Source organism: Spermophilus citellus (assembly GCF_964194105.1).
Source record: "Spermophilus citellus genome assembly, chromosome: 1".
NCBI lineage: Eukaryota > Metazoa > Chordata > Mammalia > Rodentia > Sciuridae > Spermophilus > Spermophilus citellus.
This window is the reverse complement of record NC_138182.1, coordinates 103,804,812-103,876,900: the sequence shown is the minus strand read 5'-3', so window position 1 is coordinate 103,876,900 and position 72,089 is coordinate 103,804,812.

Sequence of the window (72,089 nt, the reverse complement as noted above, 5' to 3'; positions counted from 1 at the left end):
AAGAGGGATTGGGGTATTGATCATTATCTGAAAGTGTCATCAAGATTGGGTGAAAAAATGTGTGCTGAGATTTCAGGAAACTCGTAGTTTTTGGAAGCTTGGCAACCCCTTTCCATGAAAGTGATTTGCGCCAGTCTCTGCTTAGGGCTACATCAATAGGAAACAAACCATAGAGATAGAACTTTGAAATACGTTATGGATTCAAGTTTCAAAGAGCTAGCAAAAACTGTCTTTTATTTAGAGTTCCAACTACATGTATCCATACAGGAGAAAACAGAGTGAAACCTAAAAATTAAAACTGTTACTTCCAAGGAACGGTTTAACCTAGAAGAATGCAATTTGGTGAGCCAAGTGGGATTGGGGTACTTATCATTACCTGCAAGTGTCATCAAGATTGGGTGAAAAAATGTGTGCTGAGATTTCAGGAAACTTGTAGTTTTAGGAAGCTTGGCAACCCCTTTCCATATAAGTGATTTGCGCCAGTCTCTGTTTAGGGCTACACCAATAGGAAACAAGCCGTAGAGATAGAACTTGGAACTACTTTATTTTGTCAAGTTTCAAAGAGCTAGCACAAACCGTCTTTGATTTAGAGTTCCAACTACATGTATCCATATAGGAGAAAACAGAGTGAAACCTAAAAATTAAAACTCTTACTGCCAACGAACGGTTTGACCTAGAAGAACGAAATTTGGTGAGCCAAGTGGGATTGGGGTACTGATCATTACCTGAAAGTGTCATCAAGATTGGGTGGAAAAATGTGTGCTGAGATTTCAGGAAACTCGTAGTTTTTTGGTAGCTTGGCAACCGCTTTCCTTATAAGTGATTTGCGCCAGTGTCTGCTTAGCGCTACATCAATAGGAAAAAAACCATAGAGATAGAACTTGGAACTACTTTATTGTGTCAAGTTTCAAGAGCTAGCACAAACCGTCTTTTATTTAGAGTTCCAACTACATGTATCCATATAGGAGAAAACAGATTGAAACCTAAAAATTTAAACTGTTACTGCCAAGGAACGGTTTAGCCTAGAAGAACGAAATTTGGTGAGTCAAGTGGGATTGGGGTACTGATCATTACCTGCAAGTGTCATTAAAATTGGGTGAAAAAATGAGTGCTGAGATTTCAGGAAACTCGTAGTTTTTTGGAAGCTTGGCAACCCCTTTCCATGAAAGTGATTTGCACAAGTCTCTGCTTAGGGCTACATCAATAGGAAACAAACCATAGTAATAGAACTTGGAACTACTTTATTGTGTCAGGTTTCAAAGAGCTAGCAGAAACCGTGTTTGATTTAGAGTTCCAACTACATGTATCCATATAGGAGAAAACAGAGTGAAACCTAAAAATTAAAATGGTTACTGCCAATGAACACATTAACCTAGAAGAACGAAATTTGGTGAGCCATTTGGGATTGGGGTACTGATCATTACCTGCAATTGTCATCAAGATTGGGTGAAAAAATGTGTGCTGAGATTTCAGGAAACTCATACTTTTTTGGAAGCTTGGCAACCCCTTTCGATGAAAGTGATTTGCGCCAGTCTCTGCTTAGGGCTACATCAATAGGAAACAAACCATAGTGATAGAATTGGAACTACTTTATTGTGTCAAGTTTCAAAGAGCTAGCACAAACCGTGTTTGATTTAGAGTTCCAACTACATGTATTCATATAGGAGAAAACAGAGTGAAACCTAATAATTAAAACTCTTACTGCCAACGAACCGTTTAACCTAGAAGAACGAAATTTGGTGAGCCAAGTGGGATTGGGTAACTGATCATTACCTGAAAGTGTCATCAAGTTTGGGTGAAAAAATGTGTGCTGAGATTTCAGGAAACTCGTCGTTTTTTGGAAGCTTGGCAACCCCTTTCCATGAAAGTGATTTGCGCCAGTCTCTGCTTAGGGCTACATCAATAGGAAAAAAACCATAGAGATACAACTTGGAACTACTTTATTGTGTCAAGTTTCAAAGAGCAAGCACAAACCGTGTTTGATTTAGAGTTCCAACTACGTGTATCCACATAGGAGAAAACAGTGAAACCTAAAAATTAAAACTCTTACTGCCAACGAACTGTTTAACCTAGAAGAATGTAATTTGGTGAGCCAAGTGGGATTGGGGTACTGATCATTACCTGAAAGTGTCATCAAGATTGGGTGAAAAAATGTGTGCTGAGATTTCAGGAAACTCGTAGTTTTTTGGAAGCTTGGCAACCCCTTTCCATGAAAGTGATATGCGCCAGTCTCTGCTTAGGGCTATATCAATAGGAAACAATCCATAGAGATAGAACTTGGAACTATTTTATTGTGTCAAGTTTCAAAGTGCTAGCACAAACCGTGTTTGATTTAGAGTTCCAACTACATGTATCCATATAGGAGAAAACAGAGTGAAACCTAAAAATTAAAACTGTTACTGCCAACGAACGAATTAACCTAGAAGAACGTAATTTGGTGAGCCAAGTGGGATTTGGGTACTGATAATTACCTACAAGTGTCATCAAGATTGGGTGAAAACATATGTGCTGAGATTGCAGATAACTCATAGTTTTTTGGAAGCTTGGAAACCCCTTTCGTTGAAAGTGATTTGCACCAGTCTCTGCTTAGGGCTACATCAGTAGGAAACAAACCATAGAGGTAGAATTGGAACTACTTTATTGTGTCAAGTTTCAAAGAGCTAGCACAAACCGTGTTTGATTTAGAGTTGTAACTACATGTATCTATATAGGAGAAAACAGATTGAAACCTAAAAACTAAAACTGTTACTGCCAACGAACGTTTTAACCTAGAAGAACGAAATTTGGTGAGCCAAGTGGGATTGGGGTACTGATCATTACCTGAAAGTGTCATCAAGATTGGGTGAAAAAATGTGTGCTGAGATTTCAGGAACCTCGTAGTTTTTTTGAAGCTTGTCAACCCATTTTTATGAAAGTGATTTGAGCCAGTCTCTGCTTAGGGCTACATCAATAGGAAACAATCCATACAGACAGAACTTGGAACTACTTTATTGTGTCAAGTTTCAAAGATCTACCACAAACAGTCTTTGATTTAGAGTTCCAACTACATGTATCCATATAGGAGAAAACAGAGTGAAACCTAAAAATTAAAACTGTTACTGCCAATGAACGTTTTAACCTAGAAGAACGAAATTTGGTGAGCCAAGTGGGACTGGTGTACTGGTCATTACCTGAAAGTGTCATAGAGATTGGGTGAAAAAATGTGTGCTGAGATTTCAGGAAACTCGTAGTTTTTTGGAATCTTGGCAACCCTTTCCATGAAAGTGATTTCCGCCAGTCTCTGCTTAGGGCTACATCAATAGGAAACAAAGCATAGAGAAAGAACTTGGAACTACTTTATTGTGTCAAGTTTCATAAAGCTAGCACAAACCATCTTTGATTTAGAGTTCCAACTACATGTATACATATAGGAGAAAACAGAGTGAAACCTAAAAATTAAAACTGTTACTGCCAACAAACGGTTTAACCTAGAAGAACAAAATTTGGTGAGCCAAGTAGGATTGGGTTACTGATCATTACCTGAAAGTGTCATCAAGATTGGGTGAAAAAATGTGTGCTGAGATTTCAGGAAACTCATATTTTTTGTAAGCTTGCCAACCCATTTACATGAAAGTGATTTGCGCCAGTGTCTGCTTAGGGCTACATCAATAGGAAACAATCCATAGAGATAGATCTTGGAACTATTTTATTGTGTCAAGTTTCAAAGAGCTAGCAAAAACAGTGTTTGATTTAGAGTTCCAACTACATGTATCCATATTGGAGAAAACAGAGTGAAACCTAAAAATTAAAACTGTTGATGCCAACGAATGGTTTAAACTAGAAGAATGAAATTTGGTGAGCCAAGCGGGATTGGGGTACTGATCATTACCTGAAAGTGTCATCAAGATTGGGTGAAAAAATTTGTGCTGAGATTTCAGGAAACTCGCAGTTTTTTGGAAGCTTGGCAACCCCTTTCCATGAAAGTGATTTCCGACGGTCTCTGCTTAGGGCTACATCAATACGAAACAAACCATAGAGATAGAACTTGGAACTACTTTATTGTGTAGTGTTTCAAAGAGCTAGCACAAACCGTCTTTGATTTAGAGTTCCAACTACATGTATCCATGTAGGAGAAAACAGAGTGAAACCTGAAAATTAAAACTGTTACTGCCAACGAACGGTTTAACCTAGAAGAACGAAATTTGGTGAGCCAAGCGGGATTGGGGTACTGATCATTACCTGAAAGTGTCATCAAAATTGGGTGCAAAATGTGTGCTGAGATTTCAGGAAACTCGTCGTTTTTAGGAAGCTTGGCAACACCTTTCCATGAAAGTGATTTGCGCCAGTCTCTGCTTAGGGCCACATCAATAGGAAACAAACCATAGAGATAGAACTTGGAACTACTTTATTGTGTCAAGTTTCAAAGAGGTAGCACAAACCGTCTTTGATTTACAGTTCCAAATACATGTATCAATATAGGAGAAAACAGATTTAAACCTAAAATTTAAAACTGTTACTGCCAACGAACTGTTTAACCTAGGAGAATGAAATTTGGTGAGCCAAGTGGGATTGGGGTACTGATCATTACCTGAAAATGTCATCAATATAGGGTGAAAAAATGTGTGCTGAGATTCCAGGAAACTCGTAGTTTTTTGGAAGCTTGCCAACCCCTTTCCATGAAAGTGATTTGTGCCAGTCTCTGCTTAGGGCTACATCAATAGGAAACAAACCATAGAGATAAAACTTGGAACTACTTTATTCTGTCAAGTTTCAAATAGCTAGCACAAAACGTGTTTGATTTAGAGTTCCAACTACATGTATCCATATAGCAGAAAACTGAGTGAAACCTAAAAATTAAAACTCTTACTGCCAACGAACGGTTTAACCGAGAAGAACGAAATATGGTGAGCCAAGTGGGATTGGGGTACTGATCATTACCTGAAAGTGTCATCAAGATTGGGTGAAAAAATGTGTGCTGAGATTCCAGGAAACTCGTAGTTTTTTGAAAGCTTGGCAACCCCTTTCCATGAAAGTGAATTGCGCCAGTCTCTGCTTAGGGCTACATCAACAGGAAACAATCCATAGAGATAGATCTTGGAACTATTTTATTGTGTCAAGTTTCAAAGAGCTAGCACAAGCAGTGTTTGATTTAGAGTTCCAACTACATGTATCCATATAGGAGAAAGCAGAGTGAAACCTAAAAATTAAAACTGTTGATCCCACCGAATGGTTTCACCTAGAAGAACGAAATTTGGTTAGTCAAACGGGATTGGTGTACTGATCATTACCGGAAAGTGTCATCAAGATTGAGTGAAAAAATGTGTGCTGAGATTTCAGGAAACTCGCAGTTTTTTGGAATCTTGGCAACCCCTTTCCATAAAAGTGATTTCCGCCAGTCTCTGCTTAGGGCTACATCAATAGGAAACAAAGCATAGAGAAAGAACTTGGAACTACTTTATTGTGTCAAGTTTCATAAAGCTAGCACAAACCATCTTTGATTTAGAGTTCCAACTACATGTATACATATAGGAGAAAACAGAGTGAAACCTAAAAATTAAAACTGTTACTGCCAACAAACGGTTTAACCTAGAAGAACAAAATTTGGTGAGCCAAGTAGGATTGGGTTACTGATCATTACCTGAAAGTGTCATCAAGATTGGGTGAAAAAATGTGTGCTGAGATTTCAGGAAACTCATATTTTTTGTAAGCTTGCCAACCCATTTACATGAAAGTGATTTGCGCCAGTGTCTGCTTAGGGCTACATCAATAGGATACAATCCATAGAGATAGATCTTGGAACTATTTTATTGTGTCAAGTTTCAAAGAGCTAGCAAAAACAGTGTTTGATTTAGAGTTCCAACTACATGTATCCATATTGGAGAAAACAGAGTGAAACCTAAAAATTAAAACTGTTGATGCCAACGAATGGTTTAACCTAGAAGAATGAAATTTGGTGAGCCAAGCGGGATTGGGGTACTGATCATTACCTGAAAGTGTCATCAAGATTGGGTGAAAAAATATGTGCTGAGATTTCAGGAAACTCGCAGTTTTTTGGAAGCTTGGCAACCCCTTTCCATGAAAGTGATTTCCGACGGTCTCTGCTTAGGGCTACATCAATAGGAAACAAACCATAGAGATAGAACTAGGAAATACTTTATCGTGTTAAGTTTCAAAGAGTTAGCACAAACCATCTTTGTTTTAGATATTCAACTACATGTATCCATATAGGAGAAAACAGAGTGAAACCTAAAAATTAAAACTGTTACTGCCAACAAACGGTTTAACCTAGAAGAACGAAATTTGGTGATGCAAGTGGGATTGGGGTAGTGATTATTACCTGAAAGTGTCATCAAGATTGGATGAAAAAATGTTTGCTGAAATTTCAGGAAACTCGTAGTTTTTTGGAAGCTTGGCAACCCCTTACCATGAAAGTGATTTGCGCCAGTCTCTGCTTAGGGCTAAATCAATAGAAAACAATCCATAGAGACAGAACTTGGAATATTTTATTGTGTCAAGTTTCAAAGAGCTAGCACAAACCGTGTTTGATTTAGAGTTCCAACTACATGTATCCATTTAGGAGAAAACAGAGTGAAACCTAAAAATTAAAACTGTTACTGCCAATGAATGATTTAACCTAGAAGAACGAAATTTGGTTAGCCAAGCGGGATTGGGATACTGATCATTACCGGAAAGTGTCATCAAGATTGGGTGAAAAAATGTGTGCTGAGATTTCAGGAAACTCGTAGTTTTTTGGAAGCTTTTCAACCCCTTTCCATGAAAATAATTTGCGCCAGTCTCTGCCTAGGGCTACATCAATTGGAAACAATCCATAGAGATAGAAGTTGGAAATACTTTATTGTGTCAAGTTTCAAAGAGCTAGCACAAACCGTGTTTGATTTAGAGTTCCAACTACATGTATCCATATAGGAGAAAACAGAGTGAAACTAAAAATTAAAACTCTTACTGCCAACGAACGGTTTAACCGAGAAGAACGAAATTTGGTGAGCCAAGTGGGATTGGGGTACTGATCATTACCTGAAAGTGTCATCAAGATAGGGTGAAAAAATGTGTGCTGAGATTCCAGGAAACTCGTAGTTTTTTGAAAACTTGGCAACCCCTTTCCATGAAAGTGAATTGCGCCAGTCTCTGCTTAGGGCTACATCAATAGGAAACAATCCATAGAGATAGATCTTGGAACTATTTTATTGTGTCAAGTTTCAAAGAGCTAGCACAAGCAGTGTTTGATTTAGAGTTCCAACTACATGTATCCATATAGGAGAAAGCAGAGTGAAACCTAAAAATTAAAACTGTTGATCCCACCGAACGGTTTCACCTAGAAGAACGAAATTTGGTTAGCCAAACGGGATTGGGGTACTGATCATTACCGGAAAGTGTCATCAAGATTGAGTGAAAAAATGTGTGCTGAGATTTCAGGAAACTCGCAGTTTTTTGGAATCTTGGCAACCCCTTTCCATGAAAGTGATTTCCGCCAGTCTCTGCTTAGGGCTACATCAATAGGAAACAAAGCATAGAGAAAGAACTTGGAACTACTTTATTGTGTCAAGTTTCATAAAGCTAGCACAAACCATCTTTGATTTAGAGTTCCAACTACATGTATACATATAGGAGAAAACAGAGTGAAACCTAAAAATTAAAACTGTTACTGCCAACAAACGGTTTAACCTAGAAGAACAAAATTTGGTGAGCCAAGTAGGATTGGGTTACTGATCATTACCTGAAAGTGTCATCAAGATTGGGTGAAAAAATGTGTGCTGAGATTTCAGGAAACTCATATTTTTTGTAAGCTTGCCAACCCATTTACATGAAAGTGATTTGCGCCAGTGTCTGCTTAGGGCTACATCAATAGGAAACAATCCATAGAGATAGATCTTGGAACTATTTTATTGTGTCAAGTTTCAAAGAGCTAGCAAAAACAGTGTTTGATTTAGAGTTCCAACTACATGTATCCATATTGGAGAAAACAGAGTGAAACCTAAAAATTAAAACTGTTGATGCCAACGAATGGTTTAACCTAGAAGAATGAAATTTGGTGAGCCAAGCGGGATTGGGGTACTGATCATTACCTGAAAGTGTCATCAAGATTGGGTGAAAAAATGTGTGCTGAGATTTCAGGAAACTCGTAGTTTTTTGGAAGCTTGGCAACCCCTTTCCATGAAAGTGATTTCCGACGGTCTCTGCTTAGGGCTACATCAATAGGAAACAAACCATAGAGATAGAACTAGGAAATACTTTATCGTGTTAAGTTTCAAAGAGTTAGCACAAACCATCTTTGTTTTAGATTTCCAACTACATGTATCCATATAGGAGAAAACAGAGTGAAGCCTAAAAATTAAAACTGTTACTGCCAACAAACGGTTTAACCTTGAAGAACGAAATTTGGTGATGCAAGTGGGATTGGGGTAGTGATTATGACCTGAAAGTGTCATCAAGATTGGATGAAAAAATGTTTGCTGAAATTTCAGGAAACTCGTAGTTTTTTGGAAGCTTGGCAACCCCTTACCATGAAAGTGATTTGCGCCAGTCTCTGCTTAGGGCTAAATCAATAGAAAACAATCCATAGAGACAGAACTTGGAATATTTTATTGTGTCAAGTTTCAAAGAGCTAGCACAAACCGTGTTTGATTTAGAGTTCCAACTACATGTATCCATTTAGGAGAAAACAGAGTGAAACCTAAAAATTAAAACTGTTACTGCCAATGAATGATTTAACCTAGAAGAACGAAATTTGGTTAGCCAAGCGGGATTGGGATACTGATCATTACCGGAAAGTGTCATCAAGATTGGGTGAAAAAATGTGTGCTGAGATTTCAGGAAACTCGTAGTTTTTTGGAAGCTTTTCAACCCCTTTCCATTAAAATAATTTGCGCCAGTCTCTGCCTAGGGCTACATCAATTGGAAACAATTCATAGAGATAGAACTTGAAAATACTTTATTGTGTCAAGTTTCAAAGAGCTAGCACAAACCGTGTTTGATTTAGAGTTCCAACTACATGTATCCATATAGGAGAAAACAGAGTGAAACCTGAAAATTACAACTCTTACTGCCAACGAACCGTTTAACCTAGGAGAACGAAATTTGGTGAGCCAAGTGGGATTGGGGTACTGATCATTACCTGAAAGTGTCATCAACATTGGGTGAAAAATTTTGTGCTGAGATTTCAGGAAACTAGCAGTTTTTTGGAAGCTTGGCAACCCCTTTCCATGAAAGTGATTTGCGCCAGTCTCTGATTTGGGCTACATCAATAGGAAACAACCATAGAGACAGCACTTGGAACTACTTTATTGTGTCAAGTTTCAAGAGGTAGCACAAACCGTTTTGATTTAGAGTTCCAACTACATGTATCAATATAGGAGAAAACAGACTGAAACTAAAAATTAAAACTGTTCCTGCCAACGAACCGTATAACGTAGGAGAACGAAATTTGGTGAGCCAAGTGGGATTGGGGTACTGATCATTACCTGAAAATGTCATCAAGATAGGGTGAAAAAATGTGTGCTGAGATTCCAGGAAACTCGTAGTTTTTTGGAAGCTTGCCAACCCCTTTCCCTGAAAGTGATTTGCGCCAGTCTCTGGTTAGGGCTAAATCAATAGAAAACAATCCATAGAGACAGAACTTGGAACTATATTATTGTGTCAAGTTTCAAAGAGCTAGCACAAACCGTGTTTGATTTAGAGTTCCAACTACATGTATCCATATAGGAGAAAACAGAGTGAAACCTAAAAATTAAAACTGTTACTGCCAACGAACGGTTTAAACTAGAAGAACGAAATTTGGTGAGCCAAGCGGGACTGGGGTTCTGATCATTACCGGAAAGTGTCATCAAGATTGGGTGAAAAAATGTGGGCTGAGATTTCAGGAAACTCGTAGATTTGAAAGCTTTTCAACACCTTTCCATGAAAATAATTTGCACCAGTCTCTGCCTAGTGCTACATCAATAGGAAACAAACCATAGAGATAGAACTTGGAAATACTTTATTGTGTCAAGTTTCAAAGAGCTATCACAAACAATCTTTGATTTAGTGTTCCAAATATGTGTATCCATATAGGAGAAAACAGAGTTAAACCTAAAAATTAAAACTCTTAATGCCAACGAATGATTGAACCTAGAAGAACGAAATTTGTTGAGCCAAGCGGGATTGGGGTACTGATCATTACCTGAAAGTGTCATCAAGATTGGGTGCAAAATGAGTGCTGAGATTTCAGGAAACTCGTCGTTATTAGGAAGCTTGGCAACACCTTTCCATGAAAGTGATTTGCGCCAGTCTCTGCTTAGGGCCACATCAATAGGAAACAAACCATAGAGATAGAACTTGGAACTACTTTATTGTGTCAAGTTTCAAAGAGCTAGCACAAACCGTTTTTGATTTAGAGTTCCAACTACATGTATCCGTATAGGAGAAAACAGAGTGAAACCTTTAAATTAAAACTGTTACTGCCAACGAACCGTTTAACCTAGGAGAACGAAATTTGGTGAGCCAAGTGGGATTGGGGTACTGATCACTACCTGGAAGTGTCATCAACATTGGGTGAAAATTTTGTACTGACATTTCAGGAAACTAGTAGTTTTTTGGAAGCTTGGCAACCCCTTTCCATGAAAGTGATTTGCGCCAGTCTCTGCTTAGGGCTACATCAATAGGAAACAAACCATAGAGACAACACTTGGAACTACATTATTGTGTCAGGTTTCAAGAGGTAGCACAAACCGTGTTTGCCTTAGAGTTCCAACTATAGGTATCAATATAGGAGAAAACAGAGTGAAACCTAAAAATTAAAACTGTTACTGCCAACGAACCGTTTAAAATAGGAGAACGAAATTTGGTGAGCCAAGTGGGATTGGGGTACTGATCATTACCTGAAAATGTCATCAAGATAGGGTGAAAAAATGTGGGCTGAGATTCCAGGAAACTCATAGTTTTTTGGAAGCTTGCCGACCCCTTTCCATGAAAGTGATTTGCGCCTGTCTCTGCTTAGGGCTACATCAATAGGAAAAATGCATAGAGATTGAACTTGGAACTATTTTATTGTGACAAGTTTCAAAGAGCTAGCACAAACCGTGTTTGATTTAGAGTTCCAACCAAATGTATCCATTTAGGAGAAAACAGAGTGAAACCTAAAAATTAAGACTGTTACTGCCAACGAACGGTTTACCCTAGAAGAACGAAATTTGGTGAGCCCAGTGGGATTGGGAACTGATCATTACCTGAAAGTGTCATCAAGATTGGGTGAAAAAATGTGTGCTGAGATTTCAGGAAACTCGTAGTTTTTGGAAGCTTGCCAACCCCTTTCCATTATAGTGATTTGCGCCAGTGTGTGCTTAGGGCTACATCAATAGGAAACAAACCATAGAGATAGAACGTGGAACTACTTTATTGTGTCAAGTTTCAAAGAGCTATCACAAACCATCTTTGATTTAGAGTTCCAACTACATGTATCCATATAGGACAAAAAAGAGTGAAACCTAAAAATTAAAACTGTTAATGCCAACAAACGGTTTAACCTAGAAGAACGAAATTTGGTGAGCCAAGTGGGATTGGGGTACTGATCATTACCTGAAAATGTCATCAAGATAGGCTGAAAAAATGTGTGCTGAGATTCCAGGAAACTCGTAGTTTTTTGGAAGCTTGGCAACCCCTTTCCATGAAAGTGATTTGCGCCAGTCTCTACTTAGGGCTACATCAATAGGAACAATCCATAGAGATAGAACTTGGAACTGTTTTATTGTGACAAGTTTCAAAGAGCCAGCACAAACCGTGTTTGATTTAGAGTTCCAACCACAGGTATCCATATAGGTGAAAACAGAGTGAAACCTAAAAATTTAGACTATTATTGCCAACGAACGGGTTAACCTAGAAGAATGAAATTTGGTGAGCCAAGTTGGATTGGGATACTGATCATGTCCTGAAAATGTCATCAAGATTGTTTGAAAAAATGTGTGCTAAGATTTCAGGAAACTCATAATTTTTTGGAAGATTTGCAACCCATTTACATGAAAGTGATTTGCTCCAGTCTCTCCTTAGGGCCACATCAAAAGGAAACAATCCATAGAGATAGAACTTGGAACTATTTTATTGTGTCACGTTTCAAAAAGCTAGCACAAACCGTGTTTCATTTAGATTTCCAACAACATGTATCCATATAGGAGAAAACAGAGTGAAACCTAAAAATTAAAAGTGTTGATGCCACCGAACGGTTTAACCTAGAAGAACGAAATTTGGTTAGCCAAGCGGGATTGGGGTACTGATCATTACCTGAAAGTGTCATCAAGATTCGGTGCAAAATGTGTGCTGAGATTTAAGGAAACTCGTCGTTTTTAGGAAGCTTGGCAACTCCTTTCCATGAAAGTGATTTCTGCCAGTCACTGCTTAGGGCTACATTAATAGGAAACAAACCATAGAGATAGAACTTGGAACTACTTTATTGTGTGAAGTTTCAAAGAGCTAGCACAAACCGTCTTTGATTTAGAGTTCCAACTACATGTATCCCTATAGGAGAAAACAGAGTGAAACCTAAAAATTAAAACTGTTACTGCCAACGAACGGTTTAACCTAGAGGAACGAAATTTGGTGATGCAAGTGGGATTGGGGTACTGATCATTACCTGAAAGTGTCATCAAGATTGGGTGAAAAAATGTGTGCTGAGATTTCAGGAAACTCGTAGTTTTTTGGAAGCTTTTCAACCCCTTTCCATGAAAATGATTTGCGCCAGTCTCTCTTAGGGCTACATCAATAGGAAACAAACCATAGAGATAGAACTTGGAACTACTTTATTGTGTCAAATTTCAAAGAGCTAGCACAAACCGTGTTTGATTTAGAGTTCCAAATACATGTATCCATATAGGAGAAAACAGAGTGAAACCTAAAAATTAAAACTGTTACTGCCAACGAACGGTTTCAACTAGAAGAACGAAATTAGGTGAGCCAAGTGGGATTGGGGTACTGATCATTACCTGAAAGTTTCATCAAGATTGGGTGAAAAATTGTGTGCTGAGATTTCAGGAAACGAGTAGTTTTTTGGAGGCTTGGCAACCCCTTTCCATGAAAGTGATTTGCGCCAGTCTATGCTTAGGGCTACATCAATTGGAAACAAACCATAGAGATAAAACTTGGAACTAGTTTATTGTGTTAAGTTTCAAAGAGCTAGCACAAACCGTCTTTGATTTAGAGTTCCAAATACGTGTATCCATATAGGAGAAAACAGAGTGAAACCTAAAAATTAAAACTCTTAATGCCAACGAACGATTGAACCTAGAAGAACGAAATTTGTTGAGCCAAGCGAGATTGTGATACTGATCATTACCTGAAAGTGTCATCAAGATTGGGTGAAAAAATGTGTGCTGAGATCTCAGGAAACTCGTAGTTTTTTGGAAGCTTGGCAACCCCTTTCCATGAAAATGATTTGCGCCAGTCTCTGCCTAGGGCTACATCAATAGGAAACAAACCATAGAGATAGAACTAGGAAATACTTTATCGTGTTAAGTTTCAAAGAGTTAGCACAAACCATCTTTGTTTTAGATTTCCAACTACATGTATCCATATAGGAGACAACAGAGTGAAACCTAAAAATTAAAACTGTTACTGCCAACAAACGGTTTAACCTAGAGGAACGAAATTTGGTGATGCAAGTGGGATTGGGGTAGTGATTATTACCTGAAAGTGTCATCAAGATTGGATGAAAAAATGTTTGCTGAAATTTCAGGAAACTCGTAGTTTTTTGGAAGCTTGGCAACCCCTTACCATGAAAGTGATTTGCGCCAGTCTCTGCTTAGGGCTAAATCAATAGAAAACAATCCATAGAGAAAGAACTTGGAATATTTTATTGTGTCAAGTTTCAAAGAGCTAGCACAAACCGTGTTTGATTTAGAGTTCCAACTACATGTATCCATTCAGGAGAAAACAGAGTGAAACCTAAAAATTAAAACTGTTACTGCCAATGAATGATTTAACCTAGAAGAACGAAATTTGGTTAGCCAAGCGGGATTGGGATACTGATCATTACCGGAAAGTGTCATCAAGATTGGGTGAAAAAATGTGTGCTGAGATTTCAGGAAACTCGTAGTTTTTTGGAAGCTTTTCAACCCCTTTCCATGAAAATAATTTGCGCCAGTCTCTGCCTAGGGCTACATCAATTGGAAACAAACCATAGAGATAGAACTTGGAAATACATTATTGTGTCAAGTTTCAAAGAGCTAGCACAAACCGTGTTTGATTTAGAGTTCCAACTACATGTATCCATATAGGAGAAAACATTGTGAAACCTGAAAATTACAACTCTTACTGCCAACGAACCGTTTAACAAAGGAGAACGAAATTTGGTGAGCCAAGTGGGATTGGGGTACTGATCATTACCTGAAAGTGTCATCAACATTGGGTGAAAAATTTTGTGCTGAGATTTCAGGAAACTAGCAGTTTTTTGGAAGCTTGGCAACCCCTTTCCATGAAAGTGATTTGCGCCAGTCTCTGCTTAGGGCTACATCAATAGGAAACAACCATAGAGACAGCACTTGGAACTACTTTATTGTGTCAAGTTTCAAGAGGTAGCACAAACCGTTTTGATTTAGAGTTCCAACTACATGTATCAATATAGGAGAAAACAGACTGAAACTAAATTTAAAACTGTTCCTGCCAACGAACCGTATAACGTAGGAGAACAAAATTTGGTGAGCCAAGTGGGATTGGGGTACTGATCATTACCTGAAAATGTCATCAAGATAGGGTGAAAAAATGTGTGCTGAGATTCCAGGAAACTCGTAGTTTTTTGGAAGCTTGCCAACCCCTTTCCATGAAAGTGATTTGCGCCAGTCTCTGCTTAGGGCTACATCAATAGGAACAATCCATAGAGATAGAACTTGGTACTATTTTATTGTGACAAGTTTCAAAGAGCTAGCACAAACCGTGTTTGATTTAGAGTTCCAACCAAATGTATCCATTTAGGAGAAAACATTGTGAAACCTAAAAATTAAGACTGTTACTGCCACGAACGGTTTACCCTAGAAGAACGAAATTTGGTGACCCCAGTGGGATTGGGGAACTGATCATTACCTGAAAGTGTCATCAAGATTGGGTGAAAAAATGTGTGCTGAGATTTCAGGAAACTCGTAGATTTTGGAAGCTTGCCAACCCCTTTCCATGAAAGTGATTTGCGCCAGTGTGTGCTTAGGGCTACATCAATAGGAAACAATCCATAGTGATAGATCTTGGAACTATTTTATTCTGTCAAGTTTCAAAGAGCTAGCACAAACCGTGTTTGATTTAGAGTTCCAACTACATGTATCCATATAGGAGAAAACAGAGTGAAACCTAAAAATTAAACTGATGTTGCCACCGAACGGTTTAACTTAGAAGAAGGAAATTTGGTTAGCCAAGCGGGATTGGGGTACTGATCATTTCCGGAAAGTGTCATCAAGATTGGGTGAAAAAATGTGTGCTGAGATTTCAGGAAACTCGTAGTTTTTTGGAAGCTGGACAACCCCTTTTCATGAAAGTGATTTCCTCCATTCTCTGCTTACGGCTACATCAATAGGAAACAAACCATAGAGACAGGACTTGGAACTACTTTATTGTGTCAAGTTTCAAAGAGCTAGCACAAACCGTGTTTGATTTAGAGTTCCAAATACATGTATCCATATAGGAGAAAACAGAGTGAAACCTAAAAATTAAAACTTTTACTGCCAACGAACCGTTTAACCAAGAAGAACAAAATTTGGTGAGCCCTGTGGGATTGGGTTACTGATCATTACCTGAAAGTGTCATCAAGATTGGGTGAAAAAATGTGTTCTGAGATTTCAGGAAACTCATACTTTTTTGTAAGCTTGCCAACCCATTTCCATGAAAGTGATTTGTGCCTGCTTAGGGCTACATCAATTGGAAACAATCCATAGAGATAGATCTTGGAACTATTTTATTGTGTCAAGTTTCAAAGAGCTAGAACAAACAGTGTTTTATTTAGAGTTCCAACTACATGTATCCATATAGGAGAAAACAGAGTTAAACGTAAAAATTTAAACTGTTGATGCCAACGAGCGGTTTAACCGAGAAGAACGAAATTTGGTGAGCCAAGTGGGATTGGGGTACTGATCATTACCTGAAAGTGTCATCAAGTTTGGGTGAAAAAATGTGTGCTTAGATTTCAGGAAACTCGTAGTTTTTTGGAAGCTTGGCAACCCCTTTCCATGAAAGTTATTTGCGCCGGTCTCTGCTGAGGGCCACATGAATAGGAAACAAACCATAGAGACAGAACTTGTAACTACTTTATTGTGTCAAGTTTCAAAGAGCTAGCAAAAACCATCTTTATTTTAGAGTTCCAACTACATGTATCCATGTATAAGAAAACAGAGTGAAACCTAAAAATTAAAACTGTTACTGCCAATGAACGGTTTAACCTAGAAGAACGAAATTTGGTGAGCCAAGTGGGATTGGGGTACTGATCATTACCTGAAAGTGTCATCAAGTTTGGTTGAAACAATGTGTGCTGAGAATTCAGGAAACTGGTATTTTTTTTGAAGACTGGCAACCCCTTTCCATGAGAGTGATTTGCACCAGTCTCTGCTCAGGGCTACATGAATAGGAAACAAACCACAGAGATAGAACTTGGAACTACTTTATTGTGTCAAGTTTCAAAGAGCTAGCACAAACCATGTTTGTTTTATAGTTCCAACTACATGTATCCATGTAGGAGAAAACAGAGTGAAACCTAAAAATTAAAACAGTTACTGCCAACGAACGGTTTAACCTAGAAGAACGAAATTTAGTGAGCCAAGTGCGATTTGGGATACTAAACATTACCTGAAAGTGTCATCAAGATTGGGTGAAAAAATGTGTGCTGAGATTTAAGGAAACTCGTAGTTTTTTGGAAGCTTGGCAACCCCTTTCCATGAAAGTGATTTGCGCCAGTCTCTGCTTAGGGCTACATCAATAGGAAACAAATTGTAGAGATAGAACTTGGAACTACTTTATTGTATCAAGTTTCAAAGAGCTAGCACAAACCGTGTTTGATTTAGAGTTCCAACTACATGTATCCATATAGGAGAAAACAAAGTGATACCTAAAAATTAAAACTGTTACTGCCAATGATCGGTTTAACCTAGAAGAAAGAAATTTGGTGAGCCAAGTGGGAATGGGGTACTGATCATTATATGAAAGACTCATCACGATTGGGTGAAAAAATGAGTGCTGAGATTTCAGGAAACTCGTAGTTTTTTGGAAGCTTGGCAACCCCTTTCCATGAAAGTGATTTGTGCCAGTCTCTGCTTAGGGCTACATCAATAGGAAACAAACCATAGAGATAGAACTTGGAACTACTTTATTGTGTAAAGTTTCAAAGAGCTAGCACAAACTGTCTTTGATTTAGAGTTCCAACTACATGTATCCATATAGGAGAAAACAGTGAAAAATAAAAATTAAAACTGTTACTGCCAATGAACGGTTTAAACTAGAAGAACAAAATTTGGTGAGACAAGTGGGATTGGGGTACTGATCATTACCTGAAAGTGTCATCAAGATTGGGTGAAAAAATGTGTGCTAAGATTTCAGGAAACTCGTAGTTTTTTGGAAGCTTGGCAACCCCTTTCCATGAAAGTGATTTGCGCCAGTCTCTGCTTAGGGCTACATCAATAGGAAACAAAGCGTAGAGATAGAACCTGGAACTACTTTATTGTGTCAAGTTTCAAAGAGCTAGCACAAACCGTGTTTGATTTAGAGTTCCAACTACATGTATCCATATAGGAGAAAACAAAGTGATACCTAAAAATTAAAACTGTTACTGCCAACGAACTGTTTAACCTAGAAGAACGAAATTTGGTGAGCCAAGTGGGATTGGGGTACTGATCATTACCTGAAAGTGTCATCAAGATTGGGTGAAAAAATGTGTGCTGAGATTTCAGGAAACTGGTAGTTTTTTTGGTAGATAGGCAACCCCTTTCCAATAAAGTGATTTGCGCTGGTCTCTGCTTAGGCCTACATCAATGGGAAAAAAACCATAGAGATAGAACTTGGAACTACTTTATTGTGTCAAGTTTCAAAGAGCTATCACAAACCGTGTTTGATTTAGAGTTCCAAATACATGTATCCATATAGGAGAAAACAGAGTGAAAACTAAAAATTAAAACTCTTACTGCCAACGAACAGTTTAACTTAGAAGAACAAAATTTGGTGAGCCAAGTGGGATTGGGGTACTGATCAACCAGAAAGTGTCATCAAGATTGGGTGAAAAAATGTGTGCTGAGATTTCAGGAAAATTTTCGTTTTTTGGAAGCTTGGCAACCCCTTTCCATGAAAGTGATTTGCGCCAGTCTCTGCTTAGGGCTACATCAATAGGAAACAAACCGTAGAGATAGAAACTGGAACTACTTTATTGTGTCAAGTTTCAAAGAGCTAGCACAAACCGTGTTTTTTTTAGAGTTCCAACTACATGTATACATATAGGAGAAAAAAGAATGAAACATAAAATTAAAACTGTTACTGCCAACGAACGGTTTATCCTAGAAGAACGAAATTTGGTGAGCCAAGTGGGATTGTTGTAATGATCATTACCTGAAAATGTCATCAAGATTGGGTGAAAAAATGTGTGCTGAGATTTCAGGAAACTCGTACTTTTTTTGGAAGCTTGGCAACCCCTTGCAATGAAAATGATTTGCGCCAGTCTCTGCTTAGGGCTACATCAATAGGAAACAAACCATAGAGATAGAACGTGGAACTACTTTATTGTGTCAAGTTTCAAAGAGCTAGCACAATCCGTCTTTGATTTAGAGTTCCATCTACATGTATCCATATAGGAGAAAACAGAGTGAAACCTAAAAATTAAAACTGTTATTGCCAACGATCGGTTTAACCTAGAAGAATGAAATTTGGTGAGCCAAGTGGGATTGGGGTACTGATCATTATATGAAAGACTCATCACGATTGGGTGAAAAAATGAGTGCTGAGATTTCAGGAAACTCGTAGTTTTTTGGAAGCTGGGCAACCCCTTTCCATTAAAGTGATTTGCGCCAGTCTCTGCTTAGGGCTACATCAATAGGAAACAAACCATAGAGATAGAACTTGGAACTACATTATTGTGTCAAGTTTCAAAGATCTAGCACAAACCGTGTTTGATTTAGAGTTCCAACTACATGTATCCATATAGGAGAAAACAGAGTGAAACCTAAAAATTAAAACTGTTACTGCCAACGAACGGTTTAACCTAGAAGAACAAAATTTGGTGATCCAAGTGGGATTGGGGTATGGATCATTACCTGAAAGTGTCATCCAATTGGATGAAAAAATGTGTGCTGAGACTTCAGGAAACTCGTAGTTTTTTAGAAGCTTGGCATCCCCTTTCCATGAAAGTGATTTGCGCCACTCTCTGCTTAGGACTACATCAATAGGAAACAAACCATAGAGATAGAACATGGAACTACTTTATTGTGTCAAGTTTCAAAGTGCTAGTACAAACCGTCTTTGATTTAGAGTTCCAACTACATGTATCCATATAGGAGAAAACAGAGTAAAACCTAAAATTCAAAAGTGTTACTGCCAACGAACGGTTTAACCTAGAAGAATGAAATTTCTTGAGACAAGTGAGATTGGGGTACTGATCATTACCTGAAAGTGTCATCAAGATTGGGTGAAAAAATGTGTGCTGAGATTTCAGGAAACTCAAAGTTTTTTGGAAGCTTGCCAACCCCTTTCCATGAAAGTGATTTGCGCCAGTCTCTGCTTAGGGCTACATCAATAGGAATAAATCCATAGAGATTGAACTTGGAACTATTTTATTGTGTCAAGTTTCAAAGAGCTAGCAAAAACCGTGTTTCATTTAGAGTTCCAACTACATGTATCCATATAGGAGAAAACAGAGTGAAACCTAAAAATTAAAACTGTTACTGCCAATGAACGGTTTAATCTAGAAGAATGAAATTTGGTGAGCCAAGTGGGATTGGGGTACTGATCATTACCGGAGAGTTCCATCAAGATTGGGTGAAAAAAGGTTTGCTGAGATTTCAGGAAACTCGTAGTGTTTTGGAAGCTTGTCAACCCCTTTCCATGAAAATGATTTGTGCCAGTCTCTGCCTAGGGCTACATCAATAGGAAACAAACCATAGTGATAGAACTTGGAACTACTTTATTGTGTCAAGTTTCAAAGAGCTAGCACAAACCGTGTTTGATTTAGAATTCCATCAACATGTATCCATATAGGAGAAAACAGAGTGAAACCTAAAAATTAAGACTGTTACTGCCAACGAATGGTGTAACCTAGAAGAACGAAATTTGGTGATGCACGTGGGATTAGGGTACTGATCATTACCTGAAATTGTCATCAAGATTGGGTGAAAAAATGTGTGTTGAGATTTCAGGAAACTCGTAGTTATTTGGAAGGTTGGCAACCCCATAATATGTAAGTGATTTGCACCGGTCTCTGCTTAGGGCTACATTAATAGGAAACGAACCATAGAGATAGAACTTGGAACTACATTATTGTGTCAAGTTTCAAAGAGCTAGCAGAAACCGTGTTTGATTTAGAGTTCCAAATACATGTATCCATATAGGAGAAAACAGAGTGAAAACTAACAATTAAAACGGTTGTTGCCAAAGAACCCTTTAAACTAGAAGAGCAAAATTTGGTGAGCCCAGTGGGATTGGGGAACTGATCATTACCTGAAAGTGTCATCAAGATTGGGTGAAAAAATGTGTGCTGAGATTTCAGGAAACTCGTAGTTTTGGGAAGCTTGCCAACCCCTTTCAATGAAAGTGATTTGCGCCAGTGTGTGCTTAGGGCTACATCAATAAGAAACAATCCATAGAGATATATCTTGGAACTATTTTATTCTGTCAAGTTTCAAAGAGCTAGCACAAACCGTGTTTGATTTAGAGTTCTAACTACATGTATCCATATAGGAGAAAACAGAGTGAAACCTAAAAATTAAAACTGATGTTGCCACTGAACGGTTTAACTTAGAAGAAGGAAATTTGGTGAGCCAAGCGGGATTGGGGTACTGATCATTACTGGAAAGTGTCATCAAGATTGGGTGAAAAAATGTGTGCTGAGATTTCAGGAAAGTCGTAGTTTTTTGGAAGCTTGGCAACCACTTTCCATGAAAGTGATTTCCGCCAGTCTCTGCTTAGGGCTACATCAATAGGAAACAAACCATAGAGAGAGAACTTGGAACTACTTTATTGTGTCAAATTTCAAAGACCTAGCACAAACCATCTTTGATTTAGAGTTCCAACTACATGTATCCTTATAGGATAAAACAGAGTGAAACCTAAAAATTAAAACTGTTACTGCCAACGAACGGTTTAACCTAGAAGAACGAAATTTGGTGAACCAAGTAGTATTGGGGAACTGATCATTACCTGAAAGTGTCATCAAGATTGGGTGCAAAATGTGTGCTGAGATTTCAGGAAACTCGTCTTTTTTAGGAAGCTTTGCAACACCTTTCTATGAAAGTGATTTGCGCCAGTCTCTGCTTAGGGCCACATCAATAGGAAACAAACCATAGAGATAGAACTTGGAACTACTTTATTGTGTCAAGTTTCAAAGAGCTAGCACAAACCGTGTTTGATTTACAGTTCCAACTACATGTATCCATATAGGAGAAAACAGAGTGAAACCTAAAAATTAAAACTGTTACTGCCAACGAACCGTTTCACCTAGAAGAACGAAATTTGGTGAGCCAAGTGGGATTGGGGTAATGATCATTACCTGAAAATGTCATCAAGATTGGGTGAAAAAATGTGTGCTGAGATATCAGGAAACTCGTAGTTTTGGAAGCTTGCCACCCCTTTCCATGAAAGTGATTTACGCCAGTGTCTGCTTAGGGAAACATCAATATGAAACAATCCATAGAGATACATCTTGGAACTATTTTATCGTGTCAAGTTTCAAAGAGCTAGCACAAACCGTGTTTGATTTAGAGTTCCAACTACATGTATCCATATAGGAGAAAACAGAGTGAAACCTAAAAATTAAAACTGTTGATGCCACCGAACGGTTTAACCTAGAAGAACGAAATTTGGTCAGCCAAGCGGGATTGGGGTCCTGATAATTACCTGAAAGTGTCATCAAGATTGGGTGCAAATTGTGTGCTGAGATTTCAGGAAACTCGTCGTTTTTAGGAAGCTTGGCAACACCTTTCCATGAAAGTGATTTGCGCCAGTCTCTGCTTAGGGCCACATCAATAGGAAACAAACCATAGAGATAGAACTTGGAACTACTTTATTGTGTGAAGTTTCAAAGAGCTAGCACAAACCGTGTTTGATTTAGAGTTCCAACTACATGTATCCATATAGGAGAAAACAGAGTGAAACCTGAAAATTAAAAGTGTTACTGCCAACGAACGGTTTAACCTAGAAGAAGGAAATTTGGTGAACCAAGTGGGATTGGGGTACTGATCATTACATGAAAGTGTCATCAACATTGGGTGAAAAATTGTGTGCTGAGATTTCAGGAAACTAGTAGATTTTGGAAGCTTGGCAACCCCTTTCAATAAAAGTGATTTGCGCCAGTCTCTGCTTAGGGCTACATCAATAGGAAAATTACCACAGAGATAGAAATTAGAACTACTTTATTGTGTCATGTTTCAAAGAGGTAGCACAAACCGTCTTTGATTTAGAGTTCCAAATACATGTACCAATATAGGAGAAAACAGAGTGAAACCTAAAAATTAAAATTGTTACTTCCAAGGAACCGTTTAACCTAGGAGAACGAAATTTGGTGAGCCAAGTGGGATTGGGGTACTGATCATCACCTGAAAATATCATCAAGATAGGGTGAAAATATGTGTGCTGAGATTCCAGGAAACTCGTAGTTTTTTGGAAGCTTGGCAACCCCTTTTCATGAAAGTGATTTCCGCCAGTCTCTGCTTAGGGCTACATCAATAGGAAACAAACCATAAAGATAGAACTTGGAACTACATTATTGTGTTAAGTTTCAAAGAGCTAGCACAAACCATCTTTGATTTAGAGTTCCAACTACATGTATCCATATAGGAGAAAACAGAGTGAAACCTAAAAATTAAAACTGTTACTGCCAACGAACTGTTTAACCTAGAAGAACAAAATTTGGTGATGCAAGTGGGATTGGGGTACTGATCATTACCTGAAAGTGTCATCAAGATTGGGTGAAAAAATGTGTGCTGAGATTTCAGGAAACTCGTAGGTTTTTGGAAGCTTTTCAACCCCTTTCCATGAAAATGATTTGTGCCAGTCTCTGCCTAGGGCTACATCAATAGGAAACAAACCATAGAGAGAGAACTTGGAACTACTTTATTGTGTCAAATTTCAAAGACCTAGCACAAACCGTGTTTGATTTAGAGTTCCAACTACATGTATCCATATAGGAGAAAACAGAGTGAAACCTAAAAATTAAAACTGTTACTGCCAACGAATGATTTAACCTGGAAGAACGAAATTTGGTGAGCCAAGCGGGATTGGGATACTGATCATTACCAGAAAGTGTCATCAAGATTGGGTGAAAAAATGTGTGCTGAGATTTCAGGAAACTCGTAGATTTTTGGAAGCTTTTCAATCCATGAAAATAATTTGCGCCAGTCTCGGTCTAGGGCTACATCAATAGGAAACAAACCAGAGATAGAACTTGGAAATACTTTATTGTGTCAAGTTTCAAAGAGCTAGCACAAACCGTCTTTGGTTTAGAGTTCCAAATACGTGTATCCATATAGGAGAAAACAGAGTGAAACCTAAAAATTAAAACTCTTAATGCCAACGAACGATTGAACCTAGAAGAACGAAATTTGTTGAGCCAAGCGGGATTGGGGTACTGATCATTACCTGAAAGTGTCATCAAGATTGGGTGCAAAATGAGTGCTGAGATTTCAGGAAACTCGTCGTTATTAGGAAGCTTGGCAACACATTTCCATGAAAGTGATTTGCGCCAGTCTCTACTTAGGGCCACATCAATAGGAAACAAACCATAGAGATAGAACTGGGAACTACTTTATTGTGCCAAGTTTCAAATAGCTAGCACAAACCGTTTTTGATTTAGAGTTCCAAATACATGTATCCGTATAGGAGAAAACAGAGTGAAACCTGAAAATTAAAACTGTTACTGCCAACGAACCGTTTAATCTAGGAGAACGAAATTTGGTGAGCCAAGTGGGATTGGGGTACTGATCATTACCTGAAAGTGTCATCAATATTGGGTGAAAAATTTTGTGCTGAGATTTGAGGAAACTAGTAGTTTTTTGGAAGCTTGGCAACCCCTTTCCATGAAAGTGATTTGCGCCAGTCTCTGCTTAGGGCTACATCAATAGGAAACAAACCATAGAGACAGAACTTGGAACTACTTTATTGTGTCAAGTTTCAAGAGGTAGCACAAACCGTTTTGATTTAGAGTTCCAACTACATGTATCAATATAGGAGAAAACAGAGTGAAACCTAAAAATTAAAACTGTTACTGCCAACGAACGCTTTAACCTAGGAGAACGAAATTTGGTGAGCCATGTGGGATTGGGGTACTGATCATCACCGGAAAGTGTCATCAAGATTGGGTGAAAAAATGTGTGCTGAGATTTCAGGAAACTCGTAGTTTTTTGGAAGCTTGGCAACCCTTTCCATGAAAGTGATTTGCGCCAGTCTCTGCTTATGGCTACATCAATAAGAAACAAACCATAGAGATAGAACTTGGAACTACTTTATGGTGTCAAGTTTCAAAGAGCTAGCACAAACCGTCTTTGATTTAGAGTTCCAACTACATGTATCCATATAGGAGAAAACAGAGTGAAACCTAAAAATTAAAACTGTTACTGACAACGAACGGTTTAACCTAGAAGAACGAATTTTGGTGAACCAAGTGGGATTAGGGTACTGATCATTACCTGAAAGTGTCATCAAGATTGGGTGAAAAAATGTGTGCTGAGATTTCAGGAAACTCGTAGTTTTTTGGAAGCTTGGCAACCCCTTTGCATGAAGGTGATTTGCGCCAGGGTCTGCTTAGGGCTACAACAATAGGAAACAAACCATAGAGATAGAACTTGGAACTACTTTATTGTGTCAAGTTTCAAAGAGCTAGCACATACCGTGTTTGATTTAGAGTTCCAAATACATGTATCCATATAGGAGAAAACAGAGTGAAACCTAAAATTTAAAACTGTTACTGCCAACGAACGCTTTAACCTAGAAGAAAAAAATTGGTGAGCCAAGTGGGATTGGGGTACTGATCATTACCTGAAAGTGTCATCAAGATTGGGTGAAAAAATGTGTGCTGAGATTTCAGGAAACTCGTAGTTATTTGGAAGCTTGGCATCCCCTTTCAATGTAAGTGATATGCGCCAGTCTCTGCTTAGGGATACATCAATAGGAAACAAACCATAGTGAGAGAAGTTGGAACTACTTTCTTGTGTCAAGTTTCAAAGAGCTAGCACAAACCTTGTTTGATTTAGAGTTCCAACTACATGTATCCATATAGAAGAATACAGAGTGAAACCTAAAAATTTAAACTGTTACTACCAACGAACGTTTCAACCTAGAAGAACGAAATTTTGTGAGCCAAGTGGGACTGGGGTACTGGTCATTACCTGAAAGTGTCATCAAGATGGGTGAAAAAATGTGTGCTTAGATTTCAGTAAACTCGTAGTTTTTTGGAAGCTTGGCAACCGTTTTGCATGAAGGTGATTTGCGCCAGGGTCTGCTTAGGGCTACAACAATAGGAAACAAACCATAGAGATAGAACTTGGAACTACTTTATTGTGTGAAGTTTCAAAGAGCTAGCACAAACCGTGTTTGATTTAGAGTTCCAACTACATGTATCCATATAGGAGAAAACAGAGTGAAACCTGAAAATTAAAACTGTTACTGCCAACGAACGGTTTAACCTAGAAGAACGAAATTTGGTGAACCAAGTGGGATTGGGGTACTGATCATTACATGAATGTGTCATCAACATTGGGTGAAAAATTGTGTGCTGAGATTTCAGGAAACTAGTAGAATTTGGAAGCTTGGCAACCCCTTTCAATAAAAGTGATTTGCGCCAGTCTCTGCTTAGGGCTACATCAATAGGAAACATACCACAGAGATAGAACTTGGAACTACTTTATTGTGTCAAGTTTCAAAGAGGTAGCACAAACCGTCTTTGATTTAGAGTTCCAAATACATGTACCAATATAGGAGAAAACAGAGTGAAACCTAAAAATTAAAATTGTTACTGCCAAGGAACCGTTTAACCTAGGAGAACGAAATTTGGTGAGCCAAGTGGGATTGGGGTACTGATCATCACCTGAAAATATCATCAAGATAGGGTGAAAATATGTGTGCTGAGATTCCAGGAAACTCGTAGTTTTTTGGAAGCTTGGCAACCCCTTTCCATGAAAGTGATTTCCGCCAGTCTCTGCTTAGGGCTACATCAATAGGAAACAAACCATAAAGATAGAACTTGGAACTACATTATCGTGTTAAGTTTCAAAGAGCTAGCACAAACCATCTTTGATTTAGAGTTCCAACTACATGTATCCATATAGGAGAAAACAGAGTGAAACCTAAAAATTAAAACTGTTACTGCCAACAAATGGTTTAACCTAGAAGAACGAAATTTGGTGATGCAAGTGGGATTGGGGTACTGATCATTACCTGAAAGTGTCATCAAGATTGGGTGAAAAAATGTGTGCTGAGATTTCAGGAAACTCGTAGGTTTTTGGAAGCTTTTCAACCCCTTTCCATGAAAATGATTTGCGCCAGTCTCTGCCTAGGGCTACATCAATAGGAAACAAACCATAGAGAGAGAACTTGGAACTACTTTATTGTGTCAAATTTCAAAGACCTAGCACAAACCGTGTTTGATTTAGAGTTCCAACTACATGTATCCACATAGGAGAAAACAGAGTGAAACCTAAAAATTAAAACTGTTACTGCCAACGAATGATTTAACCTAGAAGAACGAAATTTGGTGAGCCAAGCGGGATTGGGATTCTGATCATTACCAGAAAGTGTCATCAAGATTGGGTGAAAAAATGTGTGCTGAGATTTCAGGAAACTCGTAGATTTTGGAAGCTTTTCAATCCATGAAAATAATTTGCGCCAGTCTTGGTCTAGGGCTACATCAATAGAAAACAAACCATAGAGATAGAACTTGGAAATAATTTATTGTGTCAAGTTTCAAAGAGCTAGCACAAACCGTCTTTGGTTTAGAGTTCCAAATACGTGTATCCATATAGGAGAAAACAGAGTGAAACCTAAAAATTAAAACTCTTAATGCCAACGAACGATTGAACCTAGAAGAACGAAATTTGTTGAGCCAAGCGGGATTGGGGTACTGATCATTACCTGAAAGTGTCATCAAGATTGGGTGCAAAATGAGTGCTGAGATTTCAGGAAACTCGTCGTTATTAGGAAGCTTGGCAACACCTTTCCATGAAAGTGATTTGCGCCAGTCTCTGCTTAGGGCCACATCAATAGGAAACAAACCATAGAGATAGAACTTGGAACTACTTTATTGTGTCAAGTTTCAAAGAGCTAGCACAAACCGTTTTTGATTTAGAGTTCCAACTACATGTATCCTTATAGGAGAAAACAGAGTGAAACCTGAAAATTAAAACTGTTACTGCCAACGAACCGTTTAACCTAGGAGAACGAAATTTGGTGAGCCAAGTGGGATTGGGGTACTGATCATTACCTGAAAGTGTCATCAATATTGGGTGAAAAATTTTGTGCTGAGATTTGAGGAAACTAGTAGTTTTTTGGAAGCTTGGCAACCCCTTTCCATGAAAGTGATTTGCACCAGTCTCTGCTTAGGGCTACACCAATAGGAAACAAACCATAGAGACAGAACTTGGAACTACTTTATTGTGTCAAGTTTCAAGAGGTAGCACAAACCGTTTTGATTTAGAGTTCCAACTACATGTATCAATATAGGAGAAAACAGAGTGAAACCTAAAAATTAAAACTGTTACTGCCAACGAACGCTTTAACCTAGGAGAACGAAATTTGGTGAGCCATGTGGGATTGGGGTACTGATCATCACCGGAAAGAGTCATCAAGATTGGGTGAAAAAATGTGTGCTGAGATTTCAGGAAACTCGTAGTTTTTTGGAAGCTTGGCAACCCCTTTCCATGAAAGTGATTTGCGCCAGTCTCTGCTTATGGCTACATCAATAGGAAACAAACCATAGAGATAGAACTTGGAACTACTTTATGGTGTCAAGTTTCAAAGAGCTAGCACAAACCGTCTTTGATTTAGAGTTCCAACTACATGTATCCATATAGGAGAAAACAGAGTGAAACCTAAAAATTAAAACTGTTACTGACAACGAACGGTTTAACCTAGAAGAACGAAATTTGGTGAGCCATGTGGGATTAGGGTACTGATCATTACCTGAAAGTGTCATCAAGATTGGGTGAAAAAATGTGTGCTGAGATTTCAGGAAACTCGTAGTTTTTTGGAAGCTTGGCAACCCTTTCCATGAAAGTGATTTGCGCCAGTCTCTGCTTATGGCTACATCAATAAGAAACAAACCATAGAGATAGAACTTGGAACTACTTTATGGTGTCAAGTTTCAAAGAGCTAGCACAAACCGTCTTTGATTTAGAGTTCCAACTACATGTATCCATATAGGAGAAAACAGAGTGAAACCTAAAAATTAAAACTGTTACTGACAACGAACGGTTTAACCTAGAAGAACGAAATTTGGTGAGCCAAGTGGGATTAGGGTACTGATCATTACCTGAAAGTGTCATCAAGATTGGGTGAAAAAATGTGTGCTGAGATTTCAGGAAACTCGTAGTTTTTTGGAAGCTTGGCAACCCCTTTGCATGAAGGTGATTTGCGCCAGGGTCTGCTTAGGGCTACAAAAATAGGAAACAAACCATAGAGATAGAACTTGGAACTACTTTATTGTGTCAAGTTTCAAAGAGCTAGCACAAACCGTGTTTGATTTAGAGTTCCAAATACATGTATCCATATAGGAGAAAACAGAGTGAAACCTAAAATTTAAAACTGTTACTGCCAACGAACGCTTTAACCTAGAAGAACAAAATTTGGTGAGCCAAGTGGGATTGGGTTACTGATCATTACCTGAAAGTGTCATCAAGATTGGGTGAAAAAATGTGTGCTGAGATTTCAGGAAACTCGTAGTTATTTGGAAGCTTGGCATCCCCTTTCAATGTAAGTGATATGCGCCAGTCTCTGCTTAGGGATACATCAATAGGAAACAAACCATAGTGAGAGAACTTGCAACTACTTTCTTGTGTCAAGTTTCAAAGAGCTAGCACAAACCGTGTTTGATTTAGAGTTCCAACTACATGTATCCATATAGAAGAAAACAGAGTGAAACCTAAAAATTTAAACTGTTACTACCAGCGAACGTTTCAACCTAGAAGAACGAAATTTTGTGAGCCAAGTGGGACTGGGGTACTGGTCATTACCTGAAAGTGTCATCAAGATGGGTGAAAAAATGTGTGCTTAGATTTCAGTAAACTCGTAGTTTTTTGGAAGCATGGCAACCGTTTTGCATGAAGGTGATTTGCGCCAGGGTCTGCTTAGGGCTACAACAATAGGAAAGAAACCATAGAGATAGAACTTGGAACTACTTTATTGTGTGAAGTTTCAAAGAGCTAGCACAAACCGTGTTTGATTTAGAGTTCCAACTACATGTATCCATATAGGAGAAAACAGAGTGAAACCTGAAAATTAAAACTGTTACTGCCAACGAACGGTTTAACCTAGAAGAACGAAATTTGGTGAACCAAGTGGGATTGGGGTACTGATCATTACATGAATGTGTCATCAACATTGGGTGAAAAATTGTGTGCTGAGATTTCAGGAAACTAGTAGATTTTGGAAGCTTGGCAACCCCTTTCAATAAAAGTGATTCGCGCCAGTCTCTGCTTAGGGCTACAACAATAGGAAACAAACCATAGAGATAGAACTTGGAACTACTTTATTGTGTCAAGTTTCAAAGAGCTAGCACAAACCGTGTTTGATTTAGAGTTCCAACTACATGTATCCATACAGGAGAAAACAGAGTGAAACCTAAAAATTAAAACTGTTACTGCCAACGAACGGTTTAACCTATAAGATCGAAATTTAGTGAGATAATTGTGATTCCGGTACTGATCATATCCTGAAAGTGTCATCAAGATTGGTTGAAAAAATGTGTGCTGAGATTTCAGGAAACTCGTAGTTTTTTGGAAGCTTGGCAACCCCTTTCCATGAAAGTGATTTGCGCCATTCTCTGCTTAGGGCTACATCAATAGGAAACAATGCGTAGGGATAGAAATTGGAACTACTTTATTGTTTCAAGTTTCTAAGAGCTAGCACAAACCGTCTTTGATTTAGAGTTTCAACTACATGTATCCATATAGGAGAAAATAGAGTGAAACCTGAAAATTAAAACGGTTAATCCCAACGAATGATTTAACCTAGAAGATCGAAATATGGTGAGCCAAGTGGGATTGGGGTACTGATCATCACCTGAAAGTGTCATCAAGATTGTTTGAAAAAATGTGTGCTGAGATTTAAGGAAACTCGTAGTTTTTTCGATGCTTGGCAACCCCTTTCCATGAAAGTGATTTGTGCCAGTCTCTGCTTAGTGCTACATCAATAGGAAACAAACCATAGAGATACAACTTGGAACTACTTTATTGTGTCAAGTTTCAAAGAGCTAGCAGAAACCGTGTTTGATTTAGAGTTCCAACTACATGTATCCATATAGGAGAAAAAAGAATGAAACCTAAAAATTAAAACTGTTACTGCCAACGAACGGTTTAACCTAGAATAACGAAATTTGGTGAGCCAAGTGGGACTGGGGTACTGATCATTACCTGAAAGTGTCATCAAGATTGGGTGAAAAAATGTGTGCTGAGATTTCAGGAAACTCGTAGTTTTTTGGAAGCTTGGCAACCCCTTTCCATGAAAGTGATTTGCACCAGTCTCTTGTTAGGGTTACATCAATAAAAAACAATGCATAGGGATAGAACTTGGAACTACTTTATTGTGTCAAGTTTCAAGGAGCTAGCACAAACCGTCTTTGATTTAGAGTTCCAACTACATGTATCCATATAGGAGAAAACAGAGTGAAACCTAAAAAGTTAAACTGTTACTGCCAACGAACGGTTTAACCTAGAAGAACGAAACTTGGTGAGCCAAGTGGGATTGGGGTACTGATCATTACCTGAAAGTGTCATCAAGATTGGGTGAAAAAATATGTGCTGAGATTTCAGGAAACTCGTAGTTTTATGGAAGCTTGGCAACCCCTTTCCTGAAACTGATTTGCGCCAGTCTCCTCTTAGGCTACATCAATAGGAAACAAAGCATAGAGATAGAACTTGGAACTACTTTATTGTGTCAAGTTTCAAAGAGCTAGCACAAACCGTGTTTGATTTAGAGTTGCAACTACATGTATCCATATAGGAGAAAACAGAGTGAAACCTAAAAATTAAAACTGTTACTGCCAACGAACGGTTTAACCTAGAAGAACAAAATTTGGTGAGCCAAGTGGGATTGGGTTACTGATCATTGCCTGAATGTGTCATCACGATTGGGTGAAAAAATGTGTGCTGATATTTCAGGAAACTCGTAGTTTTTTGGAAGCTTGGCAACCCCTTTCCATGAAAGAGATATGCGCCAGTTTCCGCTTAGGGCTATATCAATAGGAAACAATCCATACAGATAGAACTTGGAACTACTTTATTGTGTCAAGTTTCAAAGAGCTAGCACAGACAGTCTTTGATTTAGAGTTGCAACTACATCTATCTATATAGAAAAATAAAAGAGTGAAACCTAAAAATTAAAACTGTTACTGCAAATGAACGGTTTAACCTAGAAGAACGAAATTTGGTGAGCCAAGTGGGATTCGGGTATTGATCATTACCTGCAAGTGTCATCAAGATTGGGTGAAAAAATGTGTGCTGAGATTTCAGGAACTCGTAGATTTTTGGAAGCTTGGCAACCCATTTCCATGAAAGTGATTTGCGCCCGTCTCTGCTTAGGGCTACATCAATAGGAAACAAACCATAGAGATAGAACTTGGAACTACATTATTGTTTCAAGTATCAAAGAGCTAGCACAAACCGTGTTTGATTTAGAGTTACAACTACATATATCCATATAGGAGAAAACAGAGTGAAACATAAAAATTAAAACTGTTACTGCCAAAGGACGGTTTAACATAGAGGAATGAAATTTGGTGAGACAAGTGGGATTGGGGTACTGTTCATTACCTGAAAGTGTCATCAAGATTGGGTGAAAAAATGTTTGCTGAGATTTCAGGAAACTGGTTGTTTTTTGGAAGCTTGGCAACCCCTTTGCATGCAAGTGATTTGCGCCAGTCTCTGATTAGGGCTACATCAATAGGAAACAAACCATAGAGATAGAACTTGGAACTACTTTATTGTGTCAAGTTTCAAAGAGCTAGCACAAACCGTGTTTGATTTAGAGTTCCAATTACATGTATCCATATAGGAGAAAACAGAGTGAAACCTAAAAATTAAAACTGTTACTGCCAACGAACGGTTTAACCTAGAAGAACGAAATTTGGTGAGCCAACTGGGATTGGGGTACTGATCATTACCTGAAAGTGTCATCAAGATTGGTTGAAAAAATGTGTGCTGAGATTTCAGGAAACTCGTAGTTTTTTGGAAGCTTGGCAACCCCTTTCCATGAAAGTGATTTGGCCAGTCTCTGCTTAGGGCTACATCAATAGAAAAAAACTATAGAGATAGAACTTGGAACTACTTTGGGGTGTCAAGTTTCAAAGAGCTAGCACAAATTGTTTTTGATTTAGAGTTCCAACTACATGCATCCATATAGGAGAAAGCAGAGTGAACCTAAAAATTTAAACTGTTACTGCCAACGAACGGTTTAACCTAGAAGAACGAAATTTGGTGAGCCAAGTGTAATTGGGGTACTGTTCATTACCTGAATGTGTCATCAAGATTGGGTGAAAAAATGTTTGCTGAGATTACAGGAAACTGGTTGTTTTTTGGAAGCTTGGCGACCCCTTTCCATGAAAGTGATTTGTGCCAGTCTCTGCTTAGGGCTACATCAATAGGAAACAAACCATAGAGATAGAACTTGGAACTACTTTATTGTGTCAAGTTTCAAAGAGCTAGCACAAACCGTGTTTGATTTAGAGTTCCAATTACATGTATCCATATAGGAGAAAACAGAGTGAAACCTAAAAATTAAAACTGTTACTGCCAACGAACGGTTTAACCTAGAAGAACGAATTTTGGTGAGCCAACTGGGATTGGGGTACTGATCATTACCTGAAAGTGTCATCAAGATTGGTTAAAAAAATGGGTGCTGAGATTTCAGGAAACTCGTAGTTTTTTGGAAGCTTGGCAACCCCTTTCCATGAAAGTGATTTGGGCAGTCTCTGCTTAGGGCTACATCAATAGAAAAAAACTATAGAGATAGAACTTGGAACTACTTTATGGTGTCAAGTTTCAAAGAGCTAGCACAAATTGTTTTTGATTTAGAGTTCCAACTACATGCATCCATATAGGAGAAAGCAGAGTGAACCTAAAAATTTAAACTGTTACTGCCATTGAATGGTTTAACCTAGAAGAACGAAATTTGGTGGGCCAAGTGGAATTGGGGTACTGTTCATTACCTGAAAGTGTCATCAACATTGGGTGAAAAAATGTTTGCTGAGATTTCAGGAAACTGGTTGTTTTTTGGAAGCTTGGCAACCCCTTTGCATGAAATTGATTTGCACCAGTCTCTGCTTAGGGCTACATCAATAGGAAACAAACCATAGAGATAGAACTTGGAACTACTTTATTGTGTCAAGTTTCAAAGAGCTAGCACAAACCGTGTTTGATTTAGAGTTCCAATTACATGTATCCATATAGGAGAAAACAGAGTGAAACCTAAAAATTAAAACTGTTACTGCCAACGAACGGTTTAACCTAGAAGAACGAAATTTGGTGAGCCAACTGGGATTGGGGTACTGATCATTACCTGAAAGTGTCATCAAGATTGGTTGAAAAAATGGGTGCTGAGATTTCAGGAAACTCGTAGTTTTTTGGAAGCTTTGCAACCCCTTTCAATGAAAGTGATTTGGGCAGTCTCTGCTTAGGGCTACATCAATAGAAAAAAAACTATAGAGATAGAACTTGGAACTACTTTATGGTGTCAAGTTTCAAAGAGCTAGCACAAATTGTTTTTGATTTAGAGTTCCAACTACATGCATCCATATAGGAGAAAGCAGAGTGAACCTAAAAATTTAAACTGTTACTGCCATTGAATGGTTTAACCTAGAAGAACGAAATTTGGTGAGCCAAGTGGAATTGGGGTACTGTTCATTACCTGAAAGTGTCATCAAGATTGGGTGAAAAAATGTTTGCTGAGATTTCAGGAAACTGGTTGTTTTTTGGAAGCTTGGCAACCCCTTTGCATGAAATTGATTTGCGCCAGTCTCTGCTTAGGGCTACATCAATAGGAAACAAACCATAGAGATAGAACTTGGAACTACTTTATTGTGCCAAGTTTCAAAGAGCTAGCACAAATTGTTTTGGATTTAGAGTTCCAACTACATGCATCCATATAGGAGAAAGCAGAGTGAACCTAAAAATTTAAACTGTTACTGCCAATGAATGGTTTAACCTAGAAGAACGAAATTTGGTGAGCCAAGTGGAATTGGGGTACTGATCATTACCTGAAAGTGTCATCAAGATTGGGTTAAAAAAATGTGTGCTGAGATTTCGGGAAAATGGTAGTTTTTTGGAATTTGGCAACCCCTTTCCTTGAAAGTGATTTGCGCCAGTCTCTGCTTAGGGCTACATCAATAGGAAACAAACCATAGAGATAGAACTTGGAACTACTTTATTGTGTCAAGTTTCAAAGAGCTTGCACAAAGTTTGATTTAGAGTTACAACTACATGTATCCATATAGGAGAAAACAGAGTGAAACCTAAAAATTCAAACTGTTACTGCCAACGAACGGTTTAACTTAGAAGAACGAAATTTGGTGAGCCAAGTGGGATTGGGGTACTGATCATTACCTGAATGTGTCATCACGATTGGGTGAAAAAATGTGTGCTGATTTTTCAGGAAACTCGTAGTTTTTTGGAGCTTGGCAACCCCTTTCCATGAAAGTGATTTGTGCCAGTCTCGGATTAGGGCTACATCAATAGGAAGCAATGCATAGAGATAGAACTTGGAACTATTTTATTGTGTCAAGTTTCAAAGAGCTAGCACAAACCATGTTTGATTTAGATTTCAAACTACATGAATCCATATAGGAGAAAACAGAGTGAAACCTAAAAATTAAAACTGTTAATGCCAACGCACGGTGTAACCTATAAGATCGAATTATGGTGACCAAGTGGGATTGGGTTACTGATCATTACCTGAAAGTGTCATCAAGATTGGTTGAAATAGTGTGTGCTGAGATTTCAGGAAACTCGTAGTTTTTTGGAAGCTTGGCAACCCCTTTCCATGAAAGTGATTCGCGCCAGTCTCTGCTTAGGGCTACATCAATAATAAACAAACCATAGAGACAGAACTTGGAACTACATTATTGTGTCAAGTTTCAAAGAGCTAGCACAAACCGTGTTTGATTTAGAGTTCCAACTACATGTATCCATATAGGAGAAAACAGATTGAAACCTAAAAATTAAAACTGTTACTGCCAACGAACGGATTAACCTAGAAGAATGAAATTTGGTGAGCCAAGTGGGATTGGGGTACTGATCATTACCTGAAAGTGTCTTCAAGATTGCGTGAAAAAATGTTTGCTGAGATTTCAGGAAACTCGTAGTTTTTTGGAAGCTTGGCAACCCCTTTCCATGAAAGTGATTCACGCCAGTCTCTGCTTAGGGCTACATAAATAGGAAACAATCCATAGAGATAGAACTTGGAACTACTTTAATGTGTCAAGTTTCAAAGACCTAGCACAAACCGTCTTTGATTTAGAGGTCCAACTACATGTATTCAAATAGGAGAAAACAGAGTGAAAACTAAAAATTAAAACTCTTACTGCCAACGAACGGTTGAACCTAGAAGAACGAAATTTGGTGAGCCAAGTGAGATTGGGGTACTGATCATTACCAGAAAGTGTCATCACGATTGGGTGAAAAAAGGTGTGCTGAGATTTCAGGAAACTCGTAGTTTTGGGGAAGCTTGGCAACCCATTTCCATTTAAGTGATTTGCGCCAGTCTCTGCCTAGGGCTACTTCAATAGGAATCAAACCATAGAGATAGAACTTGGAACTACATTATTGTGTCAAGTTTCAAAGAGCTAGCTCAAACCGTGTTTGATTTACAGTTCCAACTACATGTATCCATATAGGAGAAAACAGAGTGAAACCTAAAAATTAAAACTGTTACTACCAACGAACGGTTTAACCTAGATGAACGAAATTTGTTGAGCCAAGTGGGATTGGGTACTGATCATTACCTGAAAATGCCGGCAAGATTGTGTGAAAAAATGTTTGCTGAGATTTCAGGAAATTCGTAGTTTTTTGGAATTTGGCAACTCCTTTACATGAAAGTGATTTGCGCCATTCTCTGCTTACGGTTACATCAATAGGAAACAAACCATAGAGATAGAACTTGGAACTACTTTATTGTGTCAGTTTCAAAGAGCTAGCACAAGCCGTGTTTGATTTAGAGTTACAACTACATGTATCCATATAGGTGAAAACAGAGTGAAACCTAAAAATTAAAACTGTTACTGCCAAAGAACGGTTTAACCTAGAAGAACGAAATTTGGTGAGCCAAGTGGGATTGGGGTACTCATCATTACCTGAAAGTGTCATCAAGATTGGGTGAAAAAATATGTGCTGAGATTTCAGGAAACTCGTAGTTTTATGGAAGCTTGGCAACCCCTTTCCTGAAACTGATTTGCGCCAGTCTCTGCTTAGGCTACATCAATAGGAAACAAAGCATAGAGATAGAACTTGGAACTACTTTATTGTGTCAAGTTTCAAAGAGCTACCACAAACCGTGTTTGATTTAGAGTTGCAACTACATGTATCCATATAGGAGAAAACAGAGTGAAACCTAAAAATTAAAACTGTTACTGCCAACGAACGGTTTAACCTAGAAGAACAAAATTTGGTGAGCCAAGTGGGATTGGGTTACTGATCATTGCCTGAAAGTGTCATCACGATTGGGTGAAAAAATGTGTGCTGAGATTTCAGGAAACTCGTAGTTTTTTGGAAGCTTGGCAACCCCTTTCCATGAAAGAGATTTGCGCCAGTTTTCGCTTAGGGCTATATCAATAGGAAACAGTCCATAGAGATAGAACTTGGAACTACTTTATTGTGCCAAGTTTCAAAGAGCTAGCACAGACAGTCTTTGATTTAGAGTTGCAACTACATCTATCCATATAGAAAAAAAAAGAGTGAAACCTAAAATTTAAAACTGTTACTGCAAATGAACGGTATAACCTAGAAGAACGAAATTTGGTGAGCCAAGTGGGATTCGGGTATTGATCATTACCTGCAAGTGCCATCAAGATTGGGTGAAAAAATGTGTGCTGAGATTTCAGGAACTCGTAGATTTTTGGAAGCTTGGCAACCCATTTCCATGAAAGTGATTTGCGCCAGTCTCTGCTTAGGGCTACATCAATAGGAAACAAACCATAGAGATAGAACTTGGAATTACTTTATTGTGTCAAGTATCAAAGAGCTAGCACAAACCGTGTTTGATTTAGAGTTACAACTACATGTATCCATATAGGAGAAAACAGAGTGAAACCTAAAAATTAAAACTGTTACTGCCAACGAACGGTTTAACCTAGAAGAACAAAATTTGGTGAGCCAAGTGGGATTGGGGTACTGATCATTACCTGAATGTGTCATCACGATTGGGTGAAAAAATGTGTGCTGATTTTTCAGGAAACTCGTAGTTTTTTGGAGCTTGGCAACCCCTTTCCATGAAAGTGATTTGTGCCAGTCTCGGCTTAGGGCTACATCAATAGGAAGCAATGCATAGAGATAGAACTTGGAACTATTTTATTGTGTCAAGTTTCAAAGAGCTAGCACAAACCGTGTTTGATTTAGATTTCAAACTACATGAATCCATATAGGAGAAAACAGAGTGAAACCTAAAAATTAAAACTGTTAATGCCAACGCACGGTGTAACCTATAAGATCGAATTTTGGTGACCAAGTGGGATTGGGTTACTGATCATTACCTGAAAGTGTCATCAAGATTGGTTGAAATAATGTGTGCTGAGATTTCAGGAAGCTCGTAGTTTTTTGGAAGTTTGGCAACCCCTTTCCATGAAAGTGATTTGCGCCAGTCTCTGCTTAGGGCTACATCAATAATAAACAAACCATAGAGACAGAACTTGGAACTACAATATTGTGTCAAGTTTCAAAGAGCTAGCACAAACCGTGTTTGATTTAGAGTTCCAACTACATGTATCCATATAGGAGAAAACAGAGTGAAACCTAAAAATTAAAACTGTTACTGCCAACGAACGGATTAACCTAGAAGAATGAAATTTGGTGAGCCAAGTGGGATTGGGGTACTGATCATTACCTGAAAGTGTCATCAAGATTGCGTGAAAAAAAGTTTGCTGAGATTTCAGGAAACTCATAGTTTTTTGGAAGCTTGGCAACCCCTTTCCATGAAAGTGATTCGCGCCAGTCTCTGCTTAGGGCTACATAAATAGGAAACAATCCATAGAGATAGAACTTGGAACTACTTTAATGTGTCAAGTTTCAAAGACCTAGCACAAACCGTCTTTGATTTAGAGTTCCAACTACATGTATTCAAATAGGAGAAAACAGAGTGAAAACTAAAAATTAAAACTCTTACTGCCAACGAACGGTTGAACCTAGAAGAACGAAATTTGGTGAGCCAAGTGAGATTGGGGTACTGATCATTACCAGAAAGTGTCATCACGATTGGGTGAAAAAATGTGTGCTGAGATTTCAGGAAACTCGTAGTTTTGGGGAAGCTTGGCAACCCATTTCCATTTAAGTGATTTGCGCCAGTCTCTGCCTAGGGCTACTTCAATAGGAATCAAACCATAGAGATAGAACTTGGAACTACTTTATTGTGTCACGTTTCAAAGAGCTAGCACAAACCGTGTTTGATTTACAGTTCCAACTACATGTATCCATATAGGAGAAAACAGAGTGAAACCTAAAAATTAAAACTGTTACTACCAACGAACGGTTTAACCTAGATGAACGAAATTTCTTGAGCCAAGTGGGATTGGGTACTGATCATTACCTGAAAATGTCGGCAAGATTGTGTGAAAAAATGTTTGCTGAGATTTCAGGAAATTCGTAGTTTTTTGGAATTTGGCAACTCCTTTACATGAAAGTGATTTGCGCCATTCTCTGCTTACGGTTACATCAATAGGAAACAAACCATAGATATAGAACTTGGAACTACTTTATTGTGTCAGTTTCAAAGAGCTAGCACAAGCCGTGTTTGATTTAGAGTTACAAATACATGTATCCATATAGGTGAAAACAGAGTGAAACCTAAAAATTAAAACTGTTACTGCCAAAGAACGGTTTAACCTAGAAGAACGAAATTTGGTGAGCCAAGTGGGATTGGGGTACTGATCATTACCTGAAAGTGTCATCAAGATTGGGTGAAAAAATATGTGCTGAGATTTCAGGAAACTCGTAGTTTTATGGAAGCTTGGCAACCCCTTTCCTGAAACTGATTTGCGCCAGTCTCTGCTTAGGCTACATCAATAGGAAACAAAGCATAGAGATAGAACTTGGAACTACTTTATTGTGTCAAGTTTCAAAGAGCTAGCACAAACCGTGTTTGATTTAGAGTTGCAACTACATGTATCCATATAGGAGAAAACAGAGTGAAACCTAAAAATTAAAACTGTTACTGCCAACGAACGGTTTAACCTAGAAGAACAAAATTTGGTGAGCCAAGTGGGATTGGGTTACTGATCATTGCCTGAAAGTGTCATCACGATTGGGTGAAAAAATGTGTGCTGAGATTTCAGGAAACTCGTAGTTTTTTGGAAGCTTGGCAACCCCTTTCCATGAAAGAGATTTGCGCCAGTTTCCGCTTAGGGCTATATCAATAGGAAACAGTCCATAGAGATAGAACTCGGAACTACTTTATTGTGTCAAGTTTCAGAGAGCTAGCACAGACAGTCTTTGATTTAGAGTTGCAACTACATCTATCCATATAGAAAAAAAAAGAGTGAAACCTAAAATTTAAAACTGTTACTGCAAATTAACGGTATAACCTAGAAGTACGAAATTTGGTGAGCCAAGTGGGATTCGGGTATTGATCATTACCTGCAAGTGCCATCAAGATTGGGTGAAAAAATGTGTGCTGAGATTTCAGGAACTCGTAGATTTTTGGAAGCTTGGCAACCCATTTCCATGAAAGTGATTTGCGCCAGTCTCTGCTTAGGGCTACATCAATAGGAAACAAACCATAGAGATAGAACTTGGAACTACTTTATTGTGTCAAGTATCAAAGAGCTAGCACAAACCGTGTTTGATTTAGAGTTACAACTACATGTATCCATATAGGAGAAAACAGAGTGAAACCTAAAAATTTAAACTGTTACTGCCAACGAACGGTTTAACCTAGAAGAACAAAATTTGGTGAGCCAAGTGGGATTGGGTTACTGATCATTGCCTGAAAGTGTCATCACGATTGGGTGAAAAAACGTGTGCTGATATTTCAGGAAACTCGTAGTTTTTTGGAAGCTTGTCAACCCCTTTCCATGAAAGAGATATGCGCCAGTTTCCGCTAAGGGCTATATCAATAGGAAACAATCCATACAGATAGAACTTGGAACTACTTTATTGTGTCAAGTTTCAAAGAGCTAGCACAGACAGTCTTTGATTTAGAGTTGCAACTACATCTATCCATATAGAAAAAAAAAGAGTGAAACCTAAAAATTAAAACTGTTACTGCAAATGAACGGTTTAACCTAGAAGAACGAAATTTGGTGAGCCAAGTGGGATTCGGGTATTGATCATTACCTGCAAGTGTCATCAAGATTGGGTGAAAAAATGTGTGCTGAGATTTCAGGAACTCGTAGATTTTTGGAAGCTTGGCAACCCATTTCCATGAAAGTGATTTGCGCCAGTCTCTGCTTAGGGCTACATCAATAGGAAACAAACCATAGAGATAGAACTTGGAACTACTTTATTGTGTCAAGTTTCAAAGAGCTAGCACAAACCGTGTTTGATTTAGAGTTCCAATTACATGTATCCATATAAGAGAAAACAGAGTGAAACCTAAAAATTAAAACTGTTACTGCCAACGAACGGTTTAACCTAGAAGAACGAAATTTGGTGAGCCAACTGGGATTGGGGTACTGATCATTACCTGAAAGTGTCATCAAGATTGGTTGAAAAAATGTGTGCTGAGATTTCAGGAAACTCGTAGTTTTTTGGAAGCTTGGCAACCCCTTTCCATGAAAGGGATTTGGCCAGTCTCTGCTTAGGGCTACATCAATAGAAAAAAACTATAGAGATAGAACTTGGAACTACTTTGTGGTGTCAAGTTTCAAAGAGCTGGCACAAATTGTTTTTGATTTAGAGTTCCAACTACATGCATCCATATAGGAGAAAGCAGAGTGAACCTAAAAATTTAAACTGTTACTGCCAACGAACGGTTTAACCTAGAAGAACGAAATTTGGTGAGCCAAGTGGAATTGGGGTACTGTTCATTACCTGAATGTGTCATCAAGATTGGGTGAAAAAATGTTTGCTGAGATTACAGGAAACTGGTTGTTTTTTGGAAGCTTGGCAACCCCTTTCCATGAAAGTGATTTGTGCCAGTCTCTGCTTAGGGCTACATCAATAGGAAACAAACCATAGAGATAGAACTTGGAACTACTTTATTGTGTCAAGTTTCAAAGAGCTAGCACAAACCGTGTTTGATTTAGAGTTCCAATTACATGTATCCATATAGGAGAAAACAGAGTGAAACCTAAAAATTAAAACTGTTACTGCCAACGAACGGTTTAACCTAGAAGAACGAATTTTGGTGAGCCAACTGGGATTGGGGAACTGATCATCACCTGAAAGTGTCATCAAGATTGGTTAAAAAAATGGGTGCTGAGATTTCAGGAAACTCGTAGTTTTTTGGAAGCTTGGCAACCCCTTTCCATGAAAGTGATTTGGCCAGTCTCTGCTTAGGGCTACAACAATAGAAAAAAAACTATAGATTTAGAAATTGGAACTACTTTATGGTGTCAAGTTTCAAAGCGCTAGCACAAATTGTTTTTGATTTAGAGTTCCAACTACATGCATCCATATAGGAGAAAGCAGAGTGAACCTAAAAATTTAAACTGTTACTGCCAATGAATGGTTTAACCTAGAAGAACGAAATTTGGTGAGCCAAGTGGGATTGGGGTACTGATCATTACCTGAAAGTGTCATCAAGATTGGGTTAAAAAAATGTGTGCTGAGATTTCGGGAAAATGGTAGTTTTTTGGAATTTGGCAACCCCTTTCCTTGAAAGTGATTTGCGCCAGTCTCTGCTTAGGGCTACATCAATAGGAAACAAACCATAGAGATAGAACTTGGAACTACTTTATTGTGTCAAGTTTCAAAGAGCTTGCACAAAGTTTGATTTAGAGTTACAACTACATGTATCCATATAGGAGAAAAGAGAGTGAAACCTAAAAATTAAAACTGTTAATGCCAACGCACGGTGTAACCTATAAGATCGAATTTTGGTGACCAAGTGGGATTGGGTTACTGATCATTACCTGAAAGTGTCATCAAGATTGGTTGAAATAATGTGTGCTGAGATTTCAGGAAACTCGTAGTTTTTTGGAAGTTTGGCAACGCCTTTCTATGAAAGTGATTTGCGCCAGTCTCTGCTTAGGGCTACATCAATAGGAAACAAACCATAGAGACAGAACTTGGAACTACATTATTGTGTCAAGTTTCAAAGAGCTAGCACAAACCGTGTTTGATTTAGAGTTCCAACTACATGTATCCATGTAGGAGAAAACAGAGTGAAACCTAAAAATTAAAACTGTTACTGCCAACGAACGGATTAATCTAGAAGAACGAAATTTGGTGAGCCAAGTGGGATTGGGGTACTGATCATTACCTGAAAGTGTCATCAAGATTGGGTGAAAAAATATGTGCTGAGATTTCAGGAAACTCGTAGTTTTATGGAAGCTTGGCAACCCATTTCCATGAAAGTGATTCGCGCCAGTCTCTGCTTAGGGCTACATCAATAGGAAACAAAGCATAGAGATAGAACTTGGAACTACTTTAATGTGTCAAGTTTCAAAGACCTGGCACAAACCGTGTTTGATTTAGAGTTGCAACTACATGTATCCATATAGGAGAAAACAGAGTGAAACCTAAAAATTAAAACTGTTACTGCCAACGAACGGTTTAACCTAGAAGAACAAAATTTGGTGAGCCAAGTGGGATTGGGTTACTGATCATTGCCTGAAAGTGTCATCACGATTGGGTGAAAAAATGTGTGCTGAGATTTCAGGAAACTCGTACTTTTTTGGAAGCTTGGCAACCCCTTTCCATGAAAGAGATTTGCGCCAGTTTCCGCTTTGGGCTATATCAATAGGAAACAATCCATACAGATAGAACTTGGGACTACTTTATTGTGTCAAGTTTCAAAGAGCTAGCCCAGACAGTCTTTGATTTAGAGTTGCAACTACATCTATCCATATAGAAAAAAAAAGAGTGAAACCTAAAAATTAAAACTGTTACTGCAAATGAACGGTTTAACCTAGAAGAACGAAAATTGGTGAGCCAAGTGGGATTCGGGTATTGATCATTACCTGCAAGTGTCATCAAGATTGGGTGAAAAAATGTGTGCTGAGATTTCAGGAACTCGTAGATTTTTGGAAGCTTGGCAACCCATTTCCATGAAAGTGATTTGCGCCAGTCTCTGCTTAGGGCTACATCAATAGGAAACAAACCATAGAGATAGAACTTGGAACTACTTTATTGTGTCAAGTTTCAAAGAGCTAGCACAAACCGTGTTTGATTTAGAGTTCCAATTACATGTATCCATATAGGAGAAAACAGAGTGAAACCTAAAAATTAAAACTGTTACTGCCAACGAACGGTTTAACCTAGAAGAACGAATTTTGGTGAGCCAACTGGGATTAGGGTACTGATCATTACCTTAAAGTGTCATCAAGATTGGTTGAAAAAATGGGTGCTGAGATTTCAGGAAACTCGTAGTTTTTTGGAAGCTTGGCAACCCCTTTCCATGAAAGTGATTTGGCCAGTCTCTGCTTAGGGCTACATCAATAGAAAAAAACTATAGAGATAGAACTTGGAACTACTTTATGGTGTCAAGTTTCAAAGAGCTAGCACAAATTGTTTTTGATTTAGAGTTCCAACTACATGCATCCATATAGGAGAAAGCAGAGTGAACCTAAAAATTTGAACTGTTACTGCCAATGAATGGTTTAACCTAGAAGAACGAAATTTGGTGAGCCAAGTGGAATTGGGGTACTGATCATTACCTGAAAGTGTCATCAAGATTGGGTTAAAAAAATGTGTGCTGAGATTTCGGGAAAATGGTAGTTTTTTGGAATTTGGCAACCCCTTTCCTTGAAAGTGATTTGCGCCAGTCTCTGCTTAGGGCTACATCAATAGGAAACAATCCATAGAGATAGAACTTGGAACTACTTTAATGTGTCATGTTTCAAAGACCTAGCACAAACCGTCTTTGATTTAGAGTTCCAACTACATGTATTCAAATAGGAGAAAACAGAGTGAAAACTAAAAATTAAAACTCTTACTGCCAACGAACGGTTGAACCTAGAAGAACGAAATTTGGTGAGCCAAGTGAGATTGGGGTACTGATCATTACCAGAAAGTGTCATCACGATTGGGTGAAAAAATGTGTGCTGAGATTTCAGGAAACTCGTAGTTTTGGGGAAGCTTGGCAACCCATTTCCATTTAAGTGATTTGCACCAGTCTCTGCCTAGGGCTACTTCAATAGGAATCAAACCATAGAGATAGAACTTGCAACTACTTTATTGTGTCAGTTTCAAAGAGCTAGCACAAACCGTGTTTAATTTACAGTTCCAACTACATGTATCCATATAGGAGAAAACAGAGTGAAACCTAAAAATTAAAACTGTTACTACCAACGAACGGTTTAAACTAGATGAACGAAATTTGTTGAGCCAAGTGGGATTGGGTACTGATCATTACCTGAAAGTGTCGGCAAGATTGTGTGAAAAAATGTTTGCTGAGATTTCAGGAAATTCGTAGTTTTTTGGAATTTGGCAATTCCTTTACATGAAAGTGATTTGCGCCATTCTCTGCTTACGGTTACATCAATAGGAAACAAACCATAGAGATAGAACTTGGAACTACTTTATTGTGTCAGTTTCAAAGAGCTAGCACAAGCCGTGTTTGATTTAGAGTTGCAACTACATGTATCCATATAGGAGAAAACAGAGTGAAACCTAAAAATTAAAACTGTTACTGCCAACGAACGGTTTAACCTAGAAGAACAAAATTTGTTGAGCCAAGTGGGATTGGGTTACTGATCATTGCCTGAAAGTGTCATCACGATTGGGTGAAAAAATGTGTGCTGAGATTTCAGGAAACTCGTAGTTTTTTGGAAGCTTGGCAACCCCTTTCCATGAAAGAGATTTGCGCCAGTTTCCGCTTAGGGCTATATCAATAGGAAACATTCCATAGAGATAGAACTTGGAACTACTTTATTGTGTCAAGTTTCAAAGAGCTAGCACAGACAGTCTTTGATTTAGAGTTGCAACTACATCTATCCATATAGAAAAAAAAAGAGTGAAACCTAAAATTTAAAACTGTTACTGCAAATGAACGGTATAACCTAGAAGAACGAAATTTGGTGAGCCAAGTGGGATTCAGGTATTGATCATTACCTGCAAGTGCCATCAAGATTGGGTGAAAAAATGTGTGCTGAGATTTCAGGAACTCGTAGATTTTTGGAAGCTTGGCAACCCATTTCCATGAAAGTGATTTGCGCCAGTCTCTGCTTAGGGCTACATCAATAGGAAACAAACCATAGAGATAGAACTTGGAACTACTTTATTGTGTCAAGTATCAAAGAGCTAGCACAAACCATGTTTGATTTAGAGTTACAACTACATGTATCCATATAGGAGAAAACAGAGTGAAACCTAAAAATTAAACCTGTTACTGCCAACGAACGGTTTAACCTAGAAGAACAAAATTTGGTGAGCCAAGTGGGATTGGGTTACTGATCATTGCCTGAAAATGTCATCACGATTGGGTGAAAAAATGTGTGCTGATATTTCAGGAAACTCGTAGTTTTTTGGAAGCTTGGCAACCCCTTTCCATGAAAGAGATATGCGCCAGTTTCCGCTTAGGGCTATATCAATAGGAAACAATCCATACAGATAGAACTTGGAACTACTTTATTGTGTCAAGTTTCAAAGAGCTAGCACAGACAGTCTTTGATTTAGAGTTGCAACTACATCTATCCATATAGAAAAAAAAAGAGTGAAACCTAAAAATTAAAACTGTTACTGCAAATGAACGGTTTAACCTAGAAGAACGAAATTTGGTGAGCCAAGTGGGATTCGGGTATTGATCATTACCTGCAAGTGTCATCAAGATTGGGTGAAAAAATGTGTGCTGAGATTTCAGGAACTCGTAGAATTTTGGAAGCTTGGCAACCCATTTCCATGAAAGTGATTTGCGCCAGTCTCTGCATAGGGCTACATCAATAGGAAACAAACCATAGAGATAGAACTTGGAACTACATTATTGTGTCAAGTATCAAAGAGCTAGCACAAACCGTGTTTGATTTAGAGTTACAACTACATGTATCCATATAGGAGAAAACAGAGTAAAACCTAAAAATTAAAACTGTTACTGCCAAAGGACGGTTTAACATAGAGGAACGAAATTTGGTGAGACAAGTGGGATTGGGGTACTGTTCATTACCTGAAAGTGTCATCAAGATTGGGTGAAAAAATGTTTGCTGAGATTTCAGGAAACTGGTTGTTTTTTGGAAGCTTGGAAACCCCTTTGCATGCAAGTGATTTGCGCCAGTCTCTGCTTAGGGCTACATCAATAGGAAACAAACCATAGAGATAGAACTTGGAACTACTTTATTGTGTCAAGTTTCAAAGAGCTAGCACAAACCGTGTTTGATTTAGAGTTCCAATTACATGTATCCATATAGGAGAAAACAGAGTGAAACCTAAAAATTAAAACTGTTACTGCCAACGAACGGTTTAACCTAGAAGAACGAAATTTGGTGAGCCAACTGGGATTGGGGTACTGATCATTACCTGAAAGTGTCATCAAGATTGGTTGAAAAAATGTGTGCTGAGATTTCAGGAAACTCGTAGTTTTATTGGAAGCTTGGCAACCCCTTTCCATGAAAGTGATTTGCACCAGTCTCTGCTTAGGGCTACATCAATAGGAAACAAACCATAGAGATAGAACTTGCAACTACATTATGCTGTCAAGTTTCAAAGAGCTAGCACAAAACATCTTTGATTTAGAGTTCCAACTACATGTATCCATACAGGAGAATACAGAGTGAAACCTAAAAATTAAAACTGTTACTGCCAACGAACGGTTTAACCTAAAAGAACGTAATTTGGTGCGCCAAGTGGGAATGGGGTACTGATCATTACCTGAAAGTGTCATCAAGATTGGGTGAAAAAATGTGTGCTGACATTTAAGGAAACTCGTAGTTTTTGGAAGCTTGGCAACCACTTTTTATGAAACCGATTTGCGCCAGTCTCTGCTTAGGGCTACATCAATAGGAAACAAACCATAGAGATAGAACTTGGAACTACTTTATTGTGTCAAGTTTCAAAGAGCTAGCACAAACCGTGTTTGATTAGAGTTCCAACAACTTGTAACCATATAGGGGAAAACAGAGTGAAACCTAAAAATTAAAACTGTTACTGCCAACGAACGGTTTAAACTAGAAGAACGAAATGTGGTGAGCCAAGCGGGATTGTGGTCTTGATCATTACCTGAAAGTGTCATGAAGATTGGGTGAAAAAATGTGTGCTGAGATTTCAGGAAACTGGTAGTTTTTTGGAAGCTTGGCAACCCCTTTCCATGAAAGTGATTTGCACCAGTCTCTGCTTAGGGCTACATCAATAGAAAAGAAACCATAGAGATAGAACTTGGAACTACTTTATTGTGTCAAGTTTCAAAGAGCTAGCACAAACCGTCTTTGAGTTAGAGTTCCAACTACATGTATCCATATAGGAGAAAACAGAGTGAAACCTAAAAATTTAAACTGTTACTGCCAACGAATGGTTTAACCTAGAAGAACGAAATTTGGTGAGCCAAGTGGGATTGGGGTATTGATCATTACCTGAAAGTGTCCTCAATATTGGGTGAAAAAATGTGTGGTGAGATTTCAGGAAACTCGTAGTTTTTGGAAGCTTGGCAACCACTTTTTATGAAAGTGATTTGCGCCAGTCTCTGCTTAGGGCTACATCAATAGGAAACAAACCATAGAGATAGAACTTGGAACTACTTTATTGTGTCAAGTTTCAAAGAGCTAGCACAAACCGTGTTTGATTTAGAGTTCCAACTACTTGTAACCATATTGGGGAAAACAGAGTGAAAACTAAAAATTAAAACTGTTACTGCCAACGAACGGTTTAACCTAGAAGAATGATATGTGGTGAGCCAAGCGGGATTGTGGTCTTGATCATTACCTGAAAGTGTCATGAAGATTGGGTGAAAAAATGTGTGCTGAGATTTCAGGAAACTGGTAGTTTTTTGGAAGCTTGGCAACCCCTTTCCATGAAAGTGATTTGTGCCAGTCTCTGCTTAGGGCTACATCAATAGGAAACAAACCATAGAGATACAACTTGGAACTGCTTTATTGTGTCAAGTTTCAAAGAGCTAGCACAAACCGTGTTTGATTTAGAGTTCCAACTACATGTATCCATATAGGAGAAAACAGAGTGAAACCTAAAAATTAAAACTGTTACTGCCAACGAACGGTTTAACCTAGAAGAAGGAAATTTGGTGAGCCAAGTGGGATTGGGGTACTGATCATTACCTGAAAGTGTCATCAAGATTGGGTGAAAAAATGTGTGCTGAGATTTCAGGAAACTGGTAGTTTTTTGGAAGCTTGGCAACCCCTTTCCATCAATGTGATTTGCACCAGTCTCTGCTTAGGGCTACATCAATAGGAAACGAACCATAGAGATAGAACTTGGAACTACTTTATTGTGTAAAGTTTCAAAAGCTAGCACAAACCGTCTTTGATATAGAGTTCCAACTGCATGTATCCATATAGGAGAAAACACAGTGAAACCTAAAAATTTAAACTGTTACTGCCAACGAATTGGTTAACCTAGAAGAACGAAATTTGGTGAGCCAAGTGGGATTGGGGTATTGATCATTACCTGAAAGTGTCCTCAATATTGGGTGAAAAAATTTGTGGTGAGATTTCAGGAAACTCGTAGTTTTTTGGAAGCTTGGCAACCCCTTTCCATGAAACTGATTTGCGCCAGTCTCTGCTTAGGGCTACATCAATAGGAAACAAACCATAGAGATAGAACTTGGAACTACTTTATTGTGTCAAGTTTCAAAGACCTAGCACAAACCGAGTTTGATTTAGAGTTCCAACTACATGTATCCATATAGGAGAAAACAGAGTGAAACCTAAAAATTAAAACTGTTACTGCCAACGATCGGTTTAACTTAGAAGTATGAAATTTGGTGAGCCAAGTGGAATTGGAGTACTGATCATTACCTGAAAGTGTCATCAAGATTGGGTGAAAAAATGTGTGCTGAGATTTCAGGACACTCGTAGTTATTTGGAAGCTAGTCAACCCCTTTCCATGAAAGTGATTTGCGCCAGTATCTGCTTAGGGCTACATGAATAGAAAACAAACCATAAAGATAGAACTTGGAACTACTTTATTGTGTCAAGTTTCAAAGAGCTAGCACAAAACGTGTTTGATTTAGAGTTCCAAATACATGTATCCATATAGTAGAAAACAGAGTGAAACCTAAAAATTAAAACTGTTACTGCCAAAGAACGGTTTTTCCTAGAAGAACGAAATTTGGTGAGCCAAGTGGGATTTCGGTACTGATCATTACCTGAAAGTGTCCTCAATATTGGGTGAAAAAATGTGTGGTGAGATTTCAGGAAACTCGTAGTTTTTTGGAAGCTTGGCAACCCCTTTCCATGAAACTGATTTGCGCCAGTCTCTGCTTAGGGCTACATCAATAGGATACAAACCATAGAGATAGAACTTGCAACAACTTTATGCTGTCAAGTTTCAAAGAGCTAGCACAAAACGTCTTTGATTTAGAGTTCCAACTACATGTATCCATATAGGAGAAAACAGAGTGAAACCTAAAAATTAAAAGTGTTACTGCCAATGAACGGTTTAAACTAGAAGAACGAAATTTGTTGCGCCAAGTGGGATTGGGGTACTGATCATTACCTGAAAGTGTCATCAAGATTGGGTGAAAAAATGTGTGCTGAGATTTCAGGAAACTGGTAGTTTTTTGGAAGCTTGGCAACCCCTTTCCATCAATGTGATTTGCACCAGTCTCTGCTTAGGGCTACATCAATAGGAAACGAACCATAGAGATAGAACTTGGAACTACTTTATTGTGTAAAGTTTCAAAAGCTAGCACAAACCGTCTTTGATATAGAGTTCCAACTGCATGTATCCATATAGGAGAAAACACAGTGAAACCTAAAAATTTAAACTGTTACTGCCAACGAATTGGTTAACCTAGAAGAACGAAATTTGGTGAGCCAAGTGGGATTGGGGTATTGATCATTACCTGAAAGTGTCCTCAATATTGGGTGAAAAAATTTGTGGTGAGATTTCAGGAAACTCGTAGTTTTTTGGAAGCTTGGCAACCCCTTTCCATGAAACTGATTTGCGCCAGTCTCTGCTTAGGGCTACATCAATAGGAAACAAACCATAGAGATAGAACTTGGAACTACTTTATTGTGTCAAGTTTCAAAGACCTAGCACAAACCGAGTTTGATTTAGAGTTCCAACTACATGTATCCATATAGGAGAACACAGAGTGAAACCTAAAAATTAAAACTGTTACTGCCAACGATCGGTTTAACTTAGAAGTATGAAATTTGGTGAGCCAAGTGGAATTGGAGTACTGATCATTACCTGAAAGTGTCATCAAGATTGGGTGAAAAAATGTGTGCTGAGATTTCAGGACACTCGTAGTTATTTGGAAGCTAGTCAACCCCTTTCCATGAAAGTGATTTGCGCCAGTATCTGCTTAGGGCTACATGAATAGAAAACAAACCATAAAGATGGAACTTGGAACTACTTTATTGTGTCAAGTTTCAAAGAGCTAGCACAAAACGTGTTTGATTTAGAGTTCCAAATACATGTATCCATATAGTAGAAAACAGAGTGAAACCTAAAAATTAAAACTGTTACTGCCAAAGAACGGTTTTTCCTAGAAGAACGAAATTTGGTGAGCCAAGTGGGATTTCGGTACTGATCATTACCTGAAAGTGTCCTCAATATTGGGTGAAAAAATGTGTGGTGAGATTTCAGGAAACTCGTAGTTTTTTGGAAGCTTGGGAACCCCTTTCCATGAAACTGATTGCGCCAGTCTCTGCTTAGGGCTACATCAATAGGATACAAACCATAGAGATAGAACTTGCAACAACTTTATGCTGTCAAGTTTCAAAGAGCTAGCACAAAACGTCTTTGATTTAGAGTTCCAACTACATGTATCCATATAGGAGAAAACAGAGTGAAACCTAAAAATTAAAAGTGTTACTGCCAATGAACGGTTTAAACTAGAAGAACGAAATTTGTTGCGGCAAGTGGGATTCGGGTACTGATCATTACCTGAAAGTGTCATCAAGATTGGGTGAAAAAATGTGTGCTTACATTTAAGGAAACTCGTAGTTTTTGGAAGCTTGGCAACCACTTTCTATGAAAGTGATTTGCGCCAGGCTCTGCTTAGGGCTACATCAATAGGAAACAAACCATAGAGATAGAACTTGGAACTACTTTATTGTGTCAACTTTCAAGAGCTAGCACGAACCGTGTTTGATTAGAGTTCCAACTACATGTATCCATATAGGAGAAAACAGAGTGAAACCTAAAAATTAAAACTGTTACTGCCAACGAACGGTTTAACCTAGAAAACGAAATTTGGTGCGCCAAGTGGGATTGGGGTACTGATCATTACCTGAAAGTGTCATCAAGATTGGGTGAAAAAATGTGTGCTGACATTTCAGGAAACTCCTAGTTTTTTGGAAGCTTGTCAACCCCTTTCCATGAAAGTGATTTGCACCAGTCTCTGCTTAGGGCTACATCAATAGGAAAAAAACCATAGAGATACAACTTGGAACTACTTTATTGTGTCAAGTTTCAAAGAGCTAGCACAATCCGTCTTTGATTTTGAGTTCCAACTACATGTATCCATATAGGAGAAAACAGAGTGAAACCTAAAAATTTAAACTGTTTGTGCCATCGAATGGTTTAACCTAGAAGAACGAAATTTGGTGAGCCAAGTGGGATTGGAATATTCATCATTACCTGAAAGTGTCCTCAATATTGGGTGAAAAAAGGTGTGGTGAGATTTCAGGAGACTCGTAGTTTTTGGAAGCTTGGCAACCCCTTTCCATGAAACTGATTTGCGCCAGTCTCTGCTTAGGGGTACATCAATAGGAAACAAACCATAGAGACAGAACTTGCAACTACTTTATGCTGTCAAGTTTCAAAGAGCTAGCACAAACCGTCTTTGATTTAGAGTTCCAACTACATGTATCCATATAGGAGAAAACAGAGTGAAACCTAAAAATTAAAACTATTACTGCCAACGAACGGTTTAACCTAGAAGAACGAAATTTGATGAGCCAAGTGGGATTCGGGTACTGATCATTACCTGAAAGTGTCATCAAGATTGGGTGAAAAAATGTGTGCTGACATTTAAGGAAACTCGTAGTTTTTGGAAGCTTGGCAACCACTTTCTATGAAAGTGATTTGCACCAGTCTCTGCTTAGGGCTACATCAATAGGAAACAAACCATAGAGATAGAACTTGGAACTACTTTATTGTGTCAAGTTTCAAAGAGCTAGCACAAACCGTGTTTGATTAGAGTTCCAACTACTTGTAACCATATAGGGGAAAACAGAGTGAAACCTAAAAATTAAAACTGTTACTGCCAACGAACGGTTTAACCTAGAAGAACGATATGTGGTGAGCCAAGCGGGATTGTGGTCCTGATCATTACCTGAAAGTGTCAACAAGATTGGGTGAAAAAATGTGTGCTGAGATTTCAGGAAACTCGTAGTTTTTTGGAAGCTTCGAAACCCCTATCTATGAAAGTGATTTGCGCCAGTCTCTGCTTAGGGCTACATCAATAGGAAACAAACCATAGAGATAGAACTTGGAACTACTTTATTCTGTCAAGTTTCAAAGAGCTAGCACAAACCGTGTTTGATTTAGAGTTCCAACTACATGTATCCATATAGGAGAAAACAGAGTGAAACCTAAAAATTAAAACTGTTACTGCCAACGAACGGTTTAACCTAGAAAACGAAATTTGGTGCACCAAGTGGGATTGGGGTACTGATCATTACCTGAAAGTGTCATCAAGATTGGGTGAGAAAATGTGTGCTGACATTTCAGGAAACTCGTAGTTTTTTGGAAGCTTGTCAACCCCTTTCCATGAAAGTGATTTGCACCAGTCTCTGCTTTGGGCTACATCAATAGGAAACAAACCATAGAGATAGAACTTGGAACTACTTTATTGTGTCAAGTTTCAAAAGCTAGCACAAACCGTCTTTGATTAAGAGTTCCAACTCCATGTATCCATATAGGAGAAACAGAGTGAAACCTAAAAATTTAAACTGTTACTGCCAACGAATTGTTTAACCTAGAAGAACGAAATTTGGTGAACCAAGTGGGATTGGGGTATTGATCATTACCTGAAAGTGTCCTCAATATTGGGTGAAAAAATTTGTGGTGAGATTTTCGGAAACTCGTAGTTTTTTGGATGCTTGGCAACCCCGTTCCATGAAACTGATTTGCGCCAGTCTCTGCTTAGGGCTACATCAATAGGAAACAAACCATAGAGATAGAACTTGCAACTACTTTATGCTGTCAAGTTTCAAAGAGCTAGCACAAACCGTGTTTGATTTAGAGTTCCAACTACATGTATCCATACAGGAGAAAACAGAGTGAAACCTAAAAATTAAAACTGTTACTGCCAACGAATGGTTTAACATAGAAGAACGAAAATTGGTGCACCAAGTGGGATTGGGGTACTGATCATTACCTGAAAGTGTCATCAAGATTGGGTGAAAAAATGTGTGTTGACATTTCAGGAAACTCGTAGTTTTTTGGAAGCTTGGCAACCACTTCCTTTGAAAGTGATTTGCGCCAGTCTCTGCTTAGGGCTACATCAATAGGAAACAAACCATAGAGATAGAACTTTGAACTTCTTTATGGTGTCAAGTTATAAAGAGCTAGCACAAACCGTCTTTTATTTAGAGTTCCAACTACATGTATCCATATAAGAGAAAACAGAGTGAAACCTAAAAATTAAAACTGTTACTGCCAACGAACGGTTTAACCTAGAAGAACGAAATTTGATGAGCCAAGTGGGATTGGGGTACTGGTCATTACCTGAACGTGTCATCAAGATTGGGTGAAAAAATGTGTGCTGAGATTTCAGGAAACTCGTAGTTTTTGGAAGCTTGTCAACCCCTTTCCATGAAAGTGATTTGCGCCAGTCTCTGCTTAGGGCTACATCAATAGGAAACAAATCATAGAGATAGAACTTGGAACTATTTTATTTTGTCAAGTTACAAAGAGCTAGCACAAACCGTGTTTGATTTAGAGTTCCATCTACATGTATCCATATAGGAGAAAACAGAGTGAAACCTAAAAAGTAAAACTGTTACTGCCAACGAACGGTTTACCCAAGAAGAACGAAATTTGGTGAGCCAAGTGGGATTGGGGTACTGATCATTACCTGAAAGTGTCATCAAGATTGGGTGAAAAAATATGTGCCGAGATTTCAGGAAACTCGTAGTTTTTTGGAAGCTTGGCAACCCCTTTCCATGAAACTGATTTGTGCCAGTCTCTGCTTAGGGCTACATCAATAGGAAACAAACCATAGAGATAGAACTTGGAACTACTTTATTGTGTCAAGTTTCAAAGAGCTAGCAAAAACCGAGTTTGATTTAGTGTTCCAACTACATGTTTCCATATAGGAGAAAACAGAGTGAAACCTAAAAATTAAAACTTTTACTGCCAATGAACGGTTTAACTTAGAAGAATTAAATTTGGTGAGCCAAGTGGAATTGGAGTACTGATCATTACCTGAAAGTGTCATCAAGATTGGATGAAAAAATATGTGCTGAGATTTCAGGAAACTCGAAGTTATTTGGAAGCTTGGCAACCCCTTTCCATGAAAGTGATTTGCGTCAGTCTCTGCTTAGGGCTACATCAATAGGAAACAAACCATAGAGATAGAACTTGGAACTTCTTTATTGTGTCAAGTTTCAAAGAGCTAGCACAAACCGTGTTTGATTTAGAGTTCCAACTACATGTATCCATATAGGAGAAAACAGAGGGAAACCTAAAAATTAAAACTGTTACTGCCAAAGAACGGTTTAACCTAGAAGAACGTAATTTGGTGAGCCAAGTGGGATTTCTGTACTGATCATAACCTGAAAGTGTCATCAAGATTGGGTGAAAAAATGTGTGCTGAGATATCAGGAAACTCGTAGTTTTTTGGAAGCTTGGCAACCCCTTTCCATGAAAGTGATTTGCACCAGTCTTTCCTTAGGGCTACATCAATAGGAAACAAACCATAGAGATAGAACTTGGAACTACTTTATTGTGTCAAGTTTCAAAGAGCTAGCACAAACCGTCTTTGATTTAGAGTTCCAACTACATGTATCCATATAGGAGAAAACAGAGTGAAACCTAAAAATTTAAACTGTTACTTCCAACGAATGGTTTAACCTAGAAGAACGAAATTTGGTGAGCCAAGTGGGATTGGGGTATTGATCATTACCTGAATGTGTCCTCAATATTGGGTGAAAAAAGGTGTGGTGAGATTTCAGGAAACTCGTAGTTTTTTGGAAGCTTGGCAACCCCTTACCATGAAACTGATTTGTGCCAGTCTCTTCTTAGGGCTACATCAATAGGAAACAAACCATAGAGATAGAATTTGCAACTACTTTATGCTGTCAAGTTTCAAAGAGCTGGCACAAAACGTCTTTGATTTAGAGTTCCAACTACATGTATCCATACAGGAGAAAACAGAGTGAAACCTAAAAATTAAAACTGTTACTGCCAACGAACGGTTTAACCTAGAAGAACGAAATTTGGTGCACCAAGTGGGATTGGGGTACTGATCATTACCTGAAAGTGTCATCAAGATTGGGTGAAAAAATGTGTGCTGACATTTCAGGAAACTCGTAGTTTTTGGAAGCTTGGCAACCACTTTTTATGAAAGTGATTTGCGCCAGTCTCTGCTTAGTGCTACATCAATAGGAAACAATCCATAGAAAAAGAATTTGGAACTATTTTATTGTGTCTAGTTTCAAAGATCTAGCACAAACCGTGTTAGATTAAGATTTTTAACTACATGTATCCATATAGGAGAAAACAGAGTGAAACCTAAAAATTAAAACTGTTACTGCCAACGAACGGTTTAACATAGAAGAACGAAATTTGTTGAACCAAGTGGGATTGGGGTACTGATCATTACCTGAAATTGTCATCAAGTTTGGGTGAAACAATGTCTTGAGATTTCAGGAAACTCGTAGTTTTTTGGAAGCTTGGCAACCAATTTCCATGAAAGTGATTTGCGCCAGTCTCTGCTTATTGCTACATCAATAGGAAACAAACCATAGAGAGAGAACGTGGAACTACTTTATTGTGTCAAGTTTCAAAGAGCTAGCACCAACCGTCTTTTATTTAGAGTTCCAACTACATGTATCCATATAGGAGAAAACAGAGTGAAACCTAAAAATTAAAACTGTTACTGCCAACGAACGGTTTAAACTAGAAGAACGAAATTTGGTTAGCCAAGTGGGATTGGGTACTGGTCATTACCTGAAAGTGTCATTAAGATTGGGTGAAAAAATATGTGCTGAGATTTCAGGAAACACGTAGATTTTTGGAAGCTTGGCAACCCCTTTCGATGAAAGTGATTTGCGCCAGTCTCTGCTTAGGGCTACATCAATAGGAAACAAACCATAGAGATAGAACTTGGAACTACTTTGTTGTGTCAAGTTTCAAAGAGCTAGCACAAACCGTGTTTGATTTAGAGTTCCAACTACATGTATCCATATGAGAGAAAACCTAGTGAAACCTAAAAATTAAAACTGTTACTGCCAAAAAACGGTTTAACCTAGAAGAATGAAATTTGGTGAGCCAAGTGGAATTGGAGTACTGATCATTACCTGAAAGTGTCATCAAGATTGGGTGAAAAAATGTGTGCTGAGATTTCAGGAAACTCGTAGTTTTTTGGAAGCTGGGCAACCCTTTTCTATGAAAGTGATTTGCGCCACTCTCTGCTTAGGGCTACATCAATAGGAAACAAACAATAGAGATAGAACTTGGAACTACTTTATTGTGTCAAGTTTCAAAGAGCTACACAAACCGTGTTTGATTTATATTTCCAACTACATGTATCCATATAAGAGAAAACAGAGTGAAACCTAAAAATTAAAACTGTTACTGCCAACGAACAGTTTAACCTAGAAGAAGGAAATTTGGTGAGCCAAGTGGGATTGGGGTATTGATCATTACCTGAAAGTGTCCTCAATATTGGGTGAAAAAATGTCTGGTGAGATTTCAGGAAACTCGTAGTTTTTTGGAAGCTTGGCAACCCCTTTCCATGAAAGTGATTTGCGCCCGTCTCTGCTTAAAGCTACTTCAATAGGAAACAAACCATAGATATAGAACTTGGAAGTACTTTATTGTGTCAAGTTTCAAAGAGCTAGCACAAACCGTCTTTGATTTAGAGTTCCAACTACATGTATCCATATAGGAGAAAACAGAGTGAAACCTAAAAATTTAAAGTGTTACTGCCAAAGAATGGTTTAACCTAGAAGAAGGAAATTTGGTGAGCCAAGTGGGATTGGGGTACTGATCATTATCTGAAAGTGTCCTCAATATTGGGTGAAAAAAGTTGTGGTGATATTTCAGGAAACTCGTAGTTTTTTGGAAGCTTGGCAACCCCTTTCAATAAAATTGATTTGCGCCAGTCTCTGCTTAGGGCTACATCAATAGGAAACAAACCATAGAGATAGAACTTGCAACTACTTTATGCTGTCAAGTTTCAAAGAGCTAGCACAAACCGTCTTTGATTTAGAGTTCCAACTACATGTATCCATATAGGAGAAAACAGAGTGAAACCTAAAAATTAAAACTGTTACTGCCAACAAATGGTTTAACCTTGAAGAACGGAATTTGGTGATGCAAGTGGGATTGGGTACTCATCATTACCTGAAAGTGTCATCAAGATTGGTTGAAAACATGTGTGCTGAGATTGCAGGAAACTCGTAGTTTTTTGGAAGCTTGTCAACCCCTTTCCATGAAAGTGATTTGCGCCAGTCTCTGAATAGGGCTACATCAATAGGAAACAATCCATATAGATTGAACTTGGAACTATTTTATTTGTCAAGTTTCAAAGAGCTAGCACAAACCGTGTTTGATTTAGAGTTCCATCTACATGTATTTATATAGGAGAAAACAGAGTGAAACCTAAAAATTAAAATTGTTACTGCCAATGAACGGTTTACCCTAGAAGAACGAAATTTGGTGAGCCAAGTGGGAGTGGGGTACTGATCATTACCTGAAAGTCTCATCAAGATTGGGTGAAAAAATATGTGCTGAGATTTCAGGAAACTCGTAGTTTTTTGGAAGCTTGGCAACCCCTTTCCATGAAAGTGATTTGCGCCAGTCTCTGCTTACGGCTACATCAATAAGAAACAAACCATAGAGATAGAACTTGGAACTACTTTATTTTGTCAAGTTTCAAAGAGCTAGCACAAACCGAGTTTGATTTAGAGTTCCAACTACATGTATCCATATAGGAGAAAACAGAGTGAAACCTAAAAATTAAAACTGTTACTGCCAACGAATGGTTTAACTTAGAAGAATGAAATTTGGTGAGCCAAGTGGAATGGAGTACTGATAATTACCTGAAAGTGTCATCAAGATTGGGTGAAAAAATGTGTGCTGCGATTTCAGGAAACTCGTAGTTTTTGGAAGCTTGGCAACCCGTTTCTATGAAAGTGATTTGCTCCAGTCTCTGTTAAGGGCTACATCAATAGAAAAGAAACCATAGAGATAGAACTTGGAACTACTTTATTGTGTCAAGTTTCAAAGAGCTAGCACAAACCGTGTTTGATTTAGAGTTCCAAATCCATGTATCCATATAGGAGAAAACAGAGTGAAACCTAAAAATTAAAACTTGTACTGCCAACGAATGGTTTAAACTAGAAGAACGAAATTTGGTGAGCCAAGTTGGATTGGTGTACTGATCATTACCTGAAAGTGTCATAAAGATTGGGTGAAAAAATGTGTGCTGAGATTTCAGGAAACTCGTAGTTATTTGTAAGCTTGGCAACCCCTTTCCATGAAAGTGATTTGCGCCAGTATCTGCTTAGGGCTACATCAATAGGAAACAAACCATAGAGATAGAACTTGGAACTACTTTATTGTGTCAAGTTTCAAAGAGCTAGCACAAACCGTGTTTGATTTAGAGTTCCAACTACATGTATCCATATAGGAGAAAACAGAGTGAAACCTAAAAATTAAAACTGTTACTGCCAAAGAATGGTTTAAACTAGAAGAACGAAATTTGGTGAGCCAAGTGGGATTTCGGTACTGATCATTACCTGAAAGTGTCATCAAGATTGGTTGAAAAAATGTGTGCTGTGATATCAGGAAACTCGTAGTTTTTTGGAAGCTTGGCAACCCCTTTCCATGAAAGTGATTTGCACCAGTCTCTGCTTAGGGCTACATCAATAGGAAACAAACCATAGAGATAGAACTTGGAACTACTTTATTGTGTCAAGTTTCAAAAGCTAGCACAAACCGTCTTTGATATAGAGTTCCAACTGCATGTATCCATATAGGAGAAAACACAGTGAAACCTAAAAATTTAAACTGTTACTGCCAACGAATAGGTTAACCTAGAGGAACGAAATTTGGTGAGCCAAGTGGGATTGGGGTATTGATCATTACCTGAAAGTGTCCTCAATATTGGGTGAAAAAATTTGTGGTGAGATTTCAGGAAACTCGTAGTTTTTTGGAAGCTTGGCAACCCCTTTCCATGAAACTGATTTGCGCCAGTCTCTGCTTAGGGCTACATCAATAGGAAACAAACCATAGAGATAGAACTTGCAACTAGTTTATGCTGTCAAGTTTCAAAGAGCTAGCACAAACCGTCTTTAATTTAGAGTTCCAACTACATGTATCCATACAGGCAAAACAGAGTGAAACCTAAAAATTAAAACTGTTACTGTCAACGAACGGTTTAACCTAGGAGAACGAAATTTGGTGAGCCAAGTGGGATTTGGGTACTGGTCATTACCTGAACGTGTCATCAAGATTGGGTGAAAAAATGTGTGCTGAGATTTCAGGAAACTCGTAGTTTTTTGGAAGCTTGTCAACCATTTTCCATTAAAGTGATTTGCGCCAGTCTCTGAATAGGGCTACATCAATAGGAAACAAACCATAGAGATAGAATTTCGAACTATTTTATTTTGTCAAGTTTCAAAGAGCTAGCACAAACCGTGTTTGATTTAGAATTCCATCTACATGTATCCATATAGGAGAAAACAGAGTGAAACCTAAAAATTAAAACTGTTACTGCCAACGAACGGTTTAACTAAGAAGTATGAAATTTGGTGAGCCAAGTGGAATTGGAGTACTGATCATTACCTGAAAGTGTCATCAAGATTGGTTGAAAAAATGTGTGCTGAGATTTCAGGAAACTCGTAGTTTTTGGAAGCTTGGCAAACCCTTTCCATGAAAGTGATTTGCGCCAGTATCTGCTTAGGGCTACATCAATAGAAAACAAACCATAGAGATAGAACTTGGAACTACTTTATTGTGTCAAGTTTCAAAGAGCTAGCACAAACCGTGTTTGATTTAGAGTTCCAAATACATGTATCCATATAGGAGAAAACAGAGTGAAACCTAAAAATTAAAACTGTTCTGCCAAAGAACGGTTTATCCTAGAAGAACGAAATTTGGTGAGCCAAGTGGGATTTCGGTACTGATCATTACTTGAAAGTGTCATCAAGATTGGGTGAAAAAATATGTGCTGTGATATCAGGAAACTCATAGTTTTTGGAAGCTTGGCAACCCCTTTCCATGAAAGTGATTTGCACCAGTCTCTGCTTAGGGCTACATCAATAGGAAACAAACCATAGAGATAGAACTTGCAACTACTTTATGCTGTCAAGTTTCAAAGAGCTAGCACAAAACGTCTTTGATTTAGAGTTCCAACTACATGTATCCATACAGGAGAATACAGAGTGAAACCTAAAAATTAAAACTGTTACTGCCAACGAACGGTTTAACCTAAAAGAACGTAATTTGGTGCGCCAAGTGGGAATGGGGTACTGATCATTACCTGAAAGTGTCATCAAGATTGGGTGAAAAAATGTGTGCTGACATTTAAGGAAACTCGTAGTTTTTGGAAGCTTGGCAACCACTTTTTATGAAAGCGATTTGCGCCAGTCTCTGCTTAGGGCTACATCAATAGGAAACAAACCATAGAGATAGAACTTGGAACTACTTTATTGTGTCAAGTTTCAAAGAGCTAGCACAAACCGTGTTTGATTAGAGTTCCAACAACTTGTAACCATATAGGGGAAAACAGAGTGAAACCTAAAAATTAAAACTGTTACTGCCAACGAACGGTTTAATCTAGAAGAACGAAATGTGGTGAGCCAAGCGGGATTGTGGTCTTGATCATTACCTGAAAGTGTCATGAAGATTGGGTGAAAAAATGTGTGCTGAGATTTCAGGAAACTGGTAGTTATTTGGAAGCTTGGCAACCCCTTTCCATGAAAGTGATTTGCGCCAGTCTCTGCTTAGGGCTACATCAATAGAAAACAAACCATAGAGATACAACTTGGAACTGCTTTGTTGTGTCAAGTTTCAAAGAGCTAGCACAAACCGTGTTTGATTTAGAGTTCCAACTACATGTATCCATATAGGAGAAAACAGAGTGAAACCTAAAAATTAAAACTGTTACTGCCAACGAACGGTTTAACCTAGAAGAAGGAAATTTGGTGAGCCAAGTGGGATTGGGGTACTGATCATTACCTGAAAGTGTCATCAAGATTGGGTGAAAAAATGTGTGCTGAGATTTCAGGAAACTGGTAGTTTTTTGGAAGCTTGGCAACCCCTTTCCATGAAAGTGATTTGCACCAGTCTCTGCTTAGGGCTACATCAATAGAAAAGAAACCATAGAGATAGAACTTGGAACTACTTTATTGTGTCATGTTTCAAAGAGCTAGCACAAACCGTCTTTGAGTTACAGTTCCAACTACATGTATCCATATAGGAGAAAACAGAGTGAAACCTAAAAATTTAAACTGTTACTGCCAACGAATGGTTTAACCTAGAAGAACGAAATTTGGTGAGCCAAGTGGGATTGGGGTATTGATCATTACCTGAAAGTGTCCTCAATATTGGGTGAAAAAATGTGTGGTGAGATTTCAGGAAACTCGTAATTTTTTGGAAGGTTGGCAACCCCTTTCCATGAAACTGATTTGCGCCAGTCTCTGCTTAGGGCTACATCAATAGGAAACAAACCATAGAGATAGAACTTGCAACTACTTTATGCTGTCAAGTTTCAAAGAGCTAGCACAAAACGTCTTTGATTTAGAGTTCCAACTACATGTATCCATACAGGAGAATACAGAGTGAAACCTAAAAATTAAAACTGTTACTGCCAACGAACGGTTTAACCTAAAAGAACGTAATTTGGTGCGCCAAGTGGGAATGGGGTACTGATCATTACCTGAAAGTGTCATCAAGATTGGGTGAAAAAATGTGTGCTGACATTTAAGGAAACTCGTAGTTTTTGGAAGCTTGGCAACCACTTTTTATGAAAGTGATTTACGCCAGTCTCTGCTTAGGGCTACATCAATAGGAAACAAACCATAGAGATAGAACTTGGAACTACTTTATTGTGTCAAGTTTCAAAGAGCTAGCACAAACCGTGTTTGATTTAGAGTTCCAACTACTTGTAACCATATAGGGGAAAACAGAGTGAAAACTAAAAATTAAAACTGTTACTGCCAACGAACGGTTTAACCTAGAAGAATGATATGTGGTGAGCCAAGCGGGATTGTGGTCTTGATCATTACCTGAAAGTGTCATGAAGATTGGGTGAAAAAATGTGTGCTGAGATTTCAGGAAACTGGTAGTTTTTTGGAAGCTTGGCAACCCCTTTCCATGAAAGTGATTTGTGCCAGTCTCTGCTTAGGGCTACATCAATAGGAAACAAACCATAGAGATACAACTTGGAACTGCTTTATTGTGTCAAGTTTCAAAGAGCTAGCACAAACCGTGTTTGATTTAGAGTTCCAACTACATGTATCCATATAGGAGAAAACAGAGTGAAACCTAAAAATTAAAACTGTTACTGCCAACGAACGGTTTAACCTAGAAGAAGGAAATTTGGTGAGCCAAGTGGGATTGGGGTACTGATCATTACCTGAAAGTGTCATCAAGATTGGGTGAAAAAATGTGTGCTGAGATTTCAGGAAACTGGTAGTTTTTTGGAAGCTTGGCAACCCCTTTCCATCAATGTGATTTGCACCAGTCTCTGCTTAGGGCTACATCAATAGGAAACGAACCATAGAGATAGAACTTGGAACTACTTTATTGTGTAAAGTTTCAAAAGCTAGCACAAACCGTCTTTGATATAGAGTTCCAACTGCATGTATCCATATAGGAGAAAACACAGTGAAACCTAAAAATTTAAACTGTTACTGCCAACGAATTGGTTAACCTAGAAGAACGAAATTTGGTGAGCCAAGTGGGATTGGGGTATTGATCATTACCTGAAAGTGTCCTCAATATTGGGTGAAAAAATTTGTGGTGAGATTTCAGGAAACTCGTAGTTTTTTGGAAGCTTGGCAACCCCTTTCCATGAAACTGATTTGCGCCAGTCTCTGCTTAGGGCTACATCAATAGGAAACAAACCATAGAGATAGAACTTGGAACTACTTTATTGTGTCAAGTTTCAAAGACCTAGCACAAACCGAGTTTGATTTAGAGTTCCAACTACATGTATCCATATAGGAGAAAACAGAGTGAAACCTAAAAATTAAAACTGTTACTGCCAACGATCGGTTTAACTTAGAAGTATGAAATTTGGTGAGCCAAGTGGAATTGGAGTACTGATCATTACCTGAAAGTGTCATCAAGATTGGGTGAAAAAATGTGTGCTGAGATTTCAGGACACTCGTAGTTATTTGGAAGCTAGTCAACCCCTTTCCATGAAAGTGATTTGCGCCAGTATCTGCTTAGGGCTACATGAATAGAAAACAAACCATAAAGATAGAACTTGGAACTACTTTATTGTGTCAAGTTTCAAAGAGCTAGCACAAAACGTGTTTGATTTAGAGTTCCAAATACATGTATCCATATAGTAGAAAACAGAGTGAAACCTAAAAATTAAAACTGTTACTGCCAAAGAACGGTTTTTCCTAGAAGAACGAAATTTGGTGAGCCAAGTGGGATTTCGGTACTGATCATTACCTGAAAGTGTCCTCAATATTGGGTGAAAAAATGTGTGGTGAGATTTCAGGAAACTCGTAGTTTTTTGGAAGCTTGGCAACCCCTTTCCATGAAACTGATTTGCGCCAGTCTCTGCTTAGGGCTACATCAATAGGATACAAACCATAGAGATAGAACTTGCAACAACTTTATGCTGTCAAGTTTCAAAGAGCTAGCACAAAACGTCTTTGATTTAGAGTTCCAACTACATGTATCCATATAGGAGAAAACAGAGTGAAACCTAAAAATTAAAAGTGTTACTGCCAATGAACGGTTTAAACTAGAAGAACGAAATTTGTTGCGCCAAGTGGGATTCGGGTACTGATCATTACCTGAAAGTGTCATCAAGATTGGGTGAAAAAATGTGTGCTTACATTTAAGGAAACTCGTAGTTTTTGGAAGCTTGGCAACCACTTTCTATGAAAGTGATTTGCGCCAGTCTCTGCTTAGGGCTACATAAATAGGAAACAAACCATAGAGATAGAACTTGGAACTACTTTATTGTGTCAACTTTCAAGAGCTAGCACGAACCGTGTTTGATTAGAGTTCCAACTACATGTATCCATATAGGAGAAAACAGAGTGAAACCTAAAAATTAAAACTGTTACTGCCAACGAACGGTTTAACCTAGAGAACGAAATTTGGTGCGCCAAGTGGGATTGGGGTACTGATCATTACCTGAAAGTGTCATCAAGATTGGGTGAAAAAATGTGTGCTGACATTTCAGGAAACTCCTAGTTTTTTGGAAGCTTGTCAACCCCTTTCCATGAAAGTGATTTGCACCAGTCTCTGCTTAGGGCTACATCAATAGGAAACAAACCATAGAGATAGAACTTGGAACTAATTTATTGTGTCAAGTTTCAAAGAGCTAGCACAATCCGTCTTTGATTTTGAGTTCCAACTACATGTATCCATATAGGAGAAAACAGAGTGAAACCTAAAAATTTAAACTCTTTGTGCCATCGAATGGTTTAACCTAGAAGAACGAAATTTGGTGAGCCAAGTGGGATTGGAATATTCATCATTACCTGAAAGTGTCCTCAATATTGGGTGAAAAAAGGTGTGGTGAGATTTCAGGAAACTCGTAGTTTTTGGAAGCTTGGCAACCCCTTTCCATGAAACTGATTTGCGCCAGTCTCTGCTTAGGGGTACATCAATAGGAAACAAACCATAGAGATAGAACTTGCAACTACTTTATGCTGTCAAGTTTCAAAGAGCTAGCACAAACCGTCTTTGATTTAGAGTTCCAACTACATGTATCCATATAGGAGAAAACAGAGTGAAACCTAAAAATTAAAACTATTACTGCCAACGAACGGTTTAACCTAGAAGAACGAAATTTGATGAGCCAAGTGGGATTCGGGTACTGATCATTACCTGAAAGTGTCATCAAGATTGGGTGAAAAAATGTGTGCTGACATTTAAGGAAACTCGTAGTTTTTGGAAGCTTGGCAACCACTTTCTATGAAAGTGATTTGCACCAGTCTCTGCTTAGGGCTACATCAATAGGAAACAAACCATAGAGATAGAACTTGGAACTACTTTATTGTGTCAAGTTTCAAAGAGCTAGCACAAACCGTGTTTGATTAGAGTTCCAACAACTTGTAACCATATAGGGGAAAACAGAGTGAAACCTAAAAATTAAAACTGTTACTGCCAATGAACGGTTTAACCTAGAAGAACGATATGTGGTGAGCCAAGCGGGATTGTGGTCCTGATCATTACCTGAAAGTGTCAACAAGATTGGGTGAAAAAATGTGTGCTGAGATTTCAGGAAACTCGTAGTTTTTTGGAAGCTTCGCAACCCCTATCTATGAAAGTGATTTGCGCCAGTCTCTGCTTAGGGCTACATCAATAGGAAACAAACCATAGAGATAGAACTTGGAACTACTTTATTCTGTCAAGTTTCAAAGAGCTAGCACAAACCGTGTTTGATTTAGAGTTCCAACTACATGTATCCATATAGGAGAAAACAGAGTGAAACCTAAAAATTAAAACTGTTACTGCCAACGAACGGTTTAACCTAGAAAACGAAATTTGGTGCACCAAGTGGGATTGGGGTACTGATCATTACCTGAAAGTGTCATCAAGATTGGGTGAGAAAATGTGTGCTGACATTTCAGGAAACTCGTAGTTTTTTAGAAGCTTGTCAACCCCTTTCCATGAAAGTGATTTGCACCAGTCTCTGCTTTGGGCTACATCAATAGGAAACAAACCATAGAGATAGAACTTGGAACTACTTTATTGTGTCAAGTTTCAAAAGCTAGCACAAACCGTCTTTGATTAAGAGTTCCAACTGCATGTATCCATATAGGAGAAACAGAGTGAAACCTAAAAATTTAAACTGTTACTGCCAACGAATTGTTTAACCTAGAAGAACGAAATTTGGTGAACCAAGTAGGATTGGGGTATTGATCATTACCTGAAAGTGTCCTCAATATTGGGTGAAAAAATTTGTGGTGAGATTTTCGGAAACTCGTAGTTTTTTGGATGCTTGGCAACCCCTTTCCATGAAACTGATTTGCGCCAGTCTCTGCTTAGGGCTACATCAATAGGAAACAAACCATAGAGATAGAACTTGCAACTACTTTATGCTGTCAAGTTTCAAAGAGCTAGCACAAAACGTCTTTGATTTAGAGTTCCAACTACATGTATCCATACAGGAGAATACAGAGTGAAACCTAAAAATTAAAACTGTTACTGCCAACGAACGGTTTAACCTAAAAGAACGTAATTTGGTGCGCCAAGTGGGAATGGCGTACTGATCATTACCTGAAAGTGTCATCAAGATTGGGTGAAAAAATGTGTGCTGACATTTAAGGAAACTCGTAGTTTTTGGAAGCTTGGCAACCACTTCCTTTGAAAGTGATTTGCGCCAGTCTCTGCTTAGGGCTACATCAATAGGAAACAAACCATAGAGATAGAACTTTGAACTTCTTTATGGTGTCAAGTTATAAAGAGCTAGCACAAACCGTCTTTTATTTAGAGTTCCAACTACATGTATCCATATAAGAGAAAACAGAGTGAAACCTAAAAATTAAAACTGTTACTGCCAACGAACGGTTTAACCTAGAAGAACGAAATTTGGTGAGCCAAGTGGGATTGGGGTACTGGTCATTACCTGAACGTGTCATCAAGATTGGGTGAAAAAATGTGTGCTGAGATTTCAGGAAACTCGTAGTTTTTGGAATCTTGTCAACCCCTTTCCATGAAAGTGATTTGCGCCAGTCTCTGCTTAGGGCTACATCAATAGGAAACAAATCATAGAGATAGAACTTGGAACTATTTTATTTTGTCAAGTTACAAAGAGCTAGCACAAACCGTGTTTGATTTAGAGTTCCATCTACATGTATCCATATAGGAGAAAACAGAGTGAAACCAAAAAAGTAAAACTGTTACTGCCAACGAACGGTTTACCCAAGAAGAACGAAATTTGGTGAGCCAAGTGGGATTGGGGTACTGATCATTACCTGAAAGTGTCATCAAGATTGGGTGAAAAAATATGTGCCGAGATTTCAGGAAACTCGTAGTTTTTTGGAAGCTTGGCAACCCCTTTCCATGAAACTGATTTGTGCCAGTCTCTGCTTAGGGCTACATCAATAGGAAACAAACCATAGAGATAGAACTTGGAACTACTTTATTGTGTCAAGTTTCAAAGAGCTAGCAAAAACCGAGTTTGATTTAGTGTTCCAACTACATGTTTCCATATAGGAGAAAACAGAGTGAAACCTAAAAATTAAAACTTTTACTGCCAATGAACGGTTTAACTTAGAAGAATTAAATTTGGTGAGCCAAGTGGAATTGGAGTACTGATCATTACCTGAAAGTGTCATCAAGATTGGATGAAAAAATATGTGCTGAGATTTCAGGAAACTCGAAGTTATTTGGAAGCTTGGCAACCCCTTTCCATGAAAGTGATTTGCGTCAGTCTCTGCTTAGGGCTACATCAATAGGAAACAAACCATAGAGATAGAACTTGGAACTTCTTTATTGTGTCAAGTTTCAAAGAGCTAGCACAAACCGTGTTTGATTTAGAGTTCCAACTACATGTATCCATATAGGAGAAAACAGAGGGAAACCTAAAAATTAAAACTGTTACTGCCAAAGAACGGTTTAACCTAGAAGAACGTAATTTGGTGAGCCAAGTGGGATTTCTGTACTGATCATAACCTGAAAGTGTCATCAAGATTGGGTGAAAAAATGTGTGCTGAGATATCAGGAAACTCGTAGTTTTTTGGAAGCTTGGCAACCCCTTTCCATGAAAGTGATTTGCACCAGTCTTTCCTTAGGGCTACATCAATAGGAAACAAACCATAGAGATAGAACTTGGAACTACTTTATTGTGTCAAGTTTCAAAGAGCTAGCACAAACCGTCTTTGATTTAGAGTTCCAACTACATGTATCCATATAGGAGAAAACAGAGGGAAACCTAAAAATTAAAACTGTTACTGCCAAAGAACGGTTTAACCTAGAAGAACGTAATTTGGTGAGCCAAGTGGGATTTCTGTACTGATCATAACCTGAAAGTGTCATCAAGATTGGGTGAAAAAATGTGTGCTGAGATATCAGGAAACTCGTAGTTTTTTGGAAGCTTGGCAACCCCTTTCCATGAAAGTGATTTGCACCAGTCTTTCCTTAGGGCTACATCAATAGGAAACAAACCATAGAGATAGAACTTGGAACTACTTTATTGTGTCAAGTTTCAAAGAGCTAGCACAAACCGTCTTTGATTTAGAGTTCCAACTACATGTATCCATATAGGAGAAAACAGAGTGAAACCTAAAAATTTAAACTGTTACTTCCAACGAATGGTTTAACCTAGAAGAACGAAATTTGGTGAGCCAAGTGGGATTGGGGTATTGATCATTACCTGAATGTGTCCTCAATATTGGGTGAAAAAATGTGTGGTGAGATTTCAGGAAACTCGTAGTTTTTTGGAAGCTTGGCAACCCCTTACCATGAAACTGATTTGTGCCAGTCTCTTCTTAGGGCTACATCAATAGGAAACAAACCATAGAGATAGAATTTGCAACTACTTTATGCTGTCAAGTTTCAAAGAGCTGGCACAAAACGTCTTTGATTTAGAGTTCCAACTACATGTATCCATACAGGAGAAAACAGAGTGAAACCTAAAAATTAAAACTGTTACTGCCAACGAACGGTTTAACCTAGAAGAACGAAATTTGGTGCACCAAGTGGGATTGGGGTACTGATCATTACCTGAAAGTGTCATCAAGATTGGGTGAAAAAATGTGTGCTGACAGTTCAGGAAACTCGTAGTTTTTGGAAGCTTGGCAACCACTTTTTATGAAAGTGATTTGCGCCAGTCTCTGCTTAGTGCTACATCAATAGGAAACAATCCATAGAAAAAGAATTTGGAACTATTTTATTGTGTCTAGTTTCAAAGATCTAGCACAAACCGTGTTAGATTAAGATTTTTAACTACATGTATCCATAAAGGAGAAAACAGAGTGAAACCTAAAAATTAAAACTGTTACTGCCAACGAACGGTTTAACATAGAAGAACGAAATTTGTTGAACCAAGTGGGATTGGGGTACTGATCATTACCTGAAATTGTCATCAAGTTTGGGTGAAACAATGTCTTGAGATTTCAGGAAACTCGTAGTTTTTTGGAAGCTTGGCAACCAATTTCCATGAAAGTGATTTGCGCCAGTCTCTGCTTATTGCTACATCAATAGGAAACAAACCATAGAGAGAGAACGTGGAACTACTTTATTGTGTCAAGTTTCAAAGAGCTAGCACCAACCGTCTTTTATTTAGAGTTCCAACTACATGTATCCATATAGGAGAAAACAGAGTGAAACCTAAAAATTAAAACTGTTACTGCCAACGAACGGTTTAAACTAGAAGAACGAAATTTGGTTAGCCAAGTGGGATTGGGTACTGGTCATTACCTGAAAGTGTCATTAAGATTGGGTGAAAAAATATGTGCTGAGATTTCAGGAAACACGTAGATTTTTGGAAGCTTGGCAACCCCTTTCGATGAAAGTGATTTGCGCCAGTCTCTGCTTAGGGCTACATCAATAGGAAACAAACCATAGAGATAGAACTTGGAACTACTTTGTTGTGTCAAGTTTCAAAGAGCTAGCACAAACCGTGTTTGATTTAGAGTTCCAACTACATGTATCCATATGAGAGAAAACCTAGTGAAACCTAAAAATTAAAACTGTTACTGCCAAAAAACGGTTTAACCTAGAAGAATGAAATTTGGTGAGCCAAGTGGAATTGGAGTACTGATCATTACCTGAAAGTGTCATCAAGATTGGGTGAAAAAATGTGTGCTGAGATTTCAGGAAACTCGTAGTTTTTTGGAAGCTGGGCAACCCTTTTCTATGAAAGTGATTTGCGCCACTCTCTGCTTAGGGCTACATCAATAGGAAACAAACAATAGAGATAGAACTTGGAACTACTTTATTGTGTCAAGTTTCAAAGAGCTACACAAACCGTGTTTGATTTATATTTCCAACTACATGTATCCATATAAGAGAAAACAGAGTGAAACCTAAAAATTAAAACTGTTACTGCCAACGAACAGTTTAACCTAGAAGAAGGAAATTTGGTGAGCCAAGTGGGATTGGGGTATTGATCATTACCTGAAAGTGTCCTCAATATTGGGTGAAAAAATGTCTGGTGAGATTTCAGGAAACTCGTAGTTTTTTGGAAGCTTGGCAACCCCTTTCCATGAAAGTGATTTGCGCCCGTCTCTGCTTAAAGCTACTTCAATAGGAAACAAACCATAGATATAGAACTTGGAAGTACTTTATTGTGTCAAGTTTCAAAGAGCTAGCACAAACCGTCTTTGATTTAGAGTTCCAACTACATGTATCCATATAGGAGAAAACAGAGTGAAACCTAAAAATTTAAAGTGTTACTGCCAAAGAATGGTTTAACCTAGAAGAAGGAAATTTGGTGAGCCAAGTGGGATTGGGGTACTGATCATTATCTGAAAGTGTCCTCAATATTGGGTGAAAAAAGTTGTGGTGATATTTCAGGAAACTCGTAGTTTTTTGGAAGCTTGGCAACCCCTTTCAATAAAATTGATTTGCGCCAGTCTCTGCTTAGGGCTACATCAATAGGAAACAAACCATAGAGATAGAACTTGCAACTACTTTATGCTGTCAAGTTTCAAAGAGCTAGCACAAACCGTCTTTGATTTAGAGTTCCAACTACATGTATCCATATAGGAGAAAACAGAGTGAAACCTAAAAATTAAAACTGTTACTGCCAACAAATGGTTTAACCTTGAAGAACGGAATTTGGTGATGCAAGTGGGATTGGGGTACTCATCATTACCTGAAAGTGTCATCAAGATTGGTTGAAAACATGTGTGCTGAGATTGCAGGAAACTCGTAGTTTTTTGGAAGCTTGTCAACCCCTTTCCATGAAAGTGATTTGCGCCAGTCTCTGAATAGGGCTACATCAATAGGAAACAATCCATATAG